General features: G+C 33.7%; 1 protein-coding gene across 1 annotated transcript; it reads left to right on the top strand.

Annotated features, from left to right (window-relative positions):
• The first annotated feature begins 29,634 nt into the window (after positions 1-29,634).
• LOC132734650 (uncharacterized) lies at positions 29,635-68,928 on the top strand. Its single transcript, XM_060721437.1, has 6 exons — positions 29,635-29,895; positions 38,479-38,656; positions 55,667-55,933; positions 59,751-59,797; positions 60,248-60,571; positions 68,506-68,928. Exons 2-6 carry the CDS (start codon positions 38,527-38,529, stop codon positions 68,656-68,658), a joined length of 921 nt encoding a protein of 306 aa, XP_060577420.1. The 5' UTR covers positions 29,635-29,895; positions 38,479-38,526; the 3' UTR covers positions 68,659-68,928.
• Positions 68,929-72,089: the final 3,161 nt, after the last annotated feature.

Raw genomic sequence — 72,089 nt, 5'->3', positions numbered from 1 at the left:
GCCATAATTAAGTCCAAAATTATCCAATCACAAAAACCCAACAATATGCATCAGGGCAGCGTTTTACTAACGTACTTACGCATAAGATTTGCGTAAATTATAACTTACGTCTAATTTTTTACGTAAAAGTGTTTTACTAAAAATTTGCGTAAGTAAGAATTTCGTAAGTTTTTGCGTAAAGTTACGTTTAAAATTTGTTGACTTAAAACTAACATAAGTAAGACTGACATCATGTATGAATAATGGCAGAGAAGGAAAGCGAGAATTTTAGAGACGGATGTGATTGGTAATATATATTTTAATGGTGAAAGCGGCTCTGGAAAAGTAATGTCTAAGTAAGGAAAGGATAATGCGGCTTTATGGACTTTTTAAAAATTAAATTTAGTAAAATAATATACGAATGTGGAAGTCGTCCTATCAGCTTAAAGACGAAAGTCAAATCGGTTATTATGTGTTTTATATAATTTTACTTTCACGAGCTTTTGATGCTGATTAATTGAGAATTTTATAAATGACATAATAATTATAATATTAACTGAAACTCAGTTAATTTCATTTGTTCTATACTGTATCAAGTAAATGAAGACGGAATAGAAGAGTATCTCAAAATGATGATGAACTTCATATGTTCATTAATTGTATGATTTGCAAATGTACATAAAATTATGTGTTGCACTAATGATTATGGCAAATATTCAGATAACATTACTTCACAAAAAAACTGCAATGATGACTAAAATCGTTAGTATCTTTTGTTTGCATGTGGCATTTTTGTGTCATCTTTTTACTCATGTTTTTCTTAAGTTTTAGTGTAAAATCGTTAAAAATCAAGGGGGTTAACTTGATAGTTATAAACTAGATAAATAAAATAAAGATAAATAAATAGAATAAAAATATTTTAAAGAATGTGGGTTACTTGAATAAGCTAAATATTTCATATAGAAATGAGAAAAAAAATCCAGATTTTTAACTTACGGACATTACAGTTTTTTTACACTTCTTAAAACAAACAAAAACCCTTTAAATATCTTCCATGATGAATCATAATTTATAGGATTTTCCTTTCTACCCTATAAATGCATTTATTTAAAATATGCACTTAAAAATACGTATTGCCCAGCAACATTCCTGAGTATTCGTAGATGACTACGAAATACCAGTTTAGCCTTTTAAATAAATGTTTTGCGGTCATTAAATATAACCAAAACGACTCCTTAAAACCTTCTTTGAAGAGTTACGCACTTTTTTAACGTAAGTTTAAGAAAAAACTTACGAACGTTTTGTGAAACACACTTACGATTTACGTAAGTTTAAACGTAAGCGTAAAGTTACGAAAATACTTACGAAAAACTTACGCAATGTTAGTAAAACGCTGCCCAGGGCACTAGATGACAAAGCTTCTGTGAAAGTTTGAACAAAATCCCTTGAGAAATTTATTATGTAGGAGGAGTTGCGCACAGCAGAAATTGTTCACTATATATTCTGTATAAAGAATAAAAAACTAAGGGCGGATATTAGGTAAAAAACTATCCAATCACAAAACCCCAACAGTATTCCTCAGGCAACTTTATGACAAAGCTTCTGTGAAAGTTTGAACAAAATCCCTTGAGAAATGTAGGAGGAGTTGCGCACAGAAGAAATTGTTCACTATATATTCTGTATAAGGAAAAAAAACAAAGGGCCATAATTAGGTAAAAAATTATCCAATCACAAAACCCCAATAGTATGCATCAGGACACTTGATGACAAAGCTTCTGTGAAAGTTTGAACAAAATCCTTTGAGAAATTTAGCAGTAGTTGCGCACAGAAGAAATTGTTCACTATATATTCTATATAAGGGAAAAAAAACAAAGGGCCATAATTAGGTCAAATATTATCCAATCACAAAACCCTGACAATATGCACCAGGGCACTTGATGACAAAGCTTCTGTGAAAGTTTGGTCAAAATCCGTTGAGAAATGTAGGAGGAGTTGCACACAGAAGAAATTGTTTACGCCCGCCCGCCGACATACGGTACCTCAATCTAATAACCAGATTTTTCCTTCGGAAAACCTGGTTAAAAAGCTATTAGATATAATTATTAAGAATATAATAATTAAGAAATATCATATAGAAATACTTCTAAATAATAATGTACCTCTTCCTTAAATGCCCATGCTGTTGAAAGAAACATTTTTCCATTTATTCACTTCAAGGTTAGTCAGATTGACAGTCTCACATTTTAGCCTTTATCTCTCTTGATTCCATCCTCATTGACCCTAAAGCATCCTTAAATCTATATCCTGCCCTTCACATTCACAAATCTGACATGTAGGCCTACCTTCTGAAACAGAAAGTTGGAAAGATAAAATATAATTATTATGAGATATACATATAGTATCCCAATAATTATGTTAGTTCATATCAAATAAATAATTTAAGAAACAATTTGTTCAAAATTGCCCTAAGTACAAAGATTTTTAAACCAAATCTATGATATAATAAAATAGTAAATACATTCTTTATTTACATGTAAGCTATAATTCAATTTACCAAGTCTTAGGACAGGTCTAGTATAGTAATTATAGTGTATATACAGTATGAACTATATGTCTTTACAATCTTCTATACTGTCCTGAAATCTTTTACATCCATTTCTCAGAAGTTGCAAAACCAAGTTAATGAAATTGTTCTGGGTTTGTAACTTTGTATCATTCTGCACAACTTCTGATCACAAAAGCTTCAAGGACATTTATGAGTGAATCAGGTCCTATCCTGAAAGACTGTTGTGTTTAAGTTTGAAAACATTAATTCAAAAATAACAGAGTTATAGCCACTAATAGCAAACAAGAGCCCGGTTTGAGCCGGGTGATGCTCCCCGAATAGGTTTTGGACACAGGAAAGTACACCTCTTGTAGTTTCAGAGTTATGTCCCTGGAAAAAGTTCAAAGTGCAATAATTCCAAAATTAGGCAAGGCAGAGTTACTGTTCTTTGCACTTGACTTCTAATCAATGTGATCTATCAACCTACAAAGTTTCTTGATGATATCTCTTATGATTTCCGAGTTATGTCCCGGACAACTTCAAAAAGTAAAAATAAACAAAGGGCAATAACTCCAGAATTAGGCAAGGCAGAGTTATGACTCTTGTGCACTGCACATCTACCCATTGAGACATATCTACCTACAAAGTTTCATGTTGATATCTCTTATAGTTTTACAGCTATGTCCTGGACAAGATTTTTCTAAAAGGGGAGATAATTCAAGAGTTATGGTTCTTTTGCACTGCACCTCTACTCAATGAGATCTATCTACCTACAATGTTTCATCTTGATATATCTTACAGTTTTAGAGTTATGTTCCGGACAAAGTTCAAAGTGTTAAAATTAACAAAGGGCAATAACTCCAAAATTAGGACAAAAAGAGTTATTGTTCTTATGCACTGCACATCTACCCATTGAGATCTATTCACCTACAAAGTTTCATGTTGATATCTCTTATAATTTTAGAGTTATGCCCCGTACAAGATTTTTCTATAAGGGGAGATAATTCAAAAACCGGGCAAAATATGTTATGGTTCTTTGACACTGCACTCACCCTCAATGCCCTCTACTACTGTATGAAGTTTCAACAAATTATCTCCAAGGGTTTTCAAGTTATGCTCCGGACAAGACAACGGACGGACAGACGGACGGACAAGGCGCCGACTATATGCTCCCCCGAAATTTTTCGGGGAGCATAAAAATCAAGCAAATTTAGACATTTTACCTTAAATGTTAACATGAAGGTCAAGTTTAGTCTGGTCTACTTGAAGGATTGTTGTGACCAAGTATGAGGACAATACACCAAGATCTGAAAAAGTTATGAACAAGGTCAAAGTTTGATGACAGCAATGGGAAAGCCGCCATGACTGTAACAATATATTTTGGTACGTCTACCCTATACGCACTGTTGAGCCTAGCCGTTCTGTATTTTTTCAATAATAAATAAATGTAATGATGAAGTCAGTAACTTGCAAGTCTTCTTACATTTTTACAAAGAATTAACATATATAAAATTTATATTGTTTCTTAATAATTCTATGATGATGTTAAGCCATAATTTACATTATAACAAGATATCCGAAAGATCTATCAGAAATAAATTGGCCCGTGGACTTTAATGTCAATTATAGAGCTCTTATGCAAAATGTAATGGTAAGCAAACATCCGGCATGAAATTTTCAAGTAGCTAAAAGTTAAATTATTAAAAATACTTTGTCATTATCCAACTACAGCTGGAAATTGACCCACATGTTTGATTACAAATGTTTTACATCAATATAGAAATGATTAAATAATTTTCAGTCTATTTCTCTTTGCGTTTTCACACAGACTTAAACTATTCATTCACGCCATGATTTTCCGAAGGAAAAAAATCTTCTGATCATCAAACACTAAAAATTAATATACCAACTGTAAATTGTATATGATATTCAATAAAATCTTCTTTTAGAAAAACAAGCCTGCGTATTATTGTTTTAGGCAACTCATTTTTAAAATGCTGTACGGCTAGCCTCAACAGCGAGTATATGCTTGTCGTACGTGACTCCCGTACAGCCAGCACGTTTGTCAAACAATACTAGTTTATACTGCTAACTGCTGCCATTGTAAATTATTCCTTCCTCTACCAACTCACATTCTTCCATCAACAAAAATTATGAATACTAATTTAGTATAATAATCATGTAGATGTTAGACAGTAATTTTAAGTCATAATGACTAAATATCATGTATATAAAATTCCGCTGCTAAAGACAAGTTGTTTTTATTGATTCAATGTTTGTAACTATCAACAAAGGTAATTAGGTAAGTTTCATCACCGTATGATGACTTTTAAATTTTAGTTTAAAGTGAAAATTGATAACATCAAATTATTCTGAATATAACATACTGTTATATTTAATAATATAATCAGTAATCTTATTATTATTTACCTGTGGTTTTGAATTTTCATACAACTACTATTTTCATATAAATGTCTATAACTTTACAAATAAAAAAATCTATAAAATTATGGACTAACCATAAATATCATGAAATCCTACATCAATTCTGATGAAGGCAAAACTGTGGAAATCAGATCTACATGTATGAAATAAGTAGATCTGAACTTTAGTCATATTGTATAAAAATTGTAATCATTACCAGTCCTTTAAAATTTTGGGACAAGTTAGACAAGTGCCGAGTCTGTTGAAACGGACTTCTTTCACACTATTTCATGCATTATTAATCACTAAAGGGAAATACAAAGGGATAAAGTAATTGTTATACCAGAAACTGATTGCATTATTTTTCAAGGTAAAATGAAATATAAACAATGAATATCATACAGTCATTTTAAACAGTGAACAAAATTTTGCAATGTTTACCTGCTTATCTTGTCAACATGGTGATTACACAAATACGGGAAGATTACGTACATGAGAAAATAGTATGTATTCATATTTCATACGCATTATACGTACAAAAGTTCTCACAATATATTTGCACTTTTGAAGCATTTCAAAGCTTATTGATTTGAAAAAACCCCAACATATTGCAATATTTTGTTAGTTGTTGCGTTTTATGACTAAATAATGTTGGTATTATATTTATGCACGTTCTTTGACTCTTAATTGATCAATAGGATTTAACTCATTTCAGGACTGGGACAGTACCTCCAGTCACTTGCAAAATTCACGATCACAAAATAGAAAACTATCATTTTTCGCCGATTATTATATTTTTTCCTGTATACCATGGCAAAGTTTTGGACCTATTTTGTCCAGCTTAGATAGCTAATAGAGTTGTGTTCAAAAGGTCCCCAAAAATGTAATAATAATTTAAGAAAATATCTTTCCACATTTATGAATAATCCAGATATTAATCAGTTCACTTAATTATGTGGTTTCAACAATAAAGAGCGTTAAAACAAACCAATATATCAATAAATTGTTGGAGTTGGAAAAGGGCCGATCTGACTCGGGGGCCGAGTACGTTTTCGGGCCGAGCTTACTGAATCGATGTAATTCACTAAAATTTGCATCAATAAAAATCATAATATCAAGCGAAATATATCAACAGCTTTACCCGATTTGGAAGATAACTTGATTCTACATGCGGAAAAGATTGCAGCTAAAATATCAACGTAATAATATATAAACAACCATCTTGACCTGCTGTATTTTCTGTAAACACTCAACAGCCAAATATAGGTCGTTTTCCTGACGATTTTGCTAGATCTACTAATAAATGCAAGAAAAAGCAACGAAGTTACTAAACAGTTATGTATACAGGAGATTAAGTGTTCGTTTATTAAAACTTACAACTCTTTTAAACATCTGGGACTTCCTAATCGATAGCAATCGCTTCTCAATCTTTCTCGGAATAACTGGCCAAGATGGCGATTGCGGGAAAATGACGTAAGAGAGGAAATAGACCGTATTCATACGCATACATTTTTTTCTCTGACATTCACACTTTTTAAGCATTTTAAGCTTAAAGTTATCTAATTTGAAAATCGTATTCCATTTTATCCTGAATTATTGTGTTCTCTGGTAGTTTAACTTATGACTTGAAAAAAATTGGCACTAAATTTGTGTACGTATTCTGGCTTTCATGCATCGGGAACCAGAAGGTAGAAAAAATAAACTGGTTCTCTTTAAATTTTTATCGACTGCTGGCGTAGTAATATTCAAATCGCGTACAGCATTGATATATGTAATTTTGTGATAAAAGGAACTAAAATTTAGTAATAAAATGACCAGTCAAATTTGAAATAGATAAGGTATTATGATTATATGAATATTATAGCAAAATATTGGAACTATTTTTGCTCCGCGCTGATAGCCTAAATGTGTTCAAACCATAGTAAGCTGAATTTATCGTTATTACATTGGGGGCTTGCGCCCCCCAAAAAGTGTCCCGATCCAAATAACATCTAACAACTAGTGCACGATTTAATCATTTAAAGCACACACATTATGTCGAAATATGTGGAAAGCGTTTATGTTCCTGTTTGATTGCAAAGACTGTTAGTTATCTGACTTATAAGATAAACAAATGAATATCATATAAACGAGAAAATATCGTAATAATTACACTATTTTGACCTAATTTGTCCAATCCGAAGTACCGCCAAACACGGTTTTATGAATGAAAGTCGTAAGCAGAGAAAGTAGAACGACAAGTTATATAGAAAATAGTAATAATACATTTTAATATAGAGCAAAAATGTTAGTAAAAACATTAGGAAGTAACTTTTATGTGAAAAATATGTGCCAAAATATCTGTTTGTGGTGACTGAAATAATTTTTTAAATAACGATTCCTCCGCTTAGAAGCATCAATGAGATAGTACAGACACGTCACTCCTCAGACAGTTCAGGAATTTGATTGAGACACATTTTTTCTGTTGAGCGATAATTAATGTTAGAAACGATAAAGATATTCAATATTTAAGTATCTTGAGGGGTGGGTGTGGCTTGAATTGTCCGGGTGATTAAGTGTATTTTATCCCATTAATCTGACCTAGTTTATCGACGATCAGATCAAGCATCAAACTGCAGTATTTTCATGTAAAATGTGTTTAGATTTCCTTTAATTTCCTTCATTTGCAAATTATGTGTAAATTATACGATTACGCATGTGTTAAAGTGTTAACACAGTTACATGATATTTCTATTTTTCTATCATTATTTTACCGTTTAAGGTGAAAATAATTGATGTATTTGAATATTATCATTATTCCTTTAATATCTATTGCAAATTTTTCAAAAAATAAATTGTTTATAATGAAAATCAATGAAATTAAAATAGACGTAGTGGAATCTTCCATAATAAATAAGGTTATTTTCTGCGTAAACTTGTTTATTTACTTTATTTTTTGTATGGAATTATTCAAAAAATGATATTTAATTATTTTCTTATAAAGAAAAAACTGTTTTATTTCAATTCAATTTTAAAAAAGGCCGAAAACATCGAGTTCGCTATTACACTCCACTAGGTGAATTCCCCAGAGCTATGTACAGAAAGTACCGGAAAACGGCGTTTAGCTAGGTTTTCGAATTCGTGAATAGGAGTCAGTCCACAGTTATTTGCCTTTCGTTGACCACAATAAGGAAGTAAATCCGCATAAAAGAGTGCCTGTAAGGAAGTAAATCCGCATAAAAGAGTGCCTGTGTTTAATGCCAGATATAAATGAATAATTGAATGAAAGAGATAGAAAAAAGGCCATTTCCTGACAGAATTCATTTGAAATAGTTGGTAAATGCCAATTTTGATCCAGATTTTATGCGAGTAAGTATTTTTTTAGTGTTTTTCTACATGACAGAACTCACATGGTTCCGGCTAATTACTGAAAACTGTCAGACTGATGTATTTTGAACTGAAATGCTGTGGAAAAATGATGAATGACCCCTAGTTTGCTATAGCTAGAATTATTTATCTTGGATGGTACTGTAAGCACAAGTGACTTTGATTTGATTGGAGAGTTAGTAAAATTGCCACAGGGTTTAATGTTTATATAGAACATATAGTGAAATTAATTGTGGTCTGAGGCCAATACTGCGTAGAAGTACGTACTACGGTAAATGGTACGACCGAGTTATATCCCTTTACTTTCGGAAAACCTAGCTAAACACCGGATTCCGGCACGTTACGGATTTAGCTACGGGAAAAAGATGTCGGCCCGGTGAATTTTTGTATTCTTTGTTCTATAATAAAATCAGTCACATTTGAGGCTTAATTCTGTATTCCACTGTTCTTGATGAATTATATACTGTCTTCAACTTTAAACATCAACACTATCTGAGTCAAATGAGGCCCAAAATATAATAGGTTAGCCATCTCCTTTTTTCAGAAATCTTCATTCTGTTGTAACACAATTTAAATTCACCACTTTAAAAACTCCTGACTGCTGGTGGGTGGTACATCTTTAATCCTTCCGCAAACAAATGAGTTCCTGGAGAATACACAAAAAACAACCTTTAAACTCATCATATAACACACAAAAACTACACACATGCAATAAATACACTTTAATTATGACCAATCTAACAAGAGATGACTTAAATTGGGCCACTTCAAAATTTTAAAGAACTACTATCTAGACTACAACGGGCTGGGTCTAAGGGGTCTCACCCCGGTAAGGAATTAGACCTCACCCCGGTACGGAATTAGACCCAGCCCCTGAAATTCTGCAAAATGGTCACCAAACTAGAAATGGTCCTGTATTTATATTTCATGTTAGAGACCTTGGTTTTTTGTATAATATTGCTTGCATATCATTAAATTACTAGAAAACGGACAAAAATATTTGATCAAATTGAACTTTGGATTTATTTAGGTCTCAGCCCGGTACGGAATTAGACCCAGCCCGTTGTAGGCTAGAAAAAAGTTCTTTGAAATTTTGTAAGTGCCCTATTTCAAGTCATTTTTGATGTGACTGGTTACATTTTAAGTATATTTATTGTAACAGTGTACATTTAGTGTCATTTCTGATGACTTTAAAAGTTGTTTTTTTTGTGTATTCTGCAGGATCTCTTTTCTTGGTGGAAGGATTCGAGAAGTACTACACGCCAGCATACATGACATTTGAAACTTTGATAATTTGACAGTGACTTAACAAATTAAGAAATATTGTGAAATCTAGATGGCTTACATAGGACATTTCGGGCTTCGACTAACTTGTCCAGTGTTGATGTTGAAAGTTATGAAATACAGAATTCTGCTGAGTTTAATAGCAGTCCATAATGAAGCTTTAAATGTGACAGATTTACTATAGAATAAAGAAGGACGAAAATAGACAAGGCCGTGTCCCTAAACGATGAACATAACACAATAACATGATATTTCTATTTTTTTATCATTACTTTACCGTTTAAGGTGAAAATAATTGATGTGTTTGAAAATTATCAATATTTCTTTTATATCTATTGCAAATTTTTCAAAAAATAAATTGTTTATAAAATCAATAAAATTAAAAGTGGCATCTTCCATTATAAATAGAGTTATTTCTAGGTTTTCGAATAAGTGAATATCTTAATGTAAACAGTAGAGATTGGCGAAAAAATATATATTCTGAGAAAAACATGAAAGAGAACAATGCATCCAGGCAGTAAGACAAAACAGCCGTTGTACATTTTCCTGAGATTCTTTTTTCACGGGTGGCACACTTCTTTATAACATGCATAAACCATTTATGCAGCGAACTATTATTATTAACTATAGAAATACGACCCATACAAATTATTAAAACATTGAAATCGAATATTGTTTATTTCTTTTTTATTATTTTAAACCGTAGACTGACATTAAAAAGAAACTTTATTAGCGAAAGAAAAGAATCGACACAAGTATGTTTTCTCCAGCATCATGAAGTATGTCATACTGGACCTCGATCTTTATTCTAAACAAATACGATACGTACCAGTTTGTAACCAAGATATTAAACTACGGTTCAGCTATAAGACTAAGATATGTCACAAATTGAACATTTTTATGGAAAATTAAAATTGAATTGACCATTTATTTATGATATTTTTCCGTATTAAATAGACTTATGTGATAATTAAAGGCACGGATACACGGCAGGGAACTGAAGGGCTGAAGCCCCCTTCCCAGACACCCTGGCCTGAATTGTTTTCCTATAAAAAAAAACAAAAAAACAAAGCGCATTGAGAGTAAAATATGATATAAATCTTAGTCCTTGTTTATTTGAACCTGGTCCCCAGCTGAGTTTCCTGTCATAAAATTCTTTCAGTCCATTTTACAATTGGTCGAGACTAAATACTATGGCTTAGACTAAATACATACATGCATACACTAATTAGTTCTCTTGGTCAGTGTAGATGCAGTTTAAGGGCCTAGATAATACTGAATGAAAGAGCAACTTATTCGTAGTACATCTAAATACATTTACTTTTGAACTATAAGTAGCCCCTTATTGAATATTGAATGTGATGATGATTTTTTCGTATATATATTCAGCAATTTTTTTTTCAATACCGAAGCGCAAGTGATGTAAATTTAAATTATTTTAATCTTAAAGCACGCTTTTTAGGGTTAATGTAAAGCATATCTTACCCTCTGGAAAATTCATTAAAAATCATAGCTTTCCCATACATGTAGATCTAGATTAAGTTTTTTTCTTCCAGTTTTGCAGAAATAACATTTTTTGTGAAAAATATGTAGACACTTCAGTTTCAAAATGTGCAAATAAAATGCACCAAAAGCCATAAGGTGACATGAATTACATTTTTTTCCTGGGAGAACCGCCAGACCCTCCCTCATCAAAAGGGGGAGTTTGGTCATTTCATACCCCCACCCCCTACGAATTCTTATGGCCCGGCCCTGTAATAACAGAGTAAGTCTATTCGAATGATATTCTCTCCCTTCACAAATCTTGACCTATTTCATACTCTGCATAATATGTGTGCACTGTTATAAATGCCCTGACTCTTGAGGGAAATATTACTTCCTTATTAATTTTCTGTGTTACCAAACACGGAACAAATAAAAATTAAAATATTGCAAGGTCTCATGTCACTTGTATATGAAAAAAGACTGGAGCCTGATGGAAATATTAGCTCAACTGTCCTGCTATCCTTCTTATCTTGGTGTCGTGAGTGTCCGCGTTGGCATACCACTTTGGTTACAGATTTTGGGGCAACGTTCAGCTTATAAAGCAATGAACTTCATAAACAATTAAAATATTTACTTGTAACTTCACAAATATTTTTGAGATCGGCCGTTATAATATTTGCAAAGCCAATAACTCTAGCATAGTTTTTTGACAGAACAAATTGATAATTTTGAACTAATATAATCTTGCTTATTTCTTTCTATTTTATTGTAAATGTTTTCAGGATTATAAATGGAGGTTACTCTCTGAACCACATAAATCTAACAATCATTTTAACAGAGTAATAGTCTTTTTTTAGGTAAGAAAAATCTTGAAAAATCTTAATTTAAAACTTTGCAAGAAAATCAATCTTTAGGACAACAAATATATACTTGTGGTATTCATTTAAACATATAACATCAGTTTTCAAAAGAAAACAGAAGATATTGATATGAAACCTTTACATATCTTTAGTCATAATTGGAAGTTTCTATCCAAGCTCCATAAAACTCAGGCATAGAATTTTGCTGCCCTTTGTAAATAATAAAAAAAAACCTTGGTCCTTTTTTGACAGCATTTATGCAATTCCCTTTTCATTTCCGTCGCACCCAGTGCTTTCAGCACTTTGATTGTTCCGGTCCATACTACAAGAAGTTTAGTTTCTAAAAGACGTTTTTGTGCTTTGCTTGTTAGAAACTGGATCCTGCATCTAGTCATACATTTCCTCAGACCCAGTACCGCAAATTTATCTCTATATTGGCTCATAAATATATGCAGATTTGACAATTTGAATATTCTATACTGTAACCTGAAAGCGCTATACTGTAACACGTTCCCTACAGTGATGCATGGCATATATATTTTTCATATGTGATACGTTTTTGATAAGGTTTTTTCTTTTTTTATAGAAAATGATAGAAAATTAAATATATGCGTACCGACAAGAAAAATTCGAGTGCAGCACGTAAATGTACTGTTACTGTATCGTTGACACCGACAAGAAAGATTTGTTATTTACATAATATATAATCAGTTGCAAAATTTGTGTTTAAAATATCTTATGAAAATGTTTAAACCTTATTTGTAGTCATAAATCAGTTTTTCATGACATTGCATGAATGTATAGGCAACCGACAAGAAAAAACCAGGGATCATGCGTAATTAAGATTTACCGACAAGAAATTGAGAACGAGCTGTAGTGTAGAAAGAACATGTTTATAATCCATTATTTTGTATTTAAATAACTTTTAACACTTTCATATTTTTATGCGTATAAGATGATATAATAATGTATATTCATTTCTTAGTTTTAAAATCTATTTAACAAATCGATTACTGACAAGAAAACACGAGGTTTCGTGTAGTGAATTTTACCGACAAGAATTTTTAAAAGCGTTTAGGGGTTGCAACAAGATTTATTTCCAGGGATAAGTATATTTATATAATAATGCATCTTATTATCATTATATAACATCATAACATGTATGTATTTGATATATTTCAGGTTTAGAAGAAAATGGATGATGACATTGAAAAGAAAAGACGGACATCGTGACTTACAAACAGAATGTGATGTGTATGATGCATTATAGGTTTCAATGTTTTTTCATTAATAATTGTATTTATTAATGAAAAAACATTGAAACCTATTTCGACCCCTCAATGGGTCTCATCAGGTGGTGGTTCATTTCTCCACTAGAAGTAAAGAAATAAACAGATATCCCCACTATAGGTTTTAATATTTTATTATTATAATCATAATTCTGCATTTAACTTACGGGCAGTTTAAACTTACGGGCTTTTGGTCCGCGCCAGAGGTTGCAGATGTGAGACAAGTCAAATAAATTATTTACACAAGACACTATGTACACTGCATTGAACTCGTGGACTTTTACGTCGCGCCAGAGGTTGCAGCGAAGTTTAAAAATATATACTTACTTACATGTATAGCTATTTATTCGAATCGAGCCCTTTTGGGGAAGAATAAAGTTTTTGATTCCTTTACCCTCCTTTTCTGTCCTGGTTTTTTTTAGCTCACCTGTCACAAAGTGACAGGGTGAGCTTTTGTGATCTCTTTTCGTCGGCGTCCGTCCGTCGTCCGTCCGTCGTCCGTAAACTTTTACTTTAAATGACATCTCCTCATAAACCACTAGGCCAATTTCATCCAAACTTCACAGGACTGTTCCTTTGGTGGTCACCTTTAAAGATTGTTCAAAGAATTTAATTCCATGCAGAACTCTGGTTGCCATGACAACCGAAAGAAAAAACTTTAAATATCTTCTTTTTAAAAAAAACCCTAAGAGCTAGAGCTTAGATATTTGGCATGAAACATCTTCTAGTGAGTGTCTACCAAGTTTGTTCAAATAAAAGCCCTGGGGTCAAAATTTGCCCCGCCCCAGGGGGTCATTGATTTTCCCTATATGCATATAGTAAAAACTTAAAAATCTTCTTTTAAATAACTCAAAGAGCTAGAGCTAAGATATTTAGCATGAAACATGTTCTAATGGGTGTCTACCAAGTTTGTTCAAATAAAAGCCCTGGGGTCAAAACTGGCCTGGACCCAGGGGGTCATTGATTTTTATGCCCCCGCCATGTAATGGCCGGGGCATATAGTGTTACCCTGTTCCGTCATTCCGTCCTTCCGTCCTTCCGTTATTCTGTCATTCCGTCATCATCAGTTTCCGTTCATTATCTTAAGAACGGTTGCACACATTCAACTCAAATTTGACATAAGGATATGTCATGAGAAAATACAGGTCAAGTTCGAATTTGGTCATGGTTCGATGATTTTTGGCAGAGTTATGCCCCTTTTACTTTGAAAATAATATGAAATTTCAGTTTCCGTTCATTATCTCCCCAACGGTACAACACATTCAACTCAAACTTGACATATGGATATGTCATGAAAAAATACAGGTCAAGTTCGAATTTGGTCATGGTTCGATGATTTTTGGCAGAGTTATGCCCCTTTAACTTGAAAATAATATGAAATTTTCAGTTTCCGTTCATTATCTCCCCAACGGTACAACACATTCAACTCAAACTTGACATATGGATATGTCATGAAAAATTACAGGTCAAGTTCGAATTTGGTCATGGTTCGATGATTTTTGGCAGAGTTATGCCCCTTTTACTTTGAAAATAATATGAAATGTTCAGTTTCCGTACATTATCTCCCCAAAGGTACAACACATTCCACTCAAACTTGACATATGGATGCGCCAAAGGAATGTGCAGGTCAAGTTCAAATTTGGTCATGGTTCAATGATTTTTGGCAGAGTTATGCCCCTTTCACTTTGAAAGTAATATGATATTTTCAGTTTCCGTTCATTATCTCCCCAAAGGTACAACACATTCCACTCAAACTTGACATATGGATGCGTCAAATGAATGCGCAGGTCAAGTTCAAATTTGGTCATGGTTCAATGATTTTTGGCAGAGTTATGCCCCTTTCACTTTGAAAGTAATATGAAAATTTCAGTTTCCGTTTATTATCTTCCCAATGGTACAACACATTCAACTTGACATATGGATGTTTTTGGAATGCCCAGGCCAAGTTCGAATTTGGTCATGGTTCAATGATTTTTGGCAGAGTAATGCCCCTTTCACTTTGAATTAATATGAAATTTACAGTTTCTGTTCATTATCTACCCAACAGTGTTACATATTCAACTTAAATTTGACATATGGATATGTCAAAGGAATGGGCAGGTCAAGTTGGAATTTGGTCATGGTTTGATGATTTTTTGGCAGAGCTATGTCCCTTTCACTTTGAAAATAATATAGATACATCTTTGGAATAAGCAGTTTAAGTTTGAATTTGGTCGTGGTTCAATGATTTTAGACAAACTTATCTTTCCTGAATGTTGGAAAAAATTTCAGTTTTAGCACTCATACTTTTAGCCATTTTTTTGGCTACAAATATGCAATATGCTATTTTTAAAAGGTTAAGACTGAATAATTTCAGTGCCTTGAACATTGTATGAAAATGGTTTGTGTTAACATTGAAAAGTTTTAAGGGCTTTGAACTTAAAATGAAAAAAATAATTAATGCACCATCTGAAATTTTGGCTGCATGCGGGTGCATGATGACACATTTCTAGTTCCTATATGCATATAGTAATAACTTGAAATCTTCTTTTAAAGAACCCAAAGAGCTAGAGCTAAGATATTTAGCATGAAACATGTTCTAATGGATGTCTACCAAGTTTGTTCAAATAAGAGCCCTGGGGTCAAAATTGGCCCCGCCCCAGGGGGTCATTGATTTTCACTATTTGAATATAGTAAAAACTTAAAAATCTTCTTTTAAAGAACCCAAAGAGCTAGAGCTAAGATATTTAGCATGAAACATGTTCTAATAGATGTCTACCAAGTTTGTTCAAATAAGAGCCCTGGGGTCAAAATTGGCCCCGCCCCGGGGACAATGATTTTCCTTAAATGTGTATAGTAAAAACTTAAACATCTTCTCCGAAAAAACCTGAATAGCTAGAGTTTAGATATTAAGCATGAAACATCTTCTAGTAAGTGTCTACAACCATTGTTCAAATAAAAGCCCTAGGGTAAAAAATGGCCCTACCCCAGGGGTGTCATTGTTTTTAAATATATGTGTAAAGAAAAAACTTAAAAAATCTTCTTTTAAAAAACCCAACGAGCTAGACCTTAGATATTTAGCATGAAACATCTTCTAATGGGTGTCTACCAAGTTTGTTCAAATAAAAGCCCTGGGGTCAAAATTGGCCTGGACCCAGGAGGTCATTGATTTTTCCTATATGCATATAGTTAAAACTTAAAATCTTCTTTTAAAGAACCCAAAGAGCTAGAGCTAAGATATTTAGCATGAAACATGTTCCAATGGATGTCTACCAAGTTTGTTCAAATAAGAGCCCTGGGGTCAAAATTGGCCACCGGGTCTGTAAATACTATGCAGACCTATTCCGAGTGCGGTAACTATCTTACCTACATGCTCTTATGTTTTTCTATCTAAACATCAGTTTTTAACTCAGTATTTATTAATAATACTCACAAGAAACATATTATTTATGTACTTTATCATGTTTAAGACAGCATTCCATAACCATGCAAAGATACCATCCGCTACGCTCTTGTAATTCATTCGTTCACAAATCAGGTGTTATTTGAATATTCTCGTACTTTTCGTGGGGTTTCATTATGTAATAAGGACAGGTAATGTACTTGTTGAGTCACAGAAAATGAAAACAGAACTCGTCGAGTAGGCAAGGTAAGATCATTATTTTGATATATGAATACATAGCATATTAATAATATGTACAAATATTGAGGAAGATAAAACAGTTTTCTCATCATGAAAACGAAACACTTTATCTTTATATAATAATTTCATGGTAAATAGATGATCAGGCTATTTCTAATTTAAAATATACGATTTTTTAAGACAGGGTTTTGTGAATAAATATACTTAAGGACAATGAAAACGCACGGTCGGAATAATTGCATTTTAACAAGGAAAATATATTTCTCTTAAGTATTTTTTCACAGTTTCATAAAACCGAATGCATTCCGGTCATTTAGATACCAAAGTTATGAAAAATGATTGCATTTTAATGAAGTTATTGCATGATAAAGACAGTACCCGAAAAATCAAAAGTAACACTTTTGGCTAATTGTGATAAGTTCACAACAGAAAACAGATTTAATCAATTCATGGTTACTTTATGAAATGAAATTATTTATTTTTTTAAACTGTTAATTATTAACTTGTTTTTCACACCTTTCTAGAAATGTTAGACACAAATGAGCAATTAAAAATTTTATGAAAATGAATATTAAACTATGCCAATGGTCAGTTTTAGAAATCGTAAAAGCTCACATTGAAATTGCATATACACACTTTTCCTCTATAAAAGGTGCTTAATTTCAAACACTACTGAAGACTTGCTAGCAAATTGTATGCAATGATTCTACAAAGAATTAACCGCTGGGTAGATTTAGGACAGATTCAGTCTGGTCTATCTTACAATCAAATTTTGTATTATAAAAGCGCCAACCGTTTTTTTGTCCATCGGTCTACAATTTCTCTGCTTCACCAGCGTTTTCGCACTACACTACAGGCTGAATGGCGTCAGATTCCACAGGCGACTATCCGCACCATAAGGTCTTTGAGGCGATGATGTACATCTGTAAGAGACGCCGATGGAGGATATTGTCGTTTCTAAAGATCCCGACGGTGACATTACGAATAGACATTTATTATGAGTGACTTGTTTGGATTTTCATTTTGGTTTTTGCCTTTGTTAAGTTTGCATTACTGTGAAGAAAAAGTGTGATTTTGGGATTTTCACCTAAGATTCTTCGATTTACTGTTGTACATTTGATTTTAAACATTTTGAATTATTTTCAGTTGTTAAGTTTGCGTTTTGTATTAAAGTTATGATATATATCTAATGGTGTCGTTAGTGTTTTGTTTTCATGTAATAAAATGCATATAGTGCGGGCGTGCGTTTTCATTGTCCTTAAGTATATTAGTAGTACATGTAGTTTTACCGTCATGTAAGTTTTTTGTTGTTGTTGCTGTTGTTGTTTTTTATGATGGCTGATTTTAAATGTTCTTAGAATTTCATCCATGTTTGGAAGAACTTTCGGTGTTTTCTTAATTAGCATCATCCGTTATTCATATGTTTCATAAGACGCATGTGGGCACGCGGTCTATAATGGAAGCGCGCGGTCTACAATGGAAGCGCAAGTCGTATTCTTGCGAGGAACAGGCGAGTACTGGTATTAAAAAAACAAATTATAATGTAAAAAACTGGGAAAAATGAGAAAAACGGTCTTTTTCTTAAGATGAACTTTTCTCTCACTGAAAGTAATATTTTAGGAAAGAAAGATGCAGAAGTTGACTTTGATTCTTGTTTGTTTGTTTGTTTGTTTCATTTTACGCCTTTTCCCAACAGTATTTCAGTCATATAGGCGGGTAGTTTCCTAACCATCGTTCCTGGAAAGTTACACCAGTACTAGACTACCTTCCTCCGCGCTAAACTATCAAAGCATCTCCCGGGGATCGAGCTCACGCCAGAGACTCTAACCCCTCGACCACGGAGGCGGTTTTGAATTTGATTCGATATGCACCAATAATATAAACGTCTCAATATCCCATAATGCAGAATTGTTAAAATAATGCAGAATTGTGCGAAATCAGACATAATTGTGAAAATAAATGCCGAAAACTAGTATCTTATGTGCAAATGTGTTAGTTATACCGAAAAGAAAACTATAAAGAAAGGCTATATGTGCGTTATTGTACTCATTAATATCGGCGAAACACACACAAACTTCAACACCAGAACAGTAGCCAGTTCGTTTTTCTCACAAGTAATTTGGAATATATGTTATGAAGGTCCTTACAGCCGTATGTGCTAATTTATTTCTATTTATCTTGATGAAATGTATTTTAAAATATATATCGACCCCCCCCCCCCCCCCCCCCCCCCCCAACACACCCATATAAATTTGCACCATTCAGCGTTATTTTTCAAAATTACTGCGTTTACGGTGAATATTGTGTAATGCACGAGATTCTCGACTTCACATATTTTCTATTGTTTAAAGAACAATAGAGCAAAAACAGGTCGGTATATATTTGCAGACCTGATAAGCGGTCGGTAAGTGATTTACTAGACCGATTTTAACAAAAGGGCCGGTAGGTAATTATTGTGAATGTGTATTGCAAAATGATTTTTGTAGTTGTGATAAGAACGTTTTGGATGAACAGCCATTACACAATAACAATATATGCTATTTGAAAATACTTAATTTGAATGTATGCGGTTTATTATGTAAACAAAATTGTCCTGATTTTTGTGAATTTATTGATTGTTCAACAATATTGACCTGGCACTTCATTAATTTCCGTAAAGGTGAGGTGATAAACAGTGGTATCTAACGAATATATCGATATCTTTGTTAACTTCACACGTCAATTAGTTGTGGTGTATTGGTATAGATGTGTGACTACTGATCTGAAGTTCTCTGGTTCGATACCTTACCAACACCAAGTTATGAGGACATGCATTTTTTTATATTTCATTTAAAATTAACTTGCAAGAATGAATTTGAAATCGTTTTACTACATCTGGTTTTTTAGGATACCTTAAGTAGTGTTTTTTTATACAATTTTATTTTTTAATTCATTACATTATCTTTAAAATTTTAATAAAAAGGACAGCACGTTCATAATACAAATTAAAATTCTACACAGATAGAATACACAACCAAAAATCAAAACGTTTTGCACGAGTTAAGAGAAAAATAGCAATTTAAAATAAGAAAAGAAAAAATATGAAAGTGGCTGAACCAGGATTCGAACCTACGAGTGTACGTCTATACAGTGTTTTGAAGTGAAAGCTCTTAACGACTGTGCTAAGAGGAATTTGTAATTATATCATTTAACATATATACATTCATATCGATTTACAAAAGATAGTAACGTTTACGGAATTTACCGACTATGGGGTCAAATGCAAGAGTGCCAGGTCAATGTTGTTTGGACAATAAATATGACATTGTATGTTTTGAGGAAACCAAACTTGATTCTTTATGTAGTGTGAATTTTGAAAACTTTAAATTGCATTTTAAAAAACTCAAAGATGTAATGAAAAATGGTCAGGCGGCCTTTGTCTAGGGATTAAAAATTACCTAACACCATTTGTGCGCATTATTGAATCAGAAAGTAAACTTATTCTATGGTTTGTACTGTCCAAACAAGTAACAAAAAGAAAAGTAATGATATTTTATATGGTGTCGTGTATGTGCCACCTGGATCATCTGATTTTTCTACTGGCGACCCTTTTGCAGAAATTCAAGGTGAACTTGATTCATTCAGTAATAAATATTCTTCTGAGATTGGAACTCAAGAATAAGAAATATGAAAGATTATATAGAACCAGATTTTGACCTCTTTCATGAAAATGGTTTAGACGATTTGTATTCTGAATTTCAATCGGACATGGAATGTTTTAAAGATACAAATATTAATCTTGAACGAGTCAGTCAAGATAAAAGCTGTAATAATTTTGGTTATAAATTCATAGAATTCCTGCAATTCAATAATTTTTTAATACTAAATGGCAGGACGAAAGGTGATTTAATTGGGAAAAATACCTGTAAGTCGAGTAGTACCGTGGATTATGTTTGTTCCAAAAACTTACTTTAACGCGTTGAATCTTTAGAAGTTTTATAATTTTGTCCTCTTTTGTCCGATGTCCATAACCCTATATGCCTAACATTTAATTGCACTATTTGCCCAGTAAATGATAAAAGTAATAAAACTTCAGGTATTAAACAATCAAGGTGCGTTTATACAGAAAATGTAGATTATATTTATCAGCGTCTCTGTTTGATGGAATCAAATAATAACATCGTTGAATCAGAATTGCAAAATATTGTAAATGTTATATCTACTGTCTTCATTGAAAGTGCTAAAGAAAGTTTTGGCTATACAACAAGAAATAAAACATATCCCTACGAAAATAAAAAATAATACACCGAAATGGTTTAATTCAGAATGTAAAAATGCCCGAAAAAATTTTCATAGATCAACATTTACATATAAGATACATAAAACAGAAAGAAATAGACAAACTTTAAACGAAAACAGTAAATATTATAAGAAAATTCTAAACAAATCAAATAAAGCATTTAAAAGACGAAATATTGGAGAAATTAAAAATCTAAAAAATAAACATCCCAAGCAATACTGAAGGCACTATCAGAGGGTAAGAAAATAAACGTTAAAGCGGAACTAGATACGCTCTATAACCATTAATAATGTGGATTTAAATGAATTATATTAGAAGATTGCAAGTTCCCGTACCATTGTTGCTTGAACTGATGTATTAACGTGAGTTTTACCAATGCACGTGTATTTAACGGTATATTTGTCTAAAATTGATTTAACCACGGGTATGAACGGCCAGCTAAATCAAGTATTCTCTTAACGTGCGAGGTCCATTTAAAAGTTGTGGTTTGACGATTTACCATATATGTATAAAGTTTAAACGATTACTTGTTATGGTCACCAGATAGTAAGCGTGTCCAAAATCCTATCATCCTGCTTTTAACTACAACTGAGATAGGATACCTTCCCAATTCACCGTGTAATGTATAAATAGGTATACTTCTACGGGCGTTTAATAGTTTGCGCAAAAAATCGTTATGAACTGATTCTAACATATCTAAGTTTTCGAAGCCAAAAATTTCTGAGCCATATGTTAGAATCGGTTAAACAGTGTGATCGAATAATTTTAATTGGTAAGTCAGCATTTCTAATTTTAGAGAAAAGTAAAAACATTGCTTTTTTGACTGCTCAACTATGTGTTTGCGGGCATTTAGGAATGACCCGGAACTTAAAAATTTAACGCCTAGATAATGATATGTATCAGAAAAATCGAGAATGTTATCACCAAGTTTGAATTCGTAGTTACGAACAGACCGACAACCGAACACAATAACTTTTGTTTTGTTCAGGTTCACTGTAAGATCCCATTCTCTACAATAAAAATTAAAGGCGTTCAGACATTTGGAAATCCGTTGGGTCATCTGAAATAATAACGGTGTCATCAGCATACAAAAAGACTAAAAGTTTAAGCCAATTAGATTCATTTACACCGTCTTAAGCCAATTAGATTCATTTACACCTTCTTCATGTTTTACACCGATGCCACCTGAATCTTCAATACATGTCTGTTAAACGTTAAGAAAAAGAGCGAACAAAAGAGGCGACAGATTCTCACCTTGACGGACTCCATTCATGCATGCAAAAAAGGGGGACAATTCACCATGAATGGAAACACAAAATTTAATGTTACTATACTTATTTTGAATAATAATAATCATAATAATAATAATAATAATAATAATAATTATAATAAACTCTTTATTTAACGAAGGTAATTTATTAAGACAATACATCAAAGCATTAGATACAACACATATAATGCAAAATCTTATTTTCAACAAGGCCTTCAAAAGAAACATAAACATAACAACGGACATATTCAAGCCATTGTAAAGATTACAACATTCAGTAAATCTTAATCAACAAAGAAGACAGACATAATATTATATTATAGTATAGGTAAATTTTCTATAATTCATCTCTAGATAATAATAAATGTTTGAAATGTGATTTAAACAATTTAAGACTTGAAAGATTTCTTATTTTTAAAGGAATAGTGTACCATAACACCATACTAGAATAATAAAAAGTACGTTTCAAATAATTTGTTTTAGGTCGTTTATGCATAATATCTTTTTTATGTGTTGATCTTAGTAAGTAAGTTTTATTTTGAGATAACGGAATTAGATTAGAAATATATGCTGGCGTTAATTCATTCATCGCTTTATATACCATAATTCCAGAAAAGTATTTACATCTAGATGGAAAAGATAACCATTTCATATTTTGAAACATATCAAGAGAATTTTTTTACGGGTTTATTTAAAATAATTCTGGCGGTTCTTTTTTGTAATTTTGTTATTCTATTTAGATTTGATTTGTTACATCGGGACCAAATAATACATCCATAATCAAAAGTTGGGGCAATGTTAGCGTTATAAAATAATTGTTTCATTTCAGGTGTAAGAAATATTTGAATTCTTTTCAGCAGAGATATTTTAGAAGCAAGCTTAGAACATATTTTGTCAATATGTGTTTTCCAAGATAAACAATCAATCCAAGTAGCTTTTGACGATAAAAATTATTTATACTCGAATTCTCAATGCAGAGAAAGATTGCTTATGTGTATTTATTTTACATTTTGATCTAAATATCATGCATGTTATCGAGACTGCACCATTCCTGTGTATTTTTAATAAGTCTAGCTGCAACTCAAACTGTATATTATTCAATCTTTGGTCAGTTATGTGTAATGTTGATGAATCATCTGCATACATATCGATGTCTGAATTCGTAGTGACTGAAATATCATTTACATATAAAATAAACAGTACAGGGTATAGTTTCACCCCTGTGGTACACCTGATATAAGCTTTCAGATTTGTTATTGTTGACAATTTGCTCTCTGTGAGAGAGATATGACTGGAAAATTGTACAGAGTTTTCAGGAAAATGATAAAGTTTCAATTTATGAATCAGCTATTATGATCAACTAAATCAAAGGCGTTTTTTAAATCTAAAAATACGTACAGCACCTATTATATTTCCATCATCAATATTCGTAAGCCAAGCATATATAACGCGGATCAAAGCCGTTTTGAGAAGGATGATGTCTCCGGAAACCTGACTGGTGTTCATCAATGATATTTGTTTAACGACGATAATTATTTAGCTGTTTTGCAACATGCCTTTCAAGTATTTTTGAAATGGTTGGGAGAATAGATATTGGCCTATAATTATTGGGGTTTGACTTATCTCCCCCTTTGTGTAAAGGTATAACACGTGCTAGTTTCAGTTTATCTGGGAATATACCTAGTGAAATACTCTTATTAATAATTGAAGTTATTGCTCTCGTTATAGAGTCTTTACATAGTTTAAACATATTAGGACCAATTCCATCAATGCCAGAAGATTTATTTTTATCAAGGTTGTCAATATATTTTTTACTTCAAATGTGGTTATGAAATCAATGTCAAATTGCTTATGTTTAAGTTTATGATCTAGAAAATCTTTTAAATACGAAAAATTGTTAACATTAAAATTAGATTTCTTAATTAGTTTTGAAATTTCTGTAAAATGTTCACTTAAGGTAAAGACGGTTGCTGCTTATTCTCATTTGATATGTCTTTTAAATTTTGCCATAAATATTTACAATCTCTCGAATCTTCAACTGCCTTGTTATAGAACATCTTCTTACTCTTTTTAATAATAGCCTGGCATTTATTTCTCCATAACTTATAATTAATCCAGTCTTTACAACTTTTATAGTGATCTCTTTTATTGCGGGCCTCTTTAATTTCGTCAGAGTACCAATCTGGTTGTTTAGTCCTTTTAATACGCTTTACTTTTACAGGCGCATGTTTGTTAAGCTTAAATAAGAGACACTCACATCATAAATATGGTTAAGGGAAGATACGTATAAATGGTCAATTATAGTAGATGTATCTTTAGTTACTCTAGTAGGAGATTGGATTAATTACTTGAGGCCAAAATCTTGAACAATATGCGCCCATTTGCTATTATTAAAATTGCTAGGGTATGAATAGTTAATGTTTATATCTCCAATTACATACAAATCTAGATTATTTAATTCTGCAGTAATTAATTGCTGCTCATAGAAATCAATCCAAGTGTTGTGCAGCCGAAAAATGATAAAATTCATTTACAAAAACAAACAAAATGAATAAATATGCATGATGATTTTCTTTTAAACACAAATATTTATATATATAATCATTTTCTAAAAGGTCATATTTTCAAAACAAAATTTGTGAAATTTCAAATATGTTAAGTTACAAATAGTGTATGTTTCAATAACAGATGTCAAATTTAAAATTATGTAACTGGAAGATTAAAATGCGACTTTTCCTCTTTGCCCAATCAACTGTGCTAAAAGTTTTATAATATATAGGTGATAAGGTCAATTAAGCTGTCTGTACTTATCATGTTGTTAAACCTTATGACTGATAAAATATCCAGGTGATGATTGTTGTTATAAATTCTATGTTGCTATATGTTACATTATTTTGTATTGAAACCTGATTGGTCATTTTGTTATTTAAGAAACATATATAGATGTTTAAATTTTATTGGTCAGTTTAAAACAAAACCATTTTTTTGAAATATTGTAAAGATAGAAAATTTACACAGTTAGATTTTGGATTTCCAAGTGATAACGTTGTGGCTCCTCTCCACTAGAAATAATTGTTACTGTTTTTAATGTTAATTTGTAAACATCAGGATAACCTGTGTATATGTTATATATTATCTGTGGTATTCCACTAAAAAAGAAACATTAAAATATAAAACGGAACATTGTGTTGTGATTCAATCCACCTTCAGTAGAGCATAACACAAGACTGGTTACTGTTAGGTGGCCTGTATAAGAAATTTAACAGTACAGATTTATTGTGTGAAAAATTATCTTAAGTACGCGGTTAGTTGGTTCAACATCTGTATCACGGCGTGGACAAAGAGTACACAGATAGATAGCACATTTATCACGCATTGAAGCAACCGTAACTTTGAGTTCTTCGTAAATTTTATCAACGGAACCGTCGTTTGCCGCATCATTTCCACCAACGTAAATAACAATGTTTTTGTATTCACGCAAATCATAATTGCGCAGACGAAAACACACATCACTTGTCTGCTTCCCTGGACATGTTAGCACATCAACATTGTTTTTGAGACCTCGTGTATGAATTCCTTTCAGAATAGAATCCCCGACAATAAGAGTTTTCCATCTACTGGACATGTTGGATTTGGTTGGTGAATCTGTATCATTAATTTTGTTAATGGAAGGCTCTATATATTTCACATGTGTTTGGTTTGTGTCCTGTATCTTTTCTTCTGCTGATACTGGTTGTAGAGTATCCATTTAGCAATTCATTTCTAGGGAATAATCATGGGATTGATGAGGAGATTTATTTTCCACGCTTCTTTTCTTATAATGAGCGGTTCTGTTAGAAGGAACATTTGATTTTGACCGAAGATGATCTGAAATAGACTGTAGCCTTTGAACCAGACAGGAATTTACCGAAGAAATTTGTTCTTTGATTACCTCCGTGTTGTTTTTTATATGTTAGACTTCACCATTCAATACATTAGAATTTACCTGCCTCTGAGATTTTAGTCTAATTAAAGCATCTTTTATTTCACCTATCTGTGAAGCCGTCTTTATTATGTGATTGTTTAGCTCTCTACGCATATCTAGGATAGAGGAAGAAATGTCCTTTAACATATCTTTGATTGGACTTGAATGACTTTTAGAACCTTACCATTGATGTAAGAATTTAACAACTTTAGCCAAAGACTTATCAAATGCCGCAGAAAAATCTTTCTTGCATAGCAGACTGGTGTTTCCGTGAATTTTACCCATGCCGGAAATTTCATCTGGCCTGGGCGGGGGGGGGTGCCAGATGAGTCGCGTGCCAAACAACAACGTCAATTTAGTGCACTTTATGAATGAACCGCGTTAAAATGACGTCGTTTTAGAAGGGAAATATCAATCTCCACACAGTGATCTCCCCTTAATTCTTCGGCGTAGATTACAATTCTGCCAAGGGAGGTAATCACTGTGAGGAGTTTGGGGAAATATGTGCTTATGATGACGTCATTTCGCCGTTGTTATTTAAGTTGCAAGTTCATACGCTATTGTAAGAAAATAGTTATGGATGAAATGACTCTAATTTTCATGAACATATATCATATTGAGGTAAAACATTTTAGATATGAAATAATTTGGCAAAATATGCAAGAAAAAAATATCTGACATACGTTTGCGGTTCAATCGGAATATCCGTCCCTCGGCAAGCCTCGTTACCGCCCCCTCGGGACGGATATTCCGGTCCGAACCGCAACATATGACAGATATTATTATTAATAAATGCGCAAAACATTTTTTTCTTATGTTTTAAGATGTTGATTATTGAATTAAGGGTAAAAATATTATCCTGACAAGAAAATCCTTTTCGAAAGCCAGCCTGATTTGCATTAAGAATATTATTAGATTCTAAAAATTTAGTTAATCTGCAATTAAGTATTGAGGTAAACAATTTCCCAAGACAACTAAGTAAAGTTATGGGCCTGTAATTGGATGGTTCATTTGGATCACCTTGTTTTTGAATAATGTAACAATAACTCCATTAAGCCATGATGATGGCATATAACCTGTGTCGAAAACAATCAATCTCCACACAGTGATCTCCCCTTAATTCTTCGGCGTAGATCTCTGCCACCAAGGTCCCGATATATCAGAATTTCTGATATACTATATTTTTTCAAAAAATGTTTTATCTACTGCTTTTATCTATCAGATAAGTTTTCTTTCATTTATTTAACAATGTTTATGAATAAATAAATAAATAATATGAATATTTAGAAATAATTTTAAAAATTATGAGATTATTTTCTACCGAGACGATATTTTGATATTTTATATTTTTTAGCTTTTGAATTTATTTTTCGTTATTTTGTATACTTTCGATAATTTTTTGATAAACTATATCGAACGTAGGCACTAAAAGTTAAAACTAAAACAGAAAGAGAAAAATAACGTTAGATTTTCTTTGTAACGGTCGATATTTACATTTGAATTTCGACGTTACGTCATGTGACTTTCATCATCATGTGACGTCTTTGAAGGCAGTGATTACAATTCTGCCAAGGGAGGTAATCACTGTGAGGAGTTTGGAAAACAATGTTAAAAAGTTTTGTGTAAATCGGTAAAAAAAATATCCTGTGTATTTTTTATGTATTCGTTAAGTATATTATCGACAGGACTGCAGACTTTACCATTCTTAAGACAATTTATGTTTCTTATTATTTCGTTCGTGGTGATTTGGGAATTTTTTTCTTCGTTAAAATTATTTTGTTCCATTGGATTTGCACTAGATGACAAGGAGACTGAACTTGCATCCTTAAAATAATTATAAAAATCGTGCATGCTTGGCATCTTGTTGTGAGAAGGCTTTGGATTTAATTTATTAAAAAAGTTCCAGTACGACTTAGGATTATTTGTTTGCAAAGATCTTAGTCCAACTAATTAGACTTGTCAAAGAGACACCGAGATAATTTTGGACGGGCGCTGTCTTTTTCAACGGTTTGACAACTTAAGAAAAAAAAGTCTGTAAAATGGGTCAAACAGTTCACGCCGAATTAATTAGGCTACAAAGATCTTAGATAAATTGACATTTTATGTTTATATTGTTGCACATAACGATATGTAATACGTTTATAAGACTTGCTAGCCTCATTTAATAGACGCTTATTGTAATCACTAGGGTATTGTTGATTCCTTTTCTTTACGCAGATTTCTTTACGCGGTGATAATGTTTTCTGGGACCAAACCAAGGTATTATAAAATTTACTATATGCGCACGAGATTTGAATATGTTATACTGTATATATATATATATATATATATATATTATATATATATATATATATATATATATATATATATATATATATATATAGTGTATTTGTGTAAAAATTGTAAATGGATTAAAATTGGATAATTTAAATGGCAGGTATGTAAAACTTTATATATGAAATATATTTTGATACAGTTTTGAATGACTATTAACTTTAAACAACTATAACTAAACACTTTCATTAAATATATGTTACATAATGTCTTTTTAAAGAAAACATGAAGAAATACATGATAGTCTGTCTAGTCGGTACTGTAGACATGAAAACATTCCTTGTCGGTACTGTAGACATGAAAGCAGTTCTTGTTGGTACTGTGAACATAAAAATATTTCTTGTCGGTAGACATGAACATATTTCATGTCGGTACAGAAATATTGCCTAAATGCAGGATATTTTGTAATCAATGAGAACGAAATGTTTTAGAATTATTTATTGAATATAGGATGACAATACTTTTACATATTTCAAAACCTACGCCATCTCGATCTAGCAATAATATGAATCTTTCTTGTCGGTAGCCGCGAATTTTCTCATAAGGTCGATCATTCATTAATAATGATATTCATAATTGAATTAGAATATATTTAACATATCTTTAATACACCATAATTTTAATAAAATAATTATGATTTAACACTTATATACAAACTCTTAATGTAATATCAATGATACGAAGATGGGGTGAAAAACTGAGAGTGACTTTATTTGCCTATTGACATCATGGACATGGTTCAGAACGAATTCATTATGTTTTTACATGGAGCTAAATATAAGTATCTGTGGTTTTTCATGTTAAAAATGTTAGGAATTGTGATTATTAGATGATAAATAAGTGAATTTAATTCGAATTTTTCCATTTTTACTTCTTGTCGGTTCCTGACGGTTCTTGTCGGTAATTAGGGAGACCAGTAACCAACTATCTAAAATATATCAGATTCTATATCACTCTTCGATTTAATTTTTAGTGTAAATATCTTACCATCTGTTTTCTTAACGGTTCCATGTGTTTATCTTATGGTTATTGGCACGATAACTCTTATGTTTGTGTCACGCGAACGAGTCATTAAAGGGCGGAAGTGAGAAAGTACGAAAATATTCAGTACGATGATTGATTTCTTCTGTCCGCCATTTTACTTTAACAACGCAGGAATGACTAAATGCTTAGTCTGTTTTGGCAAAGTCTTGTGTATGTTTATGTTTTTTTGCTTTTCAACCTTACGTATTCAGGTCACACGAGTACAAAAAATATTTTTTGTAAAATCATTTCATTGCAGCATATTTGGATGGGTGCAAAACATTAGCGAAATAGAAGATTATGAGCGCGGAAAAGAAAACTCGTCCGTCGACTCGTCATAAAAATTTATGTATCTCCACTTACATATTTGAGTGCGATACAACAATAGTTTACCACATTCATATTGTCTGATATGCAGTATAATTACCATTGACCTTTTGCAAAGTGGCAGCAGAAAAAAGGGGGGGGGGGGCATAGCCCTTCCATCAGACTCGTATCATCCTACAGGTAAAACTTACATCCATGATCCAACAGTGAACCCAGAAAAAATTCTTCAGTTACACTGACTGTTCCAGTGAACAAATCGATAAACCAAACACTTCTGCATGCAACAGGTTAATTTTAAAATGATATAGATTCTAGTTAAGCAGATCAAAGAGTGCATGGCATACATTAGTTCTGGCTTCCATAACTTTATCTGTTTATATGTCGCTTTTATTTTGACGTTGTGCGACAGTAAAGTTATTGGTCAACCCTTTTTGCAAAGGCTACCAAAATTTTGGCAGTGCGAGTGCCGTACTTAAAACCTATTAAAATTACCCTTATTAATCAAATTTGGGTCAAATAGAAATAACGTTACATTTGATAAACAACACCGTAGGGAACGTGTTACAGTATCGCGTTTTTCGGTTACAGTATAGAATTTTCAAGATGGAGGATTATTTATGAGAAGAGAGGTAGGTGATTTTTATTCGGGTCCATACTACTAGTAGTTTAGTTTCTAAAAGTTGCTTTTGTGCTTTGCTTGTAAGGAACAGAATCCGGTATCTAGTCATATATTTCTTCAGACCCTACACCGCAGATTTATCTCTATATTGTCTCAGAAATGTGCAGATTTGACAGTTTAAAAATTTGAATCGAGAGACCAACGCATTTTTCTCCCATTCCGACATTATTTAAGCATGCCTGGATAAAGTAAATCTACAAAACGTTAGTCCTTTGGGTTAAGAAACGTTTATACAAGTAAATGACCAGTTGAACCTATTTTCCTGTTTGTAAAATGCGTTTGAAAAAATAAACAATGTTACAGTATAGAGCGAGGTTAATTTTGAAGGGTTACAGCATAGACCTAGCGACTTTGATCCAATTTTGTTACAGTTTATACCCAGATTTCGGTTACAGTTTAGATACTTGCCATATTTCAAACAAAGTTCGTGTATCCATTATTGTTATGAAATAACTCACACCTTTCTATTTAATACATTCTTGAAATGTTGTATTACTTTTTTTCTTCAGCAGAAAAGTTATAGTTTGCTATTTTTCTTACTTTAAGTTTCAGATTGAGACTTTTTGCAGAATAAGTAATGTCCTAAGTAAGGACTGTTTTCACGACAACAACAGTAACTTTTATCGAATTGTATTGAGAGAAGAAACATTATTGCTTGATTTCGTTAAACATTAATATAATGCCTATTAGTAATAAAATAGAGAAAAAAAGAATCCTTAACAAAAGTCCAACACGGAAAACCTTAAAATGTTGCAGGCTCAGTTTGATTAAACCTGTTCATGGACGATAATGGTAACTGCAAGCTACCGTACACGCCTCCTAGCACCGGCTTCTGGTACACTTTAGATTTTTTAACATCTGTGGATGTGTTCATACGGCGGTTATCATGGAACCTTCAATGTGACATGTTATTGCCATTCTATGAAAAGCGGCATATTACCCACAGGTTAAAATTTGCGGGTGCCCTAAACGAGAATACAATAAGTGAAACTAAATAAAATGAAATTTTGAGAGGGGATCGGTGGTTATGAAGCCTTCATACCATAGATAAGCCGTCAAAAGACACAATTAACAAGCAGGCAATACCCTAAGAATGATAACACAGTATTTAAGTGAGCAATATTGCAATCTTAAATTTTATTTTAAATACCATAATGCATCTTGTAAGTATTTAAAAGGGGTTACTTTTGGCTCTCTTGGATTTTAAGTAACTTTCAACGACACTGAGGTCAGGTGAAAACATTCCTGCTTTAGTGTAAAGAAAGACCCCATATTCCCTTTGTGAAACATTTCAAACACGAGCGGGCACCGGACTAGAACCACCGACCTTCCGTAAATTAGCTTGTTAGATTCCCCACATACAAGAATCCAAAGTCATGATTGGATTTCAACTACAGCAGTAAATGAAAGATGATTTGAAGTCGACGGCCTAGCTTATCCCGACTCTGCGACTATACTATTATGTACGTCCATCAGGCTCACTAGAGAAGATAGTGTAATATTGTCTGACCTTAATTTATACTCTATAACTTTCAATATTATTTTCTTTTTCAGAAACATGAAAACTGCTATACAGGATGTCTGAAATAAAAAAACGACTTTTAATTTAATTATGACAAAATAATCGTAACTTCAACAAAGAAGCATGATTTTATTTGAATGCTTTTGGTTCGAGATGAAAAGGGTCTTTAAACATTGCCTGTTTTCAAAATCTATGTTTTGGGTTTTCGTAACCCCGATTGCAACCGAAACCATTTGGACAACTTAATCGGTAGAAAAGCATTTACATTTCATCACATTTAGTCATGTAGTTACTAAGCGGATGAGATTGCACACACATGTGTAATACAGACGGACGAATAGCCATCGGGCCAATAAGCTCACAGAGATTTAAAAGTCTATGTAACATTCATACATGTTACCTAGTATAAATATAAAATATCGAAGTCTAAACTGTAACCGACATCTGGGTATAAACTGGTAACAAAATCGGATCAAAAGTCGCTAGGTCTATGCTGTAACCCTGCATAAATCACCTCGCTCTATACTGTAACATTGTTTATTTTTTCAAACGCATTTTAACGAACAGGAAAATAGGTTTAACTGGTCATTTACTTTTATAAACGTTTCCTAACATAAAGGAGTAACGTTTTGCAGATTTACTTTTTCTAGGCATGCATACATAAATGTCGAAATTGGAGAAAAATGCGTTGGTCTCTCGATTCAAATTTTCAAACTGTCAAATCTGCATATTTATGAGACAATATAGCGATAAATCTGCGGTGCAGAGTCTGAAGAAATATATGACTAGATACCGGATTCTGTTCCTTACAAGCAAAGCACAAAAACATCTTTTAGAAACTAAACTACTTGTAGTATGGACCTGAATAAAAAACACCTACCTCTCTTCTCATAAATAATCCTCCATCTTGAAAATTCTATACTGTAACCGGAAAACGCGATACTGTAACACGTTCCCTACGGTGAACAAATCAATTTGGATCAATTCATGTTTTGTTTTTAAATGAAAATTCAATAACATTGTGTACCCAGCTATTTGTTAGGGAAATATGTTGAGAATGTTTACCAAAAACATATGGCTGCTTTCAAATGAAATCTCGCAGGACTTCAAGTTTTGGGAATTCTAGCATCTATTTTCAAAAATGGACCATAGGGCCTACTGGGCAGGAACCAGTTTCCGGACAATACCAGTTTCCGGACAAGTATTATAACGGCTTAATTTTGGCTTAATCGATGACAATCGGTATTATATGTCATGAAGATGCTTGTTTTGATTGTTTGAGAAAATAAACTTCCTTCCAAGTTGATACATCATTAAAATTTCGTGAGGATATCTTACCTGTGTTTTAAAAACAGCCTTATATCCCTTTGGGGCATGTAATTTGTTCTGCGCATGCGCAATATTTTGTTTATTTCGGGATATAATTTGGGGTAGCATTAATGCTCAATGTACTTCATTCGAAGTTCATTGTGTGTAAGCCCAGAGCTAAATCTGTAACGTAGCGGAAAACGATGTTTAGCTAGGTTTACTCCACTTTCGCACTTCGTTGCTGCCATACACACAAAAATATCCGTTTCACTTTTCAGTAATTCCGACACCCAGCACGTTATCGTTTTTTTTCCTATCATAAACATTTTTCAGTAAATCAGCTTAATTATATAAGAAAGCTAATATGTAAAAAGAAATTTTTTGTTATATTAGAATAATTATCAGTTAAAAACAGATATGAATAGCAGCTTAATATATGTCCGGAAACTGGTTCTGCAAGAGTGAACAATTTACACTTTTGATGACCTAATTTAACCCTTCAGTTTGTACATTGCTTACGTCACCAGGCAGTATTAATTGTGTTATCGGACGTAGTTAGAGCTCAGGTTTTTGGTATGTTAGTTTTATTAATGCATGTTTATTATTAAAAAATAGACAATTAAAAAAACTCGAATTCTGTCCGGAAACTGGTTCCTGCCCAGTACACTAATTTTATTAAGTGTACGATTTGAAATAGAAGCAAACAAATAATTATGAATCATGACTCAAAACAATATAAATCCAACATGTTTTTGGTACAATGTGTGTTATTATTAAGTTTATAAGTTTTATTCTGAATTGTGTTAGCTTTGAAATGTGAAATATGCATGTTCAATAAAAATGTAGCTGTAGCTGCCAATAAAAACCCCTCAATATGAAAGTGTGCAAGTATTGACTTTGTATATCTTATGGGATCCACTATTGGCACTCAACTAGATATGTTCCGGCTAGTGCAAATAAGATTTTAATGGTTTGTATGATTAGTCAATTTAGTGCTTGGGCAAGATTTATGAAAATGAAATTGTTCGGTTATAAATATGATAAAGATGTGTACTCAATTTGGATTAGGTCATATTTTTAATGCACATCCAAGCTCACAGTATATAAATACTTTGAATCCCAACCAGATCTTGTGAGAAGGTGTTAGTGCCAGCCATTTTACACTTGTTCAACAAACTAGGCTTTTTCTTGATACTGCTGATTCTAAGTTAGTAGATCTTCATGTATATTGTTCCAAAGAAAGTTTTTATAATGGTATGTATGTTATGTAAAAATGTCAATTTTAGCATTTAGACAACAAAATTGTCAAAACTTGCCAAATGTTACACATAAACAAAATCCGGAGGGGCCCTTACTTTCCAGCCATCCATCTGGCTGTCAGTACAAACATATCGATGCTACTTAAATTCAGTAAGCTCTTATGTGGCTACTTTTTCTCTTACTAGGCTGAAAGAACTAAAGAGAGAACAAAAGTGTAGCCACTTAAATATCAAACTTTTAGCATGTCTGTCCGCAAAACTGGATCCTGTGATAACACAAAAAGTACTGAAAATATTTTTATGAAACATGGATAGATGGTAGTCTGGAGATTAAACACGTCTTTTAAGTTAGTATGTTTCTAATCATCAATCACATCATTTGTTACAAGGTTTACAATAGGGCTGTCATTGAATATCACAATATCGATACACACTTTCAAATATCAATAAAAGCTAAAATTGTTTATTAATATTTCTATTAGTGAATATACCTTTTTTCCAGTTTTCTTGGCTAACTTGAACTTTAAACTCTGTTTTCAATTGTTGGTGACAAAAATAACAGGAAAAACAAACTTTCTGTTAGTTTGTACTTTGTAGTAAATGTATTTTTAATGTCTAATAGAAGCATGCATAACACTCAATTAATAACACCTATTTAGATGATTTTCATTGTATTCTAATGTCAAAGTTGATATATCGGTATATCGTCAATATTTGTCATCGATATATCGGTATATTGTCGATATTTGTCTCTCGATACAATATCAATACAAAATTTTCTATTGGTACAAAATTTTCTATCAACGACAGCTCTCTAGTTTACAACTCTAGCACAAAAATTGTCAGAATTTATAAACATAAGAAATTTATTTGAATATTGTTTTCTTTTTTGTGCGCTTTTTTAAATTATAAATGGTATTTAAAACTGGTTATTTTTCACTTTTCTTCTTGGAGATTATAAATGGACCTTCTTTAAACTTAAGATAATGTCCATAAGTCTAGCAACTTTCTTTCAAGAGTTTTCTTAAAAACTTTGCTTTTAAAATGTTATTATCTGTAACAACCAGGGATGTTTAAAGATTTACCCTCAGAGGGTCGTCAGTCCATCTGTCCATTCCTAAAAATTGTCTGAGATTACTTTTAAAGAACTTTCAACTTTTCCAACAAATTTACTTAAAATAGAGAAATGTTGAAACATAAGTTATACATATTCATCCTGAGAAAATTGGATATTTTGATATCTGTTGTATAAACATGATTTCCTTAATAGTAGACTGAGAAACTTAAGACATTACTATGATACAGACAAAAATTCATTCATTCAATGACATAATTGAATAGCCAATTTAATGGTCTTTTAGAATGATGCTGGTCATAATCATATATAATCAAATATAACGGTTGTATCTGACATGAATAGAAAATTCAACTTGTCTACTCGTAATTACAAGTAGAATTTAAGAGAATTCAATGGAGGACGAGTAGAAAAATTTGCCTGCACATTGGATTTAGTAGCTACTTGTCCTGCAGGAAGAGTGAAAATAATTTTTGATCCTGCTTATGTAGTGACAAGAGTATGATAATTGCTTGTTTACCTTACTAGCGAGCTTACATATTCTATTTGTACCTTGTCTTGTGAGTATTTACAAAGATTCTGTAAATTCTGTGGGAGAGAAAATTATGTTTCAAGCATTTATTTCTTTATTGTGGGGCAAAATGTAGAAATAAGGCAGTATACATGCATTTCTCAATAACAAACTTGGCAATATCATATCTTGCAATTTTGAAAACCAAGGAAAACCAAAATCTTAAAATTAAAATTTCAAAACAGAAAAGAAACCATTCCATCATGAAAACACTTCAAAAACCTTAAAAAATATTAAGCTTTGAAGTTCAAACATGACTTTTATTATATTATATAACAATAATGAAACAAAAAACAGTGAGTGTTTTAGGACAATTGTCGGGAAATTCATTTAAAAATCAGCTGAAATAGAAGTTATGGTAAATATTAAGGATTTTATACAGCATGTGTTGACATAAATGAAGCACACAGTGACTAGTACAGCATTTTATAAGCAGTTATTGAACACAATCTGATAACGGGTGTAGTATCAAGAAAGATAACTAAGGTATTTCTTATTATGATTCAGTCAATTTATACATATCATATGCTAAAGGGCTCAATGCAATGTGTTTTTTTTTCTTGATTTCTTGAAAAATTTCGGGGGAGCATATAGTCGGCGCCTTGTCAATCTGTCCGTCCGTCCGTTGTCTTGTCCGGAGCATAACTTGAAAACCCTTGGAGATAATTTGTTTAAACTTCATACGGTGGTAGAGGGCATTGAGGGGGAGTGCAGTGTCAAGGAACCATAACTCTATTTTGCCAGGTTTTTGAATTATCTCCCCTTATAGAAAAATCTTGTCCGGGACATAACTCTAAAACTATAACAGATATCAACAAGAAACTTTGTAGGTGAATAGATCTCAATGGGTAGATGTGCAGTGCATAAGAACAATAACTCTTTTTGTCCTAATTTTGGAGTTATTGCCCTTTGTTAATTTTAACACTTTGAAATTTGTCCGGGACATTACTCTAAAACTATAAGAGATATCAAGATGAAACATTGTAGGTAGGTATATCTCATTGAGTAGAAGTGCAGTGCAAAAGAACCATAACTCTGTTAAGCCACATTTTTGAATTATCTCCCCTTTTAGAAAAATCTTGTCCAGGACATAGCTGTAAAACTATAAGAGATATCAACATGAAACTTTGTAGGTAGATATATTTCAATGGGTAGATGTGCAGTGCACAAGAATCATAACTCTGCTTTGCCTAATTGTGGAGTTATTGCCCTTTGTTTATTTTTACTTTTTGAAGTTGTCCAGGACATAACTCGGAAATCATAAGAGATATAAACAAGTAACTTGTAGGTTGATAGATCACATTTATTAGAAGTGCATTGCAAAGAACAGTAACTCTGCCTTGCTTCGTTTTGGAATAATTGCACTTTGAACTTTTCAACTACAAGAGGTGTACTTTCCTGTGTCCAAAACCTATTCGGGGAGCATCACCTGGCTCAAACCGGGCTCTTGTTAGCTCAGCTTTTTATACCCCCGAAACGAAGTTTGGGGGGGGGGTATATACTAGTAAAAAGAAGTCCTTCTAAAAGGTTGAACTATCCTTGAGCTTTAAAAGACCTTTACTGTCAAGGTCAAATTATTGAATTTTGTTTAAGTTGTAATAATTTTGTTATTTATGTACAGATTTAATTGTAAAAAAAGGAATTTTTTGGACCAGACAGACATGTTGAATAATCTTGATATAACCATGATCTTTAAATGACCTTAACAGTCAAGGTCAAATGATTTGAATTTTGTTTATATTTTCTTAACATGGTAATGATTCATACCTGGACATAACCACAAGTGTGACTACATCAACCTATTAAAATTTATAAAGAAGGAAAAACTTTTTTCTTTAATTTTCTTTTAAAGATTTGTTTAAACATTTTGTTTACTTTTAGAAAATGTAAAAAAAAGTTAATTGTTGCCCCGGTTTTAATTAATATCCAGACAAAAACTTCTAGTTATTTAAATAGAATTTGAGAAATGTGTAATTTGTTGCGCTTGACATATATTTATTTGATTATTTTCAGGTAATTTATTAAATTTTGAATTCAATATAGTGAAGCAGTTAAACAAAGATGACAGATCAGCTGTTTGGACCCATATATAGAAACAGGAGAGTACCAATTCCTGTAGATGAAGCTTTGAATATCTTAAAAACCATTGATCAGAGCAGATGTGTTAACGTTCCTCCAGAGAATCCTAAAGGTATCTTATTATTGGTAATAAATTTTACCCAGGCAGTGCTTTTTATGCCCCCGCCATGTAATGGCCGGGGCATATAGTGTTACCCTGTTCCGTCATTCCGTCATTCTGTCATTCCGTCATCATCAGTTTCCGTTCATTATCTTAAGAACGGTTGCACACATTCAACTCAAATTGACATATGGATATGTCATGAGAAAATACAGGTCAAGTTCGAATTTGGTCATGGTTCGATGATTTTTGGCAGAGTTATGCCTTTTACTTTGAAAATAATATGAAATTTCAGTTTCCATTCATTATCTCCCCAACGGTACAACACATTCAACTCAAACTTGACATATGGATATGTCATGAGAAAATACAGGTCAAGTTCGAATTTGGTCATGGTTCGATGATTTTTGGCAGAGTTATGCCCCTTTTACTTTGAAAATAATATGAAATTTCAGTTTCCGTTCATTATCTCCCCAAAGGTACAACACATTCAACTCAAACTTGACATATGGATATGTTATATGAAAATACAGGTCAAGTTCAAATTTGGTCATGGTTCGATGATTTTTGGCAGAGTTATGCCCCTTTTACTTTGAAAATAATATGAAATTTTCAGTTTCCGTTCATTATCTCCCCAAAGGTACAACCCATTCAACTCAAACTTGATATATGGATATGTCATGAAAAAATACAGGTCAAGTTTGAATTTGGTCATGGTTCGATGATTTTTGGCAGAGTTATGCCCCTTTTACTTTGAAAACAATATGAAATTTTTAGTTTCCGTTCATTATCTCCCCAAAGGTACAACACATTCAACTCAAACTTGACATATGGATGCGTCAAAAGAATGCGCAGGTCACGTTCAAATTTGGTCATGGTTTAATGATTTTTGGCAGAGTTATGCCCCTTTCACTTTGAAAGTAATATGAAATTTTCAGTTTCCATTTATTATCTCCCCAATGGTAAAACACATTTAACTCAAATTTGACATATGGATATGTCAAAGGAATGGGCAGGTCAAGTTGGAATTTGGTCATGGTTTGATGAATTTTTGGCAGAGTTATGTCCCTTTCACTTTGAAAATAATATAGATACATCTTAGGAATAAGCAGTTTAAGTTTGAATTTGGTCGTGGTTCAATGATTTTAGACACTTATCTTTCCTGAATGTTGGAAAAATTTTGAACTTTCAGTTTCAGCACTCATACTTTTAGCCATAATTTTGGCTACAAATATGCAATATGCTATTTTTAAAAGGTTAAGACTGAATAATTTCAGTGCCTTGAACATTGTATGAAAATGGTTTGTGTTAACATTGTATAGTTTTAAGGGCTTTGAACTTAAAATGAAAAAAATAATTAATGCACCATCTGAAATTTTGGCTGCATGCGGGGGCATCCGTGGCATGATGACACATTTCTAGTTTCACTTTAAGGGGCAGGGTAGCCCAGTGGCAAGAGCTGTGGAGAGGAGAAAATTGTGTCACTGGGGGAAAAGGGGAAAAATCTAGAAATGGATATAATTGCCTTTTATGCCATGGCAGCATCTGCAATGTGGTGGCATATTACAGGGTTCCCACGGTCAGAGAAAAGTCAGGGAAAATGTTTTTTTTTTCAAGGTCTGGGAAAAGTCAGGAAGTTTTGAAATTTGAAAAATAAGCAAAAGTCAGAGAAAAGTGAGGAAATTTTGTAAGAAAATAATGTTGGTCAAACAGTAGGAAGCAAAATCAGTAAAGGCAAAGGCAATTTCTTCCAATTTATTTTGGGTATCTTTATTGTTATATATGATTATGAGCGTCTTTTTTATTTTTATATTCTTTTACTTTTAAAAATATGCATTTGCCTGAAGATTTTGGATATTTTTTTTTTCATTTACAGTAACTAACTTATTTAGAACGAAGCTGAAAAGGGTTTAAGCATCCCTTTCCTCCTGAGCTGTTTTATGGTTTGTTCTTGTGAAAGAAGCTGAAAATCTTGCTCAGACAGCTGAAAAAAGATGAAATGGACTTGCTTGTGAAGTCCAATGCAAAGATCAATGCCTTTTTGTTAAATCTTAAAAAAACCTTCTTTAATGTTCATTAATTTTCATTATGTACATAAAGTAATAACTTTTAAATATTTTTGTGTGAAAAGAAACAACTAACATTGAAATGTCTTGTACATACTGTATTCCAAGAAAAGATTTCGCGCATTTTAAGTTAGCGGTTTTCGCGGTAGGCATGATTCCGCGAATCTTTATACCCGCGAATATGTCACTTATAACAAATCCGCGAACATTTCTAGCTTCAGCCAAATATATCATAAAAAGTGCAGAATATTTATTATAATCTACTTACACAAAAAACATATAAACACAGGTGCTATAGAAATGTGTAAAGAATAATTTATGTATGTTATTGATACTTGTTTGCACGCTGAAAGAAAATATCAATTATTAGTAATTATCATGCTTATTGACGTTATTTGCTAGTCACAGCGTTGACAAACGCATTTACAGTTTGCGAACATTGAATGACTTGGATTTTATTTGCTTGGAGTAGGTGTAATCCTTTGTTAAATGTACAAAAGCGATAAAGTGCTACATTGATAAACAGTTGTTATGTTGTTATTATATAATGAAAGCGATGTACAGTCCGATAATGTGTAAAAAAAATACGTATCGACATTTTGAAGATAAAGTCAGTTAGGATTCAAATTAGAATAAAAGCTAACGAGTCTGACTAAATCTTACTTAATAACATAATGAAAAAGGTAAGGAAATATGAAAGTGTTCACGGAACAACCGTCCTTGTTCAACTAGTCAATAGATGAAAATGGATCGAGTAACGTTGCGCTTAAGGTGCGAATTGTCAAAAAAAATAAAATAATTAAAAGCACCCAACAGGCAAAGTCATGCATCAAAAATGTAGCCTCCAAAAGCTGTTATTTAGGCCGTAACGACTTAACATTCGCGGAATTCGCGGTTACTACATATCCGCAAAAGTTTGTCTCCGCGAAAATGCCGACGTTGTGAAAAACGCGAAATATTGTATCCGCGAACATTTCTAGGAATACAGTATTCTGCAGTTTTTATGTAAAATATTCAATAGCTGGGAGCAAGGTCATGATTTTCAGAGATATTTATGAAATGATTCATGAACTCTAGCTGAGACAGTTATAAATATAAGGACATTATGATTCACACCATATTTTTTAAATATTGATTATGTTTTTAGAAATTGGTAATGCTTAATTGAAAAGATGGTATTTAAGAAAAAGTTTCTGTACCTGCATTTTAAAGTTTAATGCAGCTATGTTATACAGTTAATACCTGTTATTTGTCAATAAAAAAATCTTTTATTTTTGAATTATTGCACTATGGCCTTTGTATTTTAACATTAGACACATCTGCACTTGTGTCTAATGATTTGACATGCTGAAATATGACCTTCACCCCAAAATTCACTAGACACTACTGCATTATGGCAAAGTTCAATTATATAGTTAAGTAACAAAAAAAATCTACTACTGTTGTATTTATGCGGTGGCATAGCATTTTTAGCTGGACTATACGAAGAATATGGAGAGCTGTCCTACTCGCCCCGGCGTCGGCTTCCGCATCCAGATTTCTGATTAAAGTTTTGGTGCAGTAAAATATTTATCACTATAACTTTTTCATTTCTTAAGTCATCAACTTCAAACTTCAAATATATGTTCCTTATCATCAACCACATCTTATGTGACAAGGTTCATAACTCTAGCACCAATATTATTAGATTTATTTCCCCTTGAACTTAGAATTTTCCATAAAAAAATATAATTTTTTACTATTACTTCTTTATTTCTTCTTAATACTGTATGTGTAGAAATATTCGCGGGCTTCAAATTTTAACGATCTTCGCGGTGACATTCGATCCGCGAATTCATGTTTAGCGCCAATATTTCTACACCAATAATTTCTTAATAGTCATATTTTCGCGCTTCTGTAGAACAATGTATATCAGTGTGTGATATGCTTTCACACTTTCTATTTAAATCTTTACTGAGTAATTGGGTTTTGTTTTCCAAGTTATTCATCATTTAAAATCGTTGTTGTTTGTGTTTTTAGCTCACCTGTCACAAAGTGACAGGGTGAGCTTTTGTGATCGCTTTTCGTCCGGCGTCCGTCCGTCCGTCGTCCGTCGTCCGTCCATAAACTTTTGCTTTAAATGACATCTCCTCATAAACCACTGAGCCAATTTCATCCAAACTTGACAGGAATGTTCCTTTGGTGGTCACCTTTAAAAATTGTTCAAAGAATTTAATTCCATGCAGAACTCTGGTTGCCATGGCAACCGAAAGAAAAATCTTTAAATATCTTCTTTTAAACAACCCCAAGAGCTAGAGCTTAGATATTTGGCATGAAACATATTCTAGTAAGCGTCTACCAAGTTTGTTAAAATAAAAGCCCTGGGGTCAAAATTGGCCCCGCCCCAGGGGGTCATTGATTTTCCCTATATGCATATAGTAAAAACTTAAAAAATCTTCTTTTAAAGAACCATAAGAGCTAGAGCTTAGATATTTGGCATGAAACATCTTCTAGTGAGTGTCTACCAAGTTTGTTCAAATAAAAGCCCTGGGGTCAAAATTGGCCCCGCCCCGGGGGGTCATTGATTTTCCCTATATGCATATAGTAAAAACTTAAAAAATCTTCTTTTAAAGAACCGTAAGAGCTGGAGCTTAGATATTAAGCATGAAACATCTTCTAGTGAATGTCTACCAAGTTTGTTCAAATAAAAGCCCTACGGTCAAAATTGGCCCCGCCCCAGGGGGTCATTGATTTTCCTTATATGCATATAGTAAAAACTTAAAAAATCTTCTTTTAAAGAACCCAAAGAGCTAGAGCTAAGATATTAAGCATGAAACATCTTCTAGTGAGTGTCTACCAAGTTTGTTCAAATTAAAGCCCTATGGTCAAAATTGGCCCCACCCCCGGGTGGTCATTGATTTTACCTATATGCATATAGTAAAAACTTAAAAAATCTTCTTTTAAAGAACCCAAAGAGCTAGAGCTTAGATATTTGGCATGAAACATCTTCTAGTGAATGTCTACCAAGTTTGTTCAAATAAAAGCCCTTGGGTCAAAATTGACCCCGCCCCCGGGGGTCATAGATTTTCCCTATATGCATAAAGTAAAAACTTAAAAAATCTTCTTTTAAAGAACCCAAAGAGCTAGAGCTAAGATATTTAGCATGAAACATCTTCTAATAAGTGTCTACCAAGTTTGTTCAAATAAAAGCCTTGGGGTCAAAATTGGCCCCGCCCCAGGGGGTCATTGATTTTCCCTATATGCATATAGTAAAAACTTAAAAAATCTTCTTTTAAAGAACCCAAAGAGCTAGAGCTAAGATATTAAGCATGAAACATCTTCTAGTGAGTGTCTACCAAGTTTGTTCAAATTAAAGCCCTGCGGTCAAAATTGGCTCCACCCCGGGGGGTCATTGATTTTCCCTATATGCATATAGTAAAAACTTAAAAAATCTTCTTTTAAAGAACCATAAGAGCTAGAGCTTAGATATTTGGCATGAAACATCTTCTAGTGAATGTCTACCAAGTTTGTTCAAATAAAAGCCCTGGGGTTAAAATTGACCCCGCCCCAGGGGTCATAGATTTTTCCCTATATGCATATAGTAAAAACTTAAAAAATCTTCTTTTAAAGAACCCAAAGAGCTAGAGCTAAGATATTTAGCATGAAACATCTTCTAATAAGTGTCTACCAAGTTTGTTCAAATAAAAGCCCTGGGGTCAAAATTGACCCCGCCCCAGGGGGTCATAGATTTTCCCTATATGCATATAGTAAAAACTTAAAAAATCTTCTTTTAAAGAACCCAAAGAGCTAGAGCTAAGATATTTAGCATGAAACATCTTCTAATAAGTGTCTACCAAGTTTGTTCAAATAAAAGCCCTGGGGTCAAAATTGGCCCCGCCCCAGGGGGTCATTGATTTTCCCTATATGCATATAGTAAAAACTTAAAAAATCTTCTTTTAAAGAACCCAAAGAGCTAGAGCTAAGATATTTAGCATGAAACATCTTCTAATAAGTGTCTACCAAGTTTGTTCAAATAAAAGCCCTGGGGTCAAAATTGACCCCGCCCTAGGGGGTCATAGATTTTCCCTATATGCATATAGTAAAAACTTAAAAAATCTTCTTTTAAAGAACCCAAAGAGCTAGAGCTAAGAATTTAGCATGAAACATCTTCTAATAAGTGTCTACCAAGTTTGTTCAAATAAAAGCCCTGGGGTCAAAATTGGCCCCGCCCCAGGGGGTCATTGATTTTCCCTATATGCATATAGTAAAAACTTAAAAATCTTCTTTTAAAGAACCGTAAGAGCTAGAGCTAAGATATTTAGCATGAAACATCTTCTAATTGGTGTCTACCAAGTATGTTCAATTAAAAGCCCTGGGGTCAAAACTGGCCCCGCCCGGGTGGGGGGTCATTGATTTTTCCTTATATGTGTATAGCAAAAACTTAAAAAAATCTTCTTTGAAAAAACCCAAATAGCTAGAGTTTAGATATTAAGCATGAAACATCTTTAAGTAAATATCTACAAAGTTTGTTCAAATAAAAGGCCGGGGGTCAAAACTGGCCCTGCCCCAGGGGTGTCATTGTTTTTAACTATATGTGTATAGTAAAAACTTAAAAAATCTTCTTTTAAAAAACCCAATGAACTAGAAATTAGAGTTTAGCATGAAACATCTTCTTATGGGTGTCTACCAAGTCTGTTCAAATAAATAAATAAAAGCCCTTGGGTAAAAATTGGCCCGGGGGTGGGGGGGGGCCTATATACAGGTGAGCGACCTCAGGGCCATCATGGCCCTCTTGTTTAATTGTTTGTTCAGAAAAACCAAAACATGATCTGATCAGATGTCAAGACTTTTATGACACAAACTGTGAAAAATTATGCACGTGAACGGGCATTCTTTTGTTTGCTATAATCTTCCGCTAGACAATGTCTTTTTTTTCTGTACAATAGAGTATCGTTTGAGACCTGGTATTGAAAATAACTGTGAACTCCCACGATGATTATAGTAATTTTCCTTTTTTAACCTGATTGGTCTACGCCAATTTATGATTTTCGGCAGTCACCTCTGCGAATTCAAAATAGCGCGAATATTTGTATAGACCCCCAAAGTGGACCAAGTATTCAATTTTTAATCGGAAATGGTGTTTTGAAAGCAAGTCTCTGTGACTGTTTGTTGAGTTTCGGGTCACTTTGTGGAAATTCCATTTTTAACCAGGTTTTCCCAAGGAAAAAACTGGTTATTAGATTGAGGTATGTCGGCTGATGGATGGACGGGCGGGCGGGCCTAAACAATTTTAAGTTCACTATATAATCGATATAACACACATACAAACACACACACAGGTGAATCGCTATATTTTGTGATTGCTTTTCATCTGGTGTTTGTCTGTCCATCAATAAACTTTTGCTTTAAACGACATCTCATGAACCACTATTTCATCCAAACTTCACAGGAATGTTCCTTTGGTAGTCAACTGTTCAAAGAATTTAATTCCATGCAGAACTTCGGTTGTCATGGCAACCTAACGAAAAACTTAAAAAATCTTTTAAAAAACTGAAAGAGCTAGAGCTTTAATAGATATTAAGCATGAAACATCTTCTAGTGGGTGTCTACCAATTTGTCCTGGGGTAAAAATTGGCCCTGCCCCAGGGGGTCATTGATTTTCCTTATAATACCCCACAAAGGAAGTTCAGGGGGGGGTGGGGAGGAGGGTATATAGAATTTCAGCTTTTTCTTTTGGTCGGCCCTGTGTCCGTGGGTTGGGGTCACATTTTGTTTTTCCGGACAACCAACAAAATTTTTTGGAGTGAGGTATTGTAATCAAACTTGGTATATAACAACCTTATATGGAAACCCCAGTTGGTATTGCGTCAAGGTCACTGTTACTAAAAATAGAAAAATGGTTCTGGACAATTACTAGAGTAAGGAATGAGATATTGTAATCAAACTTGGTGTATAGCAAGCTTATGTGGAGACCATGCTTGGTATTGCATTTGGACCCCCTGGAGTCAAGGTCACAGCTACTAAAAATAGAAAAATGGTTTCCGGACAATTACTAGGGTTAGGAATGAGATATTGTAATCGAACTTGGTGTATAGCAGGCTTATATCAAGATCCTGGTTGGGATTGTAATAAATTGAAATAATTCTTTGTACACAAAGCTGATGATACTTTATTTACTGTAGGTTGAGTTCAAATTTTTCTTCAGACCACTTATTAAGTTGCAGGTGGGGTTTTAATCAAACTTAAAGGTTTGGGTCTGTTTTTTTATTAGTGAAAATTAAGAATTTCCCTTTTAAAATCCCAAATTAATACCCTAGAGCTTAGATTTAAAAAAATTTTTTGGCCCCCTTTTTAAAAAATTTTTTTTCCCCCAAAATTTTTTTTTTATTTTTTAAAAATTTTTTAAAAAAAATTTTTTAAAAATTTTAAAAAAAAAAAAAAAATTTTTTTTTTAAATTTTTAAAAAGGGGGCCCCAAACCCCCCCTTTTTTTTTTTGGGGGAAAAAAAAAAAAACCCCGGAATTTTCCCCAAAAAAAAACTTTTTTTCCCCCTTTTTTTAAAATTTTGGGGAATTTCCCCGGGGGGGGGGGGGGGTTTTTTTTTTTAAAAAAAAATTTTTAAAAAATTTTCCCCCCCCTTTCCCCCCAAAAAAACCCTTTTCCCCCCCCTTTTTTTTAAATTTTTCCCCTAGTAATCTACTTCAGTGATAGGTCTAGTTTGTATTAGTGAAAACTTAAGAAATCTTCTTTTCAAATACCATAATAGCTAGAGCTTAGATATTAAGCATGAAACATCTTCTAGTTGGTATCTACCAAGTTTGTTCAAATAATAGGCCTGGGGTCAAATTGCCCTGCCCAAAGTGTCATTGTTTATCCCTTTATGTATATAGTAAAAACTTTAAAAATATTATTTTAAAAAGTTCTTAAGAGCTAGAGCTAAGATATTTAGCATGAAACATCTTCTAATGGGTGTCCACCAAGTTGTTAAAAACTAAGGGCCCTTGGGTCAAAATTGGCCCTGTCCCGGGGTCATTGAATTCCCTTATATGTGGATAGTGAAAACTTAAAAAACCAAAGAGCTAGTGTTAAGATACTAAGCATGAAATATCTTCTAGTGAGTGTCTACCAAGTTTGTTCAATAAAGTCATGGGGTCAATATTGGCCCCGCCCAGGGCGGGGGTCATTGTTTTTCCTTATATGTGTATAATTAAAACTTAAGAAATCTTCATTCAAAAACCCCGAAGAGCTAGAGCTTAGATAATACCTCAAATATTTTCAAACTCCATTGACATATGGCTTTGAAACTTTGCACACTTGTTCACCATCATGACCCCAACATGTAGACAGGAGGAGGTAATTCTATCAAGCATTTTGATAGAATTATGCCCCTTTTTAGCTCGACTATTCGATAAGAATAAGTAGAGCTATTGTAGTCACCCGAGCGTCGGCGTAACCACTTACGTTAAAGTTTTTGTAATACCTCAAATATTTTCAAAGTCCATTGACATATGACTTTGAAACTTTGCACACTTGTTCACCATCATTACTTCAACCTGTAAACAGGAGGAGTTAACTGTATCAAGAATTTTGACAGAATTATGCCCCTTTTTCGACTTAGAATTTACGTTAAAGTTTTTGTAATACCTCAAATATTTTCAAAGTCCATTGACATATCTCTTTGAAACTTTGCACAACTGTTCACCATCATTGCCCCGACCTGTAAACAGGAGAAGGTAACTGTATCAAGCATTTTGATAGAATTATGCCCCTTTTTAGCTCAACTATTCCAAGAATATGAGAGCTATTGTAGTCCCCCCGGCGTCGGCGTCCGCGTTGGTTAAAGTTTTTTGTAAAGTCAAATATCTCAATTATTACTTGAGATATTCAATTGAAACTTACAATACTTATTTATAGTAACAAGGTACATCAGATTGACAAGTTTGATAACTCTGCCTACAATATTGACAGAATTATGCCCCTTTTTAACTTAGAAATTTTGGTTAAAGTTTTTTGTAAAGTCAAATATCTCAATTATTGCTTGAGATATTCAATTGAAACTTACAATACTTATTTATAGTAACAAGGTACATCAGATTGACAAGTTGTATAACTCTGCCTACAATATTGACAGAATTATGCCCCTTTTTAACTTACAAATTTTGGTTAAAGTTTTTTTGCAAAGTCAAATATCTCAATTATTGCTTGAGATATTCAATTTAAACTTACAATACTTATTTATTGTAACAAGGTACATCAGACTGACAAGTTGGATAACTTTGCCTACAATATTGACAGAATTATGCCCCTTTTTAACTTAGAAATTTTGGTTATAGTTTTTTGTAAAGTTAAATATCTCAATTATTGCTTGAGATATTCAATTGAAACTTACAATACTTATTTATAGTAACAAGGTCCATCAGATTGACAAGTTGGATAACTCTGCCTACAATATTGACAGAATTTTGCCCCTTTGGAACTTAGAAATTTTGGTTAAAGGTTAAAGGTCTTCAAAGATATTTACTTGAAACTTTACACATGCACTTAGGGTCATAATTGGAGGGTCATAATTGTATGTCACTGACCAAGTTCCATAAATCTATCATGCATTAAGGCTGATTCATATCCCCTTTTCTACTTAGTCTCTTGGTTAATGTTTACATGCAAGTTTTACATATCTCAATAACTATTAAAGATATTTATTTAAAACTTCACATATGCATTTAGGGTCATAATTGTAGGTCACTGACAAAGATCCATAATTCTATCTTGCATTTAGGCTGATTTTTCTCCCCTTTTTCAACTAAGAAATTCATGGTAAAGTTTTGCTTGTAAGCTGTTATCTCAATAACTACTGAAGGGTTTGTGCCTTTTTTGGGACAATTTTATGCATTCATAGTAATAAAGCAGTGATTTACTTGATAAAACATCTTAATAACAAGCCTTTGTACCTTTTCTGTCAAATTTATGTATTCATAGGTAATTAGTGTTATTATACTCATTAAAACACCCTTGTGACATTACCTTCCGAATAGTCAAGCCAATACTGTTTAATTAGACTCTCTCTAAGGCCTATAACAAGAACTTATAAAAAAAATTAGCCCTTTTGTTAACTTAAAAAATTTAACATTATCAAGGCTCTTTTACTATCAAGCACTTAGAATAGTCGAGCGTGCTGTCCTACCGACAGCTCTTGTTCGACTTAGAATTTACGTTAAAGTTTTTGTAATACCTCAAATATTTTTAAAGTCCATTGACATATGGCTTTGAAACTTTGCACACTTGTTCATCATCATTACCCCAACCTGTAAACAGGAGGAGGTAACTGTATCAAGCATTTTTTTTACTATCAAGCACTAAGAATAGTCGAGCTTGCTGTCCTACCGACAGCTCTTGTTTGACTTAGAATTTACGTTAAAGTTTTTGTAATACCTCAAATATTTTCAAGGTCCATTGACATATGGCTTTGAAACTTTGCACATTTGTTCACCATCATGACCCCAACATGTAGACAGGAGGAGGTAACTCTATCAAGTATTTTGACAGAATTATGGCCCTTTTTCGACTTAGAATTTATGTTAAAGTTTTTGTAATACCTCAAGTATTTTCAGGGTCCATTGACATATGGCTTTGAAACTTTGCACAACTGTTCACCATCATTGCCCCGACCTGTAAACAGGAGGAGGTAACTGTATCAAGCATTTTTAGGTCACCTTGCACAAAGTGCAGGTGAGCTTTTAGGATGGCCAACCAAATGGCGTCCGTCGTCTGTCGTCCGTCCACATTTTAAATATTCTAAGGACATCTTCTATGATACCGCAAGGCCAGTGTTAATGAAACTTGGCAGGAATACTCTTTGTATGAAGCTCTATCAAGATTGTTCAAAGAATTCCATTTCATGCAGAACTCTGGTTGCCATGGCAACCGAAAGAAATATCTTTAAATATCTTCTTTTAAAGAACCCAAAGAGCTAGAGCTAAGATATTTAGCATGAAACATCTTCTAATGAGTGTCTACCAAGTTTGTTCAAATAAAAGCCCTAGGGTCAAAATTGGCCCCGCCCCAGGGGGTCATTGATTTTCCCTATATGCATATAGTAAAAACTTAAAAAATCTTCTTTTAAAGAACCCAAAGAGCTAGAGCTAAGATATTTGGCATGAAACATCTTCTAGTGAGTGTCTACCAAGTTTGTTCAAATAATAGCCCTGGGGTCAAAATTGGCCCCGGCCCGGGGGGTCATTGATTTTCCCTATATGCATATAGTAAAAACTTAAAAAATCTTCTTTTAAAGAACTGTAAAAGCTAGAGCTTAGATATTTGGCATGAAACATCTTCTAGTAAATGTCTACCAAGTTTGTTCAAATAAAAGCCCTGGGGTCAAAATTGGCCCTGCCTCAGGGGGTCATTGATTTTCCCTATATGCATATAGTATAAACTTAAAAACTCTTCTGTTAAAGAACCCAAAGAGCTAGAGCTAAGATATTTAGCATGAAACATCTTCTAATGAGTGTCTACCAAGTTTGTTCAAATAAAAGCCCTGAGGTCAAAATTGGCCCTGCCCCAGGGGGTCATAGATTTTCCCTATATGCATATAGTAAAAACTGAAAAAATCTTCTTTTAAAGAACCCAAAGAGCTAGAGCTAAGATATTTGACATGAAATATCTTCTAGTGAGTGTCTACCAAGTTTGTTTAAATAAAAGCCCTGTGGTCAAAATTGGCCCCGTCCCGGGGGGTCATTGATTTTCCCTATATGCATATAGTAAAAACTTAAAAAATCTTCTTTTAAAGAACCGTAAGAGCTAGAGCTTAGATATTTGGCATGAAACATCTTCTAGTGAATGTCTACCAAGTTTGTTCAAATAAAAGCCCTTGGGTCAAAATTTGCCCCGTCCCAGTGGGTCATAGATTTTCCCTATATGCATATAGTAAAAACTTAAAAAATCTTCTTTTAAAGAACTCAAAGAGCTAGAGCTAAGATATTTAGCATGAAACATGTTCTAATGGGTGTCTACCAAGTATGTTCAAATAAAAGCCCTGGGGGTTAAAACTGGCCCCGCCCCGGGGTTCATTGATTTTCCTTATATGTATATAGCAAAAACTTAAAAATCTTCTTTGAAAAAACCCAAATAGCTTGAGTTTAGATATTATACATGAAACATCTTTAAGTAAATATCTACAAAGTTTGTTCAAATAAAAGCCCGGGGGTCAAAACTGGCCCTGCCCCAGGGGTGTCATTGTTTTTAACTTTATGTGTATAGTAAAAACTTAAAAAATCTTCTTTTAAAAAACCCAATGAGCTAGAACTTAGATGTTTAGCATGAAACATTTTCTTATGGGTGTCTACCAAGATTGTTCAAATAAAAGCCCTTGGGTAAAAATTGGCCCGGGGGGGGGCAATATACAGGTGAGCGACCTCAGGGCCATCATGGCCCTCTTGTGATAGAATTATGCCCCTTTTTAGCTCGACTATTCGAAGAATATGAGAGCTATTGTAGTCCCCCCAGCGTCAGCGTCCGCGTCTGCGTTGGTTAAAGTTTTTTGTAAATGCAAATATCTCAATTATTACTTGAGATATTCAATTGAAACTTACAATTCTTATTTATAGTAACAAGGTACATCAGATTGACAAGTTTGATAACTCTGCGTACAATATTGACAGAATTCAGGGCTCTAGCTAGACCAAAATTTTAGGGAGAAGTGACTTCTCCCTCAGCTCCTATCAGGGAGAAGTTTGACGACATAAGGAGAAGTGAAAAAGGGCTTAGCACATTGATTTGATCTATAAAAAGGAGTTTTACATATTTATTGATAGTGATATTTGAAGTATAAATTCTAAAACCCTCTATCATCAGACCATTATAATGTTTTCTTCCTGATTAACTCCACACACCCCCCTCCCTTAAGAAAATTTTCATTGTACAACACATACTGGCAAAATTCGCAATCAAAATTAATGTAAACAATACCTTAAGGAATTTTCATTAATAAACTACATTTTAAGTGCTATTGGGCACATTTTAACAAAACAAATTTTCCTTTTGGTATCTATTTTTTTCATCGTAAAAATCGGCATCGCGAAAATATGTGACAAATGAAAATTTGTCTGTTTCCTGCAGAAACACTTAAAATTCTAGTTGTTGTCGATTTTGATTATATTAAATTAAATATTCAATGATCATTTTTAGATTGTTATTCATCGCTATTGCAACAGGCATTGTAAAACAAAATTTTCAAATTTGTAGTTTACCGCATTATAAATTTACGTACCGACGTTTATGACAAAGTTTACTGCTGTTTTTCGACTTGTCCAAAATTGGTCTAATGTGGGTCAATAAGTTCTTTAACAAATTTCATTTTTACTATCAAACAGGTATCAAACCATTTACTTGTGCTTCTGTGTGTATTAATTTATATGCAAGTAAATTTAAACGGTCTGTGTGAGGTTGCGTGTATATTTAATTACTGTCAAATATGGTAAGAGCAATTCCGGGTGTAATCTTTTTACACTCGCTGATAAAATAGTGACAGGTGTCGTAAAATTATGCTTAAAAAATGTGATGTTTACATCGGCGATTTAAATGGCAATAATGTCCGATGCATCTGCATATCATGTCACTTAAATGTGTTAATTGATGTCAATTATCGGCAGTAAAGTCTGTGCGTCACCAATTCAGTTTGATTTATGCCTGGAGGCGAGGATTAACTTAATTAACATGCGCTGTATGATAGCTTTATGTACATGTGCCGATGGGTCAGTAAAAAAGCGCGGCGAAGTCGTTTTCGCTTTGATGTTCAAACTCGGCGAAGTTCTGAAACTTTAGGCGACTTAGTCGCCCAAATCGCCCAGTTGCTTGGGCCCTGGAATTATGCCCCTTTTTAACTTAGAAATTTTGGGTAAAGTTTTTTGTTAAGTCAAATATCTTTCGACTTAGAATTTATGGGTTCTTTTTTTAATACCTCAAATATTTTCAAAGTTCATTGACATAAGTCTTTGAAACATGTTGAAATTTATACTCTTCTTTGAGAGCATAATAGGACTTTCTCCAAGGCCTATAACTGTAATATGGATTTAAAGAAAAATTTGTCCTTTTTCTTTACTTCGAAAGTTTTACCTTTTAATCAAGGCTTTCTTACTATCAAGCACTAAGAATAGTCCAGCGTTGCTGTCCTACCGACAGCTCTTGTTTAAAAATGTTTTTAAACAACATTGTAATTATACCCCCAAAAACGAAGTTTGGGGGGGGGTATATAGGAGTCACCCGGTGGTCGGTCGGTTGGTTGGTTGGTCGGGCGGTCGGTTGGTCCAGACGTCCGTTGCATTTTCCTTGTCCTGAGCATAACTTGAAGACTAATGGTTGGAATTCAATATAACTACATACAATGGTCAAGCACATTGAGAGGAAGTGCAGTGCACAAGAACCATAACTATTTTGACTAATTACAGAGTTATTGCCCTTTGTTACTTTTCCTTGTCCGGGGTATAACTTGAAAACTACTGGTTGAAATTCAAAACAACTTCATACAATTGTCAAACACAATAAGGGGAAGTGCAGTAGTAACCATAACTCTATCTAAAGTAATTACAGAGTTATTGCCCTTTGTTGCTTTTCCATTGCTTTTTTATTTGTCCGGACCATAACTTGAAGACTAATGGTTTGAATTCAATATAACTACATACAATGGTCAAGCACATTGAGAGGAAGTGCAGTGCACAAGAACCATAACTCTATCTTGACTAATTACAGAGTTATTGCCCTTTGTTACTTTTCCTTGTCCGGGGCAAAACTTGAAAACAACTGGTTGGAATTCAAAACAACTTCATACAATTGTCAAACACAATAAGGGGAAGTGCAGTGCACAAGAACCATAACTCTATCTAAAGTAATTACAGAGTTATTGCCCTTTGTTACTTTTTCATTAATTTTTTTGTCCGGACCATAACTTAAAGACTAATGGTTGGAATTCAATATAACTTCATACAATGGTCAAGCACATTGAGAGGAAGTGCAGTGCATAAGAACCATAACTCTATCTTGACTAATTACAGAGTTATTGCCCTTTGTTACTTTTCCTTGTCTGGGGCATAACTTGAAAACTACTGGTTGGAATTCAAAACAACTTCATACAATTGTCAAACACAATAAGGGGAAGTGCAGTGCACAAGAACCATAACTCTATCTAAAGTAATTACAGAGTTATTGCCCTTTGTTGCTTTTCCATTGCCTTTTTTGTCCAGACCATTACTTGAAGACTTAATGGTTTGAATTCAATATAACTTCATACAATGGTCAAGCACATTGAGAGAAAGTGCAGTGCACAAGAACCATAACTCCATTTTGACTAATTACAGAGTTATTGCCCTTTGTTACTTTTCCTTCTCCAGAGCATAACTTGAAAACTACTGTTTGGAATTCAATACAGTTGTCAAGGACATTAAAAGGAAGGGCAGTGCACAAAAGCCATAACTCCATTTTGACAAAATTCAGAGTTACTGCCCATTGATACTTTTCCTTGTCAGGAGCATAACTTAAAACGTACTGGTTGGAATTCAAAACAACTTCATACAATGGTCAAGCACAATAAGAGGAAGTGCAGTGCACAAGAACTATTACTCTATCTTCAGTATTTATAGAGTTATTGCCCTTTGTTCCTTTTCTTTGTCTTTCTGGACTTATTACAGAGTAATTCAATTAAACTTCATCAATGGCCAACCGCATTGAAAGGAAATGCAACATATAAGAACCACAACTATCTATAATTGCCCACAACCATAACTCTATATTTCAATTCTTTTACAAGGTATTCTGTTACTAGTAACATCCTCATTTCCGAAGCAGTCTTGTGGGGGTATTAATCACATTTAGTGATAGTTCTAGTTTCTTTTGGTATTAGAACAATAACATGATTTGTAGTTTGATTCCTGAATCATCTGGTCTGAATCCTGGATAGGACTATACAGCCATATTCTTGTTGTTGTAGATGGTGACATTTATGTGTTTAAACCAACCAATGGTCAGATGGGTGACAACTGGAAAGAAGACACACACCAGTGGCGTATCATTTCCTCAGTCCACCTACCACGGCGCAATCCTGCAATTTTAAAACGTGTATATGCATTAATGAATCCTGATGGCGAAGTTGACAAAGAGTTAAGAAAGGAAGTCTATAGTCAAGAAGGGGGTCAGAATAACCTCACCTTACTGCATTTCCTGGGCAACTTTGAGTTTGAGGTTGATAAAAGATTAGGTATACTGTTATATAAATTAGTTGCTTTGTCTGTGAAGCACTTTTTGAAAGGGGATTAGGCCTTCATTTGAGCCCCACCATGACAAAATCAACATGGTGGGTTTGCGACCAGCATGGATCCAGACCAGCCTGAACATTCGCTCAGTCTGATCAGGATCCATGCTGTACGCTATCAGTTTCTGTACTTGTAATAGGGTTTGTAAGCGAACAGCATGGATCCTGATAAGACTGCGCAGATGCGCAGGCTGGTCTGGATCCATGCTGGTAGCAAACCCACTATGTTGATTTTGTCATGACACGGCTCATAACTGTTTTTCCTAAATGCATTTGCCCAACAGCTACATGCATACATGCCAAAATATAATTTGATGCTTTTTAGCTCACCTGTCACAAAGTGACAGGGTGAGCTTTTGTGATCGCTTCTCATCCGGCGTCCGTCCGTCATCCGTCCGTCCGGCTGTCCTTCCGTCTGACATTTTTGTCCGGTGCATATCTCAAAAAGTATTTGAGGTATAAACTTGAAACTTCATAGGTGGATAGATCTTATTGAGGAGGAGTGCAGTGCACAATAATGATAACTCTACCCTGTATAATTTTTGAGCTATTGCCCTTTGTTATTTTTCAAAATTTTTGTCCAGAGTATAACTCAAAAAGCCTTTGAGATATCAACATGAAACTTCATAGGTGGATAGATCTCACTCAGGAGGTGTGCAGTGCACAAGAATGATAGCTCTACCTTTCATTATTTTTGAGTTATTGCCCTTTGTTATTTTTCATACTTAATTTTTCACCTGAGTGGAGCATAAGTCAAAAAGTGTTTGAGATGTCAACATGAAACATCAAAGGTGGATAGATCTTATTGAGGAGTGCTGTGCACAAGAATGATAACTCTTCCCTATATAATTTTTGAGTTATTGCCCTTTGTTCTTTTTCATAATATTTTGTCTGGAGGTTACTTCAAAAAGTGTAAGAGGTATCAACTTGAAATTTCATAGGTAAAGGGATCTCATTGAAGAGGAGTGCAGCGCACAAGAATGATAATCTACCCTGCATTATTTTTCAGTTATTACCCTTTGTTATTTTTCATGCTTAATTTTTGTCAAGATCATAACTCAAAAAGCCTTCGAAATATCAATATGAAACTTCATAGGTGGATATATCTAACTCAGGAGGTGTGCAGTGCACAAGAGTGATAAATCTACCCTTCATATTTTTTTTAGTTATTGCCCTTTGTTATTTTTCCTACTTATTTTTTACCTGAGTGGAGCATAACTAAAAATGTGTTTGAGATGTCAACATGAAACTTCATAGTATTACATTGATTTATCTTATTGAGGAGGAATCTGTTCTCTTTTGTGTCACACATAGCTCAAAAAGTGTTTAACCTACAGTCATGAAACTTTACAGGAATGTTGATCAGCATATGTAGTTGTGTACCTGGGTATTTTCATGTAGATTTATTTAGTATTTTTAGAGTTATTGCCCTTGCTTAGTAAATATTTGCAATTTTCAACTTGTGTTGCACTTAACTAAAAAAGAATTTGACCAAGAGTCAAGAAACTTTACAGGAAAGTTGATCAGCATGTGTAGTTGTGCACCTGGGTATTTTGATGTGGATTTATCTAGTATTTTTTAAGTTATTGCCCTTGGCTTAGCAAAAATTTGCAATTTTCAACTTGTGTCGCACGTAACTCAAAAAATATTTGACCTAGAGTCATGAATCCGTACAGGAATGTTGCTCAGCATTTGAAGTCTGAGGTTTTGCTTGTGGATTTATTCTGTTTTGTTAGAGTAATTGCCCTTGACTAAGTAAAAATTTGCAATTTTAAACTTGTGTCCCATGTAGCTCAAAAAGTATTTAACCTAGGGTCATGAAACTTTACAGGAATGTTGCTCAGCATGTGTAGTTCTGCACCTGGGTATGTTCATGTGGATATAATTAGAATTTGCAGAGTTATAGTTCTTGATTTAGTAAAATTTGCAATGTTCAACTTGTGTCACACGTAGCTCTAAAACTATTTGACATAGGGTCATGAAACTTCATGGGAATGTTGATCAGCATGTGAAGTTGTGCACCTGGGGTTTCGCTTGTGAATTTATGTTTTGTCAGAGTTACTGCCCTCGACTCGATTTGCAATTTTCAGTTTATGCTTTGTGTAGATCAAAATGTATTTAACCTGGAGTCATGAAACTTAATAGGAAAGTTGGTCATCATGTGTAGTTGTGCACCATAGGTTTCGCTTGTGGATTTATCCAGATTTTGTAGAGTTATTGCTCTTGACTTTGTAAAACTGTTTCATTATGTTGTGTTATTTGTTCCTTGAGTGTTTGAATTAGAATCAACCAACTTAACAGGAATAATGATCAACATCATTGTGAATCTATGCACATGGGACTTTGCTTGTGGATTTTTTTTTCAGTTTTGTTAGAGTTATTGCCCTAGACTTACAGTAGTATAAATTTGCAATTTTCAACTTGTTCATGCATAGCTCAAAAAGTATTTAACCTGTAGGCCTGAAAGTTTACAAGAATGTTGGTCAGCATGTGTACTTATGCACCTTGGGGTTCCCTTGTTGATTTATTCAGTATTTGTAAAAGTCTTGCCCTTTACATAGCAAAAGATTTTTAGTTTTCAATTTGTGGCACATGTAGCCCAAAACATATTTGACCTAGTGTCATAAGATTGACAAAACGGTGGAGTTTGGGGGCACCCATGTCATATGGACACATTTCTAGTTCCATTATTGAACACTTCCAAGTTCCATATACCCATTAATTTTATGGCAAGTTTCTATAACAAAATTACCAATAATGTGAGTCAAGGGCATATGTGTTGTTTGACATTTCTTGTTTATTGAGGGATTGAAACACAAATGGTCTTTATCATAACTACAGGTGTGAAACATTTTATTTAGGTTAAGGCAAGGTCAAGGTCATAAAGATGATAAAATAGAAATTTTGTCCAGAGCATATATCCTCCATGCATAGTGGGATTTTAATGAAACTTCATAGAAATGTTCACCACTATGAGAAGCAGTGTCACATGCATGAACCAGGTCTCTTGGTTAAAGGTTAAGGTCACACTTAGAGGTCATTGAAAAATGCTTGTTACAGAGCTGAACTTTTACATTCATCAGGAGATTTTAATGTAATTTGGCACAAATGTTTACCATTGTGAGATTCATTGTGCACATAATCAAGGTCCCTGCTACCAAAGTCAAGGTCACATAGAGAGGTCAAAGTTTGTGAACGGGGACCATTTAGTCATCATTTATTGATGGATTATAACACAAATGATAAATATCATGACTACAAGTGTGACACATGTAATTTAGGTTAATATTTGCATGGTCAAGGTCACTAGGGATGATAAAATATCCAGATATTTTCTGGATATTGCCCAGAGCATATCTCCTATATGCATATCTATAATGCCCACATCTCTGTCAAAAGCTTTTGTGATTGGCATATTTTGCGACAATGTTGCCCTTGTTATAGATTGTTAAAAACCATTTAGAAAAAGTAATACAAGTAAAGCGTTGCCCCAATCCGGTGGTGGCTCTTGTTTGAAAATACAGTTATGTTGATGCTAATGCACATATTTGGCAAATAATGCTAATTTATTGTTTTTCTTTTAATTTCATCCAATTTCTAAATTATCTTTTAAAATGGGCCACATTAAAGATTTTTGGATGACAATGACAACACAGTCATCATAATAGCTCCACTTCTTTGAAACAGTCAAGCTAAAAATCTAAAAGTTTAAAAGGTGAATTTTACAACAGTACCATTATGAGAAACTTACTTAAAATTTCAGCGAGAATGGAAGATTCTGGTATTGACTCAACAAGTCATTTAGACAAGGTAATACAAACATGATTACTTATGTAGGAAAATTGGAAAGTTTATTTTAATTTATGAATGTATAGTAGGAATATTTTTAAGGTTAGACTTCGGATTTTTTAAATGAGATTTATTATCAGTATTTTACTAAGCACGTAAATGTGTTAGGTTGTGCATATTTTAATAAGTTCCATGGTTAATGACAGTTTTGTCCTGCAACCTGCTTGAACTCATACTCAATACTCATTTGTCTTTGCCTAGTATTGAGCTAGGCCAACCTGCATGTCCATGCAGTCTAACAGGCACAGTTAGCTGTTTCAATTTTGGGATTTTGATACCGAGATCTCAAAACCTTTAGACAGATTTTCCAAATAATAGCAGGCAAATCCATTTTTACAAATTCAGCAGGTTAATGGTTAATCTAGGATAATTAATGAACAAACTTTGCATGAAAGATTGATACATTTACAGGAATTATTCCTGCCAGTTGAAATTTCTGGAGATACATCACATGGTGATAAGGCTCACTCTGCTGGTGCAAACCTGCATCCAATAATTTTCACAACACAGGAACAGAGCTCTTGCATAGCATCAACAGTTTCAGACATAACTGGTAGTTCTGATACATCTTCCATTGCAAATCAAGTAGATACAGCTAGTACGAAGCACGCTGCTGACTCCAGTATTGGGCCTGAAGAGTTAGAATCTGCATGGGTGACTTTGCAAACTGCTTTAGGCAAGAAGTCTGGAGCAAAACCAGTGGTGGACATGGTGAACAAACTGTTGGAAACCGTGGTATCTATCAATTTATCATTTAGGCATATTACAGATTTCATGATTATATTACTGCACATCTGAACTCCATACTGTGCTATATCTCATCACTTCCTAAAAAAATTAACACTATAAAGGACAAAAATTGCTGCAGGTACACAATGGCTAAATTTATTTAAATGCTCACTTATTGTTGAGCTCGCTTGTGGAGAGCTCAACATAGTTGTCACAATGGCATCTTGGTGTATGTCCGTCAGGATTATGCCTGTCCAGGTTGTAAATTTATAATTAATGAGATGGCATGTTGTGCGCAAGAACTGTGTAGCTTGGTCAAGGTCATACTTTAAGGTCAAATTCAAAACAAATTGTAACAAACAGCTTGTCCGTACCATAACTCTATCACTAGCTGGTGGAATTTCAAATAACCTGGCATGAGATGGCATGTCCCAAGCAGAATTGTGTGGTTTGGTCAAAGGTCAAGGTCTTACTACCGTCCAGATTATGCTTGTTCGGGTCGTTACTCTTGTCATTTGTACGCAGAATTTCAAATAACTTAGCACAAATGTTCATATTAATGAGACAGCATGACCTAAAACTAAGTGGCTTGGTCAAAGGTCAAGGTCTTACTTTAAGGTCAAATGCAAGAAAATGGATTCAAACAGAGTGTCCGCACTAGAACTCTATCACTAGCTGGTGGAATTTCAAATAACCTGACACAAATGTTCAACATTCTATCACTCCACGTGATTTTGTTACTATAGACAAAGAAGGAAAAAAACTGGTGTTAAACTGCCAATAAACACTGGTTAGGGACTACTTGTATATGCGGCTTTTATGTTTTCACCCTCGATTATATAGTTTACAAAGCCTTTTAAAGCAACAATAAAAAGCATTTTCATTTATTATCCCCCGCCCATGGAATCGGGAGGGGGATATAGTTTTGGCGTTGTCCGTCCGTCCGCACTCACAGGAGAGAAATTATGTGGCTAGAGGGACAATAGGTAATTGTTCTTTCTCTTTGATGTCATTCATTCCGTAATGCTTTTATGTGGCTATTTTCTTTTGTGTGGCTAAAAAGAACAATAGAGAGAACAATAGAGTAGCCACATTATTACTCTCCTGTTAGAACGTTCGTCCTTCCGTCTGTCCGTCCATCCGTCCGTCCGAATTTCGTTTCCGGAGTAGTTCTCTGCAACTAATGTCTGGAATTCAACGAAACTTTATGGGAATGTTGATCAGCATGTGAAGTTGTGCACCTGGGTATTTTCGTCTGGATATTTTTAGTATTTTTAGAGTTATTGCCCTTGACTTAGTAAAATTTTGTAATTTTCAACTTGTGTCGCATGTAACTCAAAAAGTATTTGACCTAGAGTCATGAAACTTTACAGGAATGTTGATCAGTATGTGTAGTTGTGCACCTGGGTATTTTCGTCTGGATATTTTTAGTATTTTTAGAGTTATTGCCCTTGACTTAGTAAAATTTTGTAATTTTCAACTTGTGTTGCATGTAACTCAAAAAGTATTTGACCTAGAGTCATGAAACTTTACAGGAATGTTGATCGCCGATGGAATCGGGAGGGGGATATAGTTTTGGCGTTGTCCGTCCGTCCATCCGTCCGTCCGAATTTCGTTTCCGGAGTAGTTCTCTGCAACTAATTGCTGGAATTCAACGAAACTTTATGGGAATGTTGATCAGCATGTGTAGTTGTGCACCTGGGTATTTTCGTCTGGATATTTTTAGTATTTTGAGAGTTATTGCCCTTGACTTAGTAAAATTTTGTAATTTTCAACTTGTGTCGCATGTAACTCAAGAAGTATTTGACCTAGAGTCATGAAACTTTACAGGAATGTTGATCAGTATGTGTGCCGATGGAATCGGGAGGGGGATATAGTTTTGGCGTTGTCCGTCCGTCCGTCCGTCCGTCCATCCGTCCGTCCGAATTTCGTTTCCGGAGTAGTTCTCTGCAACTAATGGCTGGAATTCAACGAAACTTTATGGGAATGTTGATCAGCATGTGAAGTTGTGCACCTGGGTATTTTCGTCTGGATATTTTTAGTATTTTTAGAGTTATTGCCCTTGACTTAGTAAAATTTTGTAATTTTCAACTTGTGTCGCATGTAACTCAAAAAGTATTTGACCTAGAGTCATGAAACTTTACAGGAATGTTGATCAGTATGTGTAGTTGTGCACCTGGGTATTTTCGTCTGGATATTTTTAGTATTTTTAGAGTTATTGCCCTTGACTTAGTAAAATTTTGTAATTTTCAACTTGTGTCGCATGTAATTCAAAAAGTATTTGACCTAGAGTCATGAAACTTTACAGGAATGTTGATCAGTATGTGTAGTTGTGCACCTGGGTATTTTCGTCTCGATATTTTTAGTATTTTTAGAGTAATTGCCCTTGACTTAGTAAATTTTGCAATTTTCAACTTGTGTTGCATGTAACTCAAAAAGTGTTTGGCCTAGAGTCATAATACTTTACAGGAATGTTGATCAGCATGTGTAGTTGTGCACCTGGGTATTTTCGTCTGGATTTATTTAGTATTTTTAGAGTTATTGCCCTTGACTTAGAAAATGTTTGCAATTTTCAACATGTGTCGCATGTAACTCAAAAAGGATTTGACATAGAGTCATTAAACCTTATTGGAAAGTTGCTCATCATATTTAGTTTGTTCCTGGGGTTTCGCTTGTGGATTTATCCAGTATTTGTAGAGTTATTTCCCTTGACTTAGTAAAAACTGTTTCATTATGTTGTTATTTGATGCTTGAGTGCTTGAGTTAGAATCGAGCAACTTTACAGGAATAATGATCAACATCACTAAATTACAGGAATAATGATTCACCTCACTGTGAAGCTATGAACCTGGGACTTTGCATGTGGATTTTTTTCAGTTTTGTTAGAGTTATTGCCCTTGAATTACATTAGTATAAATTTGCAATTTTCAACTTGGGGTTTGCTTGGGGATTTATTCAGTATTTGTAAAGTTCTTGCCCTTTACTTAGTAAAAAGATTTTTAGTTTTCAAAAAATATTTGACCTAGAGTCATAAGAATGACTGAACATTGGCGCGGTGGGGGCACCCGTGTCCTATGGACACATTTCTAGTTTTTATTAAAGAAGAATTAAAATGATTTGTTACAATAACATTTAAAAATATTTGAAAATTGTGAGATCCCTTCTTGATGCCTTGAAAATGGCAATGAAGTCTGGAGATTAAGATGTTTTTACATCTAGGTGAGCTATTGTGATCCCCCACCGTCTGTCGTCGTGCGTCGTCAGCAATTTCTTTAAACAACATCTTCTCAGAAACAAATGACTGCACAGCAACCAAACTTTACATGAATGATCCTTGGGTGGTCCCCTGCCAATGTTGTTCATATGGTTCCGGTATGTTGCATAAGTACGGCACGGGGCCAGAAAAGGAGTTTCAAAAATGCAAAATTAAAAAATCTTGTCTGAAAGTACAAGGCCTAGAGCTTTGATATTTGGTATATGATATAACCTATAGGTCCTCTACCAAAATTGTTCAAATTTTAGCCCTGGGGTCAAAATTGGCCCCACTCCAGGGGGTCATAGATTTTCCTTATATGTATATAGTGAAAACTTAAAAATTCTTCTTGTTTGAAGGTACAAGGCTTCAAGTTCAAAGAATATTACAGTTTATGCCATGATTAATATACAGGGTTCGACACTAACTGTTTTTACAAGGGATCCCATAGGAATCCCTAAGATTTAATTCAGGGATTCCTCCTAAATGTCAGGGATTCCTCAGATCAAAATAGTAAAATATGAAGGCGAAGAATAACAAGGGAGTGCAGCAATCCCAATTCAAATTCTTTTTTTTAAGACCACATACAGGATATATATTTCCTTGTTTCAGATGCAGAAAATGTAGTTTAAAAGCCCTCTGGAAATATTGCTGTTTAAAGTTTTAAAAGTGTTTCAAAGTGTTTACTAGTAGTAGTATATATATATATAATTGGACCGCTAAGATAAATTAATACATTTTTACATGCACGGAAACAGAATAATATTAAGCTCACTGAACAAGAGCTCGATTTGAAAATATAAATTTTGCTAAATCCTGTTTGATAATTGTGAACCAGTTTCTGTAAATGAAGGTATAATGCAAGTGACTGGGCAATGGGACTTAGGGTTTGAACTTTTGAAGTTAAGTATGAACTGGGGAAACATTTTCCCAGATAGCCTAGGGTTCACTGAAATAGAGCCCACTTATGATCTGTAGATCTTTTAAAAAATTACAGATAATGATTAGGCTCCATATTCCAGTAAGTTCCTGGTATGGATTACTACTATCGTGTCATTTAAAAGAAATGTTTAATTATGATCACTTTAAAAAAATAAGTGATTTTCAGCTTACTGTACACTTTTTTTGTTTAAAAGGAAATATCCCATAGAATTGTTGTAAAATTAAATATTTTGTTACGTTTTGTATGCATTACAAGTAGGGTAGATCTACCTTCAAATGATTTCATTTTTAAAAATAAAAAGTTGCTCCAAGTCCATGACAGGATGTGTAATATCCAAATTTATTGTTTCCAATTTTTACACTGAAATGTCCGATTCTTTTCTTCTCTGTGTGTATTGATTTTTTTTAAGTTTTGACATCTGTCACATCAAAAGGCACTCACCGCATACAGCAGTCATCTTAGACTACAGTAGTTCAGAACACTGATTGGCTGAAAGAACTGTCAGATGAAATATACGTCATTTGGTGTATGTTTCACCTAAGGATTTTCTATTTTTTGTTGGTAAATTATGCGTGACCTTGATTGACCTTAGAACACTTCAGACTTTAGTTAGACAAATTTTTTTAGCATTTTAAAGGCTGTAGAGTTTCAAAAAGGATTTTAAACTGAAAAGTATGGATTATTTGTATTCTGTTTATTAATCATACTTTTGCTGTTACTGCAGGGAGAAAAAAAATAATCAGTAATCTTTTTTTTTTTTCACTATCTTTTACGAAAATTTACAATGATCACAAATACCGAATTTTGGCACAAAATAAAACAACAAACACTTGTTGACTTTGTAGCTATCGCCGGCAACGCCGATCAGCACATATTTGAAGTACACACCGCTGGTGTAATAATTATACGATAATTGCATTTCTTTTTTTGAATTTTCACAACTTAATACTATGAAGTCAATGCATGATATAAAATTATTCAAGAATGTTTCTTCAGCCAAAATATTTTTCATTATATATCGCAAATGAGTTGATAGCAGTCAATGCACAAAGGAAAACTGGCGTACATGATACAAGGGCGTAGATTTTACCGGCGGGATTTTTCTTTTCTTTCTTGAACCTTGCAGTTGTGCCAGTCTTTTTTAACACTTTTCTTGAATATTAAGTGATTCAATGATATTAATTCAGACAATTAAAAAAATTTACACAGCAATTTTTCAAGGATCCCAACGGAATCCCCAGCTAGGAATCACAGAGATTCCTCCCGACTTTTTGGGATCCTCGGAATCCCGGGATCCCGTTAATGTCGAACCCTGATATATAAATAAAGCCTTATGTCTTCAGTTGTTGTGTTAATAATAACCAGTACTCGGTGGGGGATATAAATTCAACGAATTTGCTTGTATTTTCAGTTCTTATAATGTTTTCTTTTCATACAATACCGAAATAATATCTCACATACACTAACGCCACATATTTGATCCATATCAGTTAATAGATATTTTGACAAAACAGCGCCAATCTGTAAGCAGCATAATGACGTCATTGTAAGTCATAAACAAACTGATGTTATTTCATACATATAAGTATGATAAATGGGGCACTGATGTAAATACAATACGACGTAAGTTTTTATTGTTGAAAACTTGATAAAATAATGTTTTTTTAGCTCGACTATTCGATAAGAATAAGTAGAGCTATTGCAATCACCCGAGCGTCGCCGTCCGCGTCGGCGTCGGTGTAACCACTTATGTTAAAGTTTTTGTAATAGTTCAAATATTTTCAAAGTCCATTGACATATGGCTTTGAAACTTTGCACACTTGTTCACCATCATGACCCCAACCTGTAGACAGGAGGAGGTAACTCTATCAAGCATTTTGACAGAATTATGCCCCTTTTTCGACTTAGAATTTACGTTAAAGTTTTTGTAATAGTTCAAATATTTTCAAAGTCCATTGACATATGGCTTTGAAACTTTGCACACTTGTTCAACATCATGACCCGCAACCTGTAAACAGGAGGAGGTAACTCTATCAAGCATTTTGACAGAATTATGCCCCTTTTTTCGACTTAGAATTTAGGTTAAAGTTTTTGTAATAGTTCAAATATTTTCAAAGTCCATAGACATATGGCTTTGAAACTTTGCACACTTGTTCACCATCATGACCCAAACATGTAGACAGGAGGAGGTTACTCTATCAAGCATTTTGACAGAATTATGCCTCTTTTTCTACTTAGAATTTACGTTAAAGTTTTTGTAATAGTTCAAATATTTTCAAAGTCCATTGACATATGGCTTTGAAACTTTGCACACTTGTTCAACATCATGACCCCAACCTGTAAACAGGAGGAGGTAACTCTATCAAGCATTTTGACAGAATTATGCCCCTTTTTCGACTTAGAATTTACGTTAAAGTTTTTGTAATAGTTCAAATATTTTCAAAGTCCATTGACATATGGCTTTGAAACTTTGCACACTTGTTCACCATCATGACCCCGACCTGTAAACAGGAGGAGGTAACAAGCATTTTTTTTACTATCAAGCACTAAGAATAGTCGAGCGTTGCTGTCCTACTGACAGCTCTTGTTTTATTATTTACTTTGTTTAATAATTTCTATATCTTTGCAACAGTAGGGTGCGAAAAATTGAACAGCGTTTTACGAAAATCAGCACCCGAAGTTATTTCAGCTTGAAAAAATATTAGTGATCTTCCTTATTTTATCGTGATAGAATCGAAATAACATCGGCCTGAGAGGTGTATATCGGCTATTTAACACCGGTTTTGTCGTTTTGATGCGAAAAAATTAACCACTCAGGCCTACGGCCTTTATGGTCAATTCCTACGCATCAAAACTCAAAAACCGGTGTTGAAGAGCCAATATACACCTCTCAGGCCGATGTTAATTCTTAATCATAAGACAGGGTATTAATCACATTAAGTGATAGTTCTGGTTTGCATTAAAACATTTAACCTGTCAGACATCTGTTTATAGCAGAAACTTTGATATTTTGGCTACTACCTTCTTTCGTGGTGTGTTTACTATTGTGAAAAAAGTGTCTGCATGCACAATTGCTTGTTTACGTTTAAATCTGGGATACTTTGACTGATTGTCGAATGGTTAAAAGTCAGAAAGAAAATGTGCCGATAATGACACAGAATGGGTTAGCAATTCATACAAACACGCAGTCACCGGAAATAAATAAATTTCAGATACTCGAACAATAATTGCCGATTTAAAGGGGATGTAGCTTATAATAGAAGAAATAACTTAATAAAAAAGACATCCAATTATAGTAGATTTTGACTGCGTCACACAAAACGTGCTTTGCAAATTTCATTGCATTATTCGTGAAATTATTGTGTCAAAAACGCAAGAAACGCAGAGTAGCGGAAACACTGATTTATAACGAAACTGAAAATAATGTGACCTGACTTCTGAATGACATTGACAGTCAGTGTCAGATATGAAATTTGTATTATATTTTGTGCAAGAAAATAATGCTTTCTAAGAGTGTTATTTTCTTTAGTTTTCTCCCCCACATGAAGTGTTTTTCTTTAGAAATATAAAAAAGTAGAGTGTGTGTCAGGCTTGTAAGTGGCTCTTGTTAACTATCTTGTAATCTTGTAACAGTTTAATAAAACTAACATAGATGTTGGCTGATTTCATGATTGGGATGACATAAATAAATAACCTACTCATTGATAATTAAAAAAAAATTTATCCTGTGAAAATATTTTACAGAAGGAAGACAATTCGAGTGTTGATTACTGTTTGGTTGTATCAGACAAGAAGAGTGGTAAAAGTTCAGTTATAGGCTCTCCAGATATAGCTCTTAGAAGAAGTAAGTCATCTTTATATTCAATATACAGGCCCGTAGGAAGGGGAGGGGGCTAATGTTTTTGAAAGAGAAGGGAGGTCCCCCATGTTTTTAAAAGACTGCAATGGTAGTCTGGGGAACCTTATCATGTATCTAAATTTTATCTACAGATTAAATGGTGGCTTTTGGTGAATTCTCATGTGCAAATTTTAAAATAAATGCAAAAAAACCCCAACAAGTCGGGCCTCAAGTCAGATTAGCCTCAAGTTAAACCAGCCCCAAAATAAGACAAATCGACCTCTAAACATTTTTAAAATGTCAAATTGACCCCAAAATTAGTCAAATCGGCCTCAAAACAAGTCAAATCGGCCCTAAAATTACTTTTGTGAATCCTATTTTTGATTAAAGTTCCGCTAAAAAATTAAGTTAGCAATCAAAAATAAGTCATTATAAAATTGAAACAGCTTTGATGCTAGTATATAGTTTGTTGGTAACGGTAAAAATATCATCCCTAAGAAAATATTGTTACTCGAGGTGTTTGCCATGGGTTACAATGTTTTCACAAGGGATGATATTCACCTGTTACTTACAAAGCCATGTGTTGTTTATGTCATTGCCCAAAACAATAACTGTGATGATCTAAATCAAACTGAGACTGAATTGAGAAAAAAAATGGCAGCCATTTTTATTTAATTTCTGTAGAAAATATACCACACAGTGTTAAAAAAATACTGTTACCCTGTAACAGTACAAATTTCTAAGTCTTGTGGTACACTTGCATTAACCCTTTCCCCCATGAGCATATTGTGAAAAATGGCAGTTTTCACTGAAAAGCCTCCTGTTACAAGTTCCAGGGTTCCCACGCTGTCCGGGAAAACGGGAAATGTCCGTGAATTTGAAAACACTAGCTCCCGGCCTTGAAAAGTCCGGGAATTAGTGTTGATACAGAAAAAAGTCCGGGAAGGTACGGGAATTAGTCTGGAAAAGGGGAGGTAAATCAAACAACCAAAATGGCGGTCTTGGCACAGTATATTGATTTCCGCATCTTGAATGTTGATGATTTTTCGATTTACAAGTGTTTTAAGAGGCCAATTTTGACATTTATGAGATTTAACATTTATTTTCTGGTTACTATGGCGGTTTTGTTTGGAAAATCTTATAAGACAGTCACAAATCGACCTCAAGTTTGCTTGATTGGCCTGTGCTCAAAGCACATGAAAAAGATGAAAGCTCACAGGTATGGTTGTTTCCTTGGGCAATGTTTTTTATCCTAATTGCTCACAACCATGCTAAAAGCCAAAGGTATATCAATATAAAACTAACAACAGTATTACATTACATACATGAACTATTGTAAAGGTAGAGCACAGCCAATTGGCCACACGGGTAGCACGAAATACAAAGTATAGCCAATATATACTAAAAATAATGTGTTGTACTAATAAAATTGTGTTTTAATCATGAATACAATATACAATTTCACTAAGATGTAATCAAACATACCCAAATATACATTTTTGAACACCGCCCCCTCCCGTAGCACTGACTTAAGCAGAATACAACATTTAAACATGAAAGTTGTGAAATTTTGAATGTGGAATCACCTGCAGGCAGTTTTCATAATTATACCCTTCAGTGTGACATGCTTTTGCCATTCTTTGAAGCCTTTAAGTGGACTGAGGTCAAATGTGTGGTAACTTATTTAATAAGTACTATGAATATCTGGTCAAAAAGTGATCCCTTGAAAGCATTAAAAACAGCAAAATTACATGAAAATGGCACACAACCTGCAAAAACAGTTGCTGTCACAAAGTACATTTCATTATTTATAGACACTGAATGTATTTCTTAGATAGAGTTAGATTTATGTCATGAACTATATGTATTATATTGGTGTTGCTAAACATTACCATGAGCATATTCAAAGGACAAAAAAATCAAATAGCTTGAAATTTTATCTTCTAAAAAGTCCTTAAAAAATAAAAAAAGGTCCTTGATAAGTCCTGGAAAAGTCCTTAAATTTTCAAAATATCTAAGAGTGGGAACCCTGAGTTCAAACTGCTATGAAACTATGAAAAATGCTTCAATACTAATCAAACTTGGCACAAATGTTGACTGGACCATTGCCTTTGTAACGACATACTCAGTCTTAAATTTCCTGTTACTGTGGCAACGAGGGGACATCTCAAAATTGCCAAAAATCACTATTTTGCCTCGATTTTTTCCATCAAAATTTATTTCAAAGTGCTGCAACTTCTCAAGGGATTGAGATAGAGTCAAAGGCTTTTCAGCGTTTGTTACACGTTACCTTATGATCGACCTGGGGTCATTTTTAGCCTCTCACAAGTCCAAAATTTTCTTGGCGATGAGGGCGACTCTGCCCCCCTTCAAACCCCCCAAACAGAAGGGGGCACATCCCCCTTCTGGCAACCCCCTGATGTATCTTTTGGATGGGGTTTGATCCGTAGTTTTTGTGAACCGATGACAACGTATTTAACACTGATATCACCTATTGGTCACCTGTTTTCCACCTATCAACTGCTATTGGGGAAAGATAAGTTTTATCGGTGCAAAATTACCGATTGAGATTTTTAAACATGAAATGTTAACCATAATGAGGCGATGTGCACACTTAATCATATTGTTTCCATATCAAAATTTTATATCTGTTCTGTATCTTTTAAACCGATAGAAAGAAATTAAAACTTTTTGGCAGAAATATTACTTATATTGAGACCCTGTGCAGAACACAAGTTTGGACTTCTTACGATTAAAAATGGCCCCACCCTGGGGATTAATTAATTTATATACACTTATATAGGCTTTTTTGTGTCTGGTCTGTATCTTTTGAACCAGTGGAAGGAAATTCAAACTACTCGGCAGAAATAATGACCATAATGATTATGAAACTTTGTGCAGAGCGCAACCAACAAAAATCTCACTATTTTATACATCTGTTCAATAGTCACCTGCTGTCAATGGTCACCTAAAATGCTTCCCGAATCATAAACTTGGCCATCTTAAGCGGTCAGCGAGGTGAAACGGCCTGGCAATTTGCTGTTAAATTTTTTAAAGCTGACACATGTCACAGATTATCAAAAGTTTCTTGTCAAGCGCCAGATACACAAACCACAATATTTCAAGAAATTTGCATAATTGCTCATCCGTGTCATCGTGTTTACAAACAACTTGAACGTCTGCACGCACTTGCATTTTGAGTTACGCTAGTTTTTAGCTTGACTATTTGAAGAATATGGAGAGCTATTGCAGTCGCCTTGGCATTTGCGTTGGTTCAAGTTTTTTTGTAAAGTCAAATATCTCAATTATTGCTTGAGATATTCAATTGAAACTTACAATTGTCATCAAACTTGGTCAGGATGCTTGTCTAGGTAATTGCTCAAATGAGTTCGAACATGGGTCATCTTGGATGAAAAACTAGGTCACAGGAGCTAAAAATAGAAAAACCTTGTTAACACTCTAGTGGTCACATTTTTGACTCAATTGTCAT

This window comes from Ruditapes philippinarum, unplaced genomic scaffold (genome assembly GCF_026571515.1).
Source record: "Ruditapes philippinarum isolate M1 unplaced genomic scaffold, ASM2657151v2 ctg1844_1_1_1_1, whole genome shotgun sequence".
Lineage (NCBI taxonomy): Eukaryota > Metazoa > Mollusca > Bivalvia > Venerida > Veneridae > Ruditapes > Ruditapes philippinarum.
The sequence above is the reverse complement of the archived record's forward strand: the minus strand, read 5'-3'. Positions and strand labels throughout refer to the sequence as shown.

Coding starts and splice junctions, on each gene's coding strand:
- LOC132734650 (XM_060721437.1), top strand. CDS start 38,527: ATGACAGATCAGCTGTTTGGACCCATATATAGAAACAGGAGAGTACCA. Junction 38,657..55,666: donor TCCTCCAGAGAATCCTAAAG/GTATCTTATTAT, acceptor TTGTTGTTGTAG/ATGGTGACATTTATGTGTTT. Junction 60,572..68,505: donor ACAAACTGTTGGAAACCGTG/GTATCTATCAAT, acceptor AATATTTTACAG/AAGGAAGACAATTCGAGTGT.